A 72,089-nucleotide genomic window follows, 5' to 3' on the forward strand; every position below is an offset into this window, starting at 1 on the left:
GACCAGTAGTAGTTTCCAATGCACATCTGGAGGCATTCTGTACTCTGTAAAGTATCAGAGTGTTGTTCAAACACAGAAATTGCATCGGGAGTCAATACAACAGTCACTATGCGCACTTTCCTCCATGGGAGTAATGTCTCAAACTGTTTACGCTTTGATCGTTCCCTGGAAGACCAGTGGTAGTTTCCGATGCACGTCTGGGGGCATTCTGTAATCTGTGGACCTTCAAAGAGTTGATGAAACACAGAAATTTCATCGGGAGTGAATACAACAGTAACCATGCGCACTTTCCTCCATTGGAGTAATGTCTCCACCAGTCTACGCTTTGATCGTTCCCTAGAAGATCAGTAGTAGTTTCCGATGCACATCTGGGGCATTCTGCAGTGTGTGGACTATCAGAGTTATGATGAAACACAGAATTTTCATCGGGATTTAATACAACAGTCACCATGCGCCCTTTCCTCCATGGGAGTAGTATCTCAAACAGTCTACGCTGAGATCGTTTCCTGGAAGACCAGTAGTAGTTTCCGATGCACATCTGGAGGCATTCTGTAATCTGTGGACCTTCAAAGAGTTGATGAAACACAGAAATTTCATCGGGAGTGAATAAAACAGTAACCATGCGCACTTTCCTGCATGGGAGTAATGTCTCAAACAGTCTACGATTTGGTCGTTCCCTGGAAGACCAGTAGTAGTTTCCGATGCACATCTGGAGGCATTCTGTAATCTGTGGACTATCAGAGTCTATTTGAAACACAGAAAATGTATTGGGATTGAATACAACAGTCACCATGCGCACTTTCCTCCATGGGACTAATGTCTCAAACAGTCTACGATTTGATCGAACCCTGCAAGACCAGTAGTAGTTTCCGATGCACATCTGGGGGCATTCTGCAATGTGTGGACTATCAGAGTGTTGATGAAACACAGAAATTTCATTGCGATTGAATACAACAGTCACCATGCGCACTTTCCTCCATGGGAGTAGTGTCTCAAACAGTCTACGCTTTGATCGTTCCCTGGAAGACCAGTAGTAGTTTCCGATGCACATCTGGAGGCATTCTGTAATCTGTGGACCTTCAAAGAGTTGATGAAACACAGAAATTTCATCTGGAGTGAATACAACAGTAACCATGCGCACTTTCCTCCATGGGAGTAATGTCTCAAACAGTCTACGCTTTGATCGTTCCCTAGAAGATCAATAGTAGTTTCCGATGCACATCTGGGGGTATTCTGCAATGTGTGGACTATCAGAGTTATGATGAAACACAGAAATTTCTTCGGGATTGAATACAACAGTCACCGTGCGTACTTTCCTCCATGGGAGTAGTATCTCAAACAGTCTACGCTGAGATCGTTTCCTGGAAGACCAGTAGTAGTTTCCGATGCACATCTGGAGGCATTCTGTAATCTGTGGACCTTCAAAGAGTTGATGAAACACAGAAATTTCATCGGGAGTGAATACAACAGTAACCATGCGCACTTTCCTCCATGGGAGTAATGTCTCAAACAGTCTACGCTTTGATCGATCCCTGGAAGACCAGTAGTAGTTTCCGATGCACATATGGAAGCATTCTGTAATCTGTAAACTATCAGAGTGTTGTTCAAAAACAGAAATTGTGTCGGCATTGAATACAACAGTCACCATGCGCACTATCCTCCATGGGAGTAATGTCTCAAACAGTTTACGCTTTGATCGTTCCCTGAGAGACCAGTGGTAGTTTCCGATGCACATCTGGGGGCATTCTGTAATGTGTGGACTATCAGAGTGTTGATGAAACACAGAAATTGCATCGGGATTGAATACAACAGTCACCATGCGCACTTTCCTCCATGGGAGTAATGTCTCAAACAATTTACGCTTTGATCGTTCCCTGGAAACCAGTAGTAGTTTCCGATGCACATCTGGGTGCATTCTGCAATGTTTGGACTATCAGAGTGTTGATGAAACACAGAAATTTCATCGGCATTGAATACAACAGTCACCATGCGCACTTTCCTCCATGGGAGTAATGTCTCAAACAGTCAACGCTTTGATCGTTCCCTGTAAGACCAGTAGTAGTTTCCGATGCACATCTGGAGGCACTCTGTAATCTGTGGACCTCTAAAGTGTTGATGAAACACAGAAATTGCCTCGGGATTGAATACAAGAATCATCATGCGCATTTTCCTCCATGCTAGTAATGTCTCAAAGAGTCTACGCTTTGATCGATCCCTGGAAGACCAGTAGTAGTTTCCGATGCACATCTGGGGTCATTCTGTACTCTGTAAAGTATCAGAGTGTTGTTCAAACACAGAAATTGCATCGGGATTCAATACACCAGTCACCATGCGCACTTTCCTCCATGGGAGTAATGTCTCAAACAGTTTACGCTTTGATCTTTCCCTGGAAGACCAGTGGTAGTTTCCGATGCACATCTGGAGGCATTCTGTAATGTGTGGACTATGAGAGTGCTGATGAAACACTGAAATTGCATCGGGATTGAATACAACAGTCACCATGCGCACTTTCCTCCATAAGAGTAATGTCTCAAACAGTCTACGCTTTGATCGTTCCCTAGAAGACCAGTAGTGGTTTCCGATGCACATCTGGGGGCAATCTAATATGTGTGGACTATCAGAGTGTTGATGAAATACAGAAATTGCATCGGGATTGAATACAACAGTCACCATGCGCACTTTATTCCATGGGAGTAACGTCTCATACAGTTTACGCTTTGATCGTTCCCTGGAAGACCAGTAGTAGTTTCCGATAAACATCTGGATTCATTCTGTAATGTGTGGACTATCAGAGTGTTGTTGAAACACAGAAACTTCATCGGGATTGAATACAACAGTCACCATGCTCACTTTCCTCCATGGGAGTAATGTTCCAAACAGTCTACGCTTTGATCGTTCCCTGTAAGACCAGTAGTAGTTTCCGATGCACATCAGGAGGCATTCTATAATCTGTGGACCTTCAAAGATTTGATGAAACACAGAAATTTCATCGAGAGTGAATACAACAGTAACCATGCGTACTTTCCACCATGGGAGTAATGTCTCAAACAGTCTACGCATTTATCGATCCCTGGAATACCAGTAGTAGTTTCCGATGCACATATGGAAGCATTCTGTAATCTGTAAAATATCAGAGTGTTGTTCAAACACAGAAATTGCATCGGCATTGAATACAACAGTCACCATGCGCACTATCCTCCATGGGAGTAATGTCTCAAACAGTATACGCTTTGATCGTTCCCTGAAGGACCAGTGGTAGTTCTCCGATGCACATCTGGGGGCATTCTGTAATGTGTGGACTATCAGAGTGTTGATGAAACACAGAAATTACATCGGGATTGAATACAACAGTCACCATGCGCACTTTCCTCCATGGGAGTAATGTCTCAAACTGTTTACGCTCTGATCGTTCCCTGGAAACCAGTAGTAGTTTCCGATGCACATCAGGGTGCATTCTGCAATGTGTGGACTATCAGAGTGTTGATGAAACACAGAAATTTCATCGGCATTGAATACAACAGTCACCATGCGCACTTTCCTCCATGGGAGTAATGTCTCAAACAGTCAACGCTTTGATCGCTCCCTGTAAGACCAGTAGTAGTTTCCGATGCACATCTGGAGGCACTCTGTAATCTGTGGACCTTTAAAGTGTTGATGAAACACAGAACTTGCCTCGGGATTGAATACAAGAGTCATCATGCGCATTTTCCTCCATGGGAGTAATGTCTCAAACAGTCTACGCTTCGATCGATCCCTGGAAGACCAGTAGTAGTTTCCAATGCACATCTGGAGGCATTCTGTACTCTGTAAAGTATCAGAGTGTTGTTCAAACACAGAAATTGCATCGGGAGTCAATACAACAGTCACTATGCGCACTTTCCTCCATGGGAGTATTGTCTCAAACTGTTTACGCTTTGATCGTTTCCTGGAAGACCAGTGGTAGTTTCCGATGCACATCTGGGGGCATTCCGTAATGTGTGGACTATGAGAGTGCTGATGAAACACTGAAATTGCATCGGGATTGAATACAACAGTCACCATGCGCACTTTCCTTCATGGGAGTAATGTCTCAAACAGTCTACGCTTTGATCGTTCCCTAGAAGACCAGTAGTGGTTTCCGATGCACATCTGGGGGCAATCTAATATGTGTGGACTATCAGAGTGTTGATGAAACACAGAAATTGAATCGGGATTGAATACAACAGTCACCATGCGCACTTTATTCCATGGGAGTAATGTCTCAAACAGTTTACGCTTTGATCGTACCCTGGAAGACCAGTAGTAGTTTCCGATAAACATCTGGATTCATTCTGTAATGTGTGGACTATCAGAGTGATGTTGAAACACAGAAACTTCATCGGGATTGAATACAACAGTCACCATGCGCACTTTCCTCCATGGGAGTAATGTCTCAAACAGTCTACGCTTTCAACGTTCCCTGTAAGACCAGTAGTAGTTTCCGATGCACATCTGGAGGCATTCTGTAATCTGTGGACCTTCAAAGAGTTGATGAAACACAGAAATTTCATCGGGAGTGAATACAACAGTAACCATGCGCACTTTCCTCCATTGGAGTAATGTCTCCACCAGTCTACGCTTTGATCGTTCCCTAGAAGATCAGTAGTAGTTTCCGATGCACATCTGGGGCATTCTGCAGTGTGTGGACTATCAGAGTTATGATGAAACACAGAATTTTCATCGGGATTTAATACAACAGTCACCATGCGCCCTTTCCTCCATGGGAGTAGTATCTCAAACAGTCTACGCTGAGATCGTTTCCTGGAAGACCAGTAGTAGTTTCCGATGCACATCTGGAGGCATTCTGTAATCTGTGGACCTTCAAAGAGTTGATGAAACACAGAAATTTCATCGGGAGTGAATACAACAGTAACCATGCGCACTTTCCTGCATGGGAGTAATGTCTCAAACAGTCTACGATTTGGTCGTTCCCTGGAAGACCAGTAGTAGTTTCCGATGCACATCTGGAGGCATTCTGTAATCTGTGGACTATCAGAGTCTATTTGAAACACAGAAAATGTATTGGGATTGAATACACCAGTCACCATGCGCACTTTCCTCCATGGGACTAATGTCTCAAACAGTCTACGATTTGATCGAACCCTGCAAGACCAGAAGTAGTTTCCGATGCACATCTGGGGGCATTCTGCAATGTGTGGACTATCAGAGTTATGATGAAACACAGAAATTTCTTCGGGATTGAATACAACAGTCACCATGCGTACTTTCCTCCATGGGAGTAGTATCTCAAACAGTCTACGCTGAGATCGTTTCCTGGAAGACCAGTAGTAGTTTCCGATGCACATCTGGAGGCATTCTGTAATCTGTGGACCTTCAAAGAGTTGATGAAACACAGAAATTTCATCGGGAGTGAATACAACAGTAACCATGCGCACTTTCCTCCATGGGAGTAATGTCTCAAACAGTCTACGCTTTGATCGATCCCTGGAAGACCAGTAGTAGTTTCCGATGCACATATGGAAGCATTCTGTAATCTGTAAACTATCAGAGTGTTGTTCAAAAACAGAAATTGTGTCGGCATTGAATACAACTGTCACCATGCGCACTATCCTCCATGGGAGTAATGTCTCAAACAGTTTACGCTTTGATCGTTCCCTGAGAGACCAGTGGTAGTTTCCGATGCACATCTGGGGGCATTCTGTAATGTGTGGACTATCAGAGTGTTGATGAAACACAGAAATTGCATCGGGATTGAATACAACAGTCACCATGCGCACTTTCCTCCATGGGAGTAATGTCTCAAACATTTTACGCTTTGATCGTTCCCTGGAAACCAGTAGTAGTTTCCGATGCACATCTGGGTGCATTCTGCAATGTGTGGACTATCAGAGTGTTGATGAAACACAGAAATTTCATCGGCATTGAATACAACAGTCACCATGCGCACTTTCCTCCATGGGAGTAATGTCTCAAACAGTCAACGCTTTGATCGTTCCCTGTAAGACCAGTAGTAGTTTCCGATGCACATCTGGAGGCACTCTGTAATCTGTGGACCTCTAAAGTGTTGATGAAACACAGAAATTGCCTCGGGATTGAATACAAGAATCATCATGCGCATTTTCCTCCATGCTAGTAATGTCTCAAAGAGTCTACGCTTTGATCGATCCCTGGAAGACCAGTAGTAGTTTCCGATGCACATCTGGGGGCATTCTGTACTCTGTAAAGTATCAGAGTGTTGTTCAAACACAGAAATTGCATCGGGATTCAATACACCAGTCACCATGCGCACTTTCCTCCATGGGAGTAATGTCTCAAACAGTTTACGCTTTGATCTTTCCCTGGAAGACCAGTGGTAGTTTCCGATGCACATCTGGAGGCATTCTGTAATGTGTGGACTATGAGAGTGCTGATGAAACACTGAAATTGCATCGGGATTGAATACAACAGTCACCATGCGCACTTTCCTCCATAAGAGTAATGTCTCAAACAGTCTACGCTTTGATCGTTCCCTAGAAGACCAGTAGTGGTTTCCGATGCACATCTGGGGGCAATCTAATATGTGTGGACTATCAGAGTGTTGATGAAATACAGAAATTGCATCGGGATTGAATACAAAAGTCACCATGCGCACTTTATTCCATGGGAGTAACGTCTCATACAGTTTACGCTTTGATCGTTCCCTGGAAGACCAGTAGTAGTTTCCGATAAACATCTGGATTCATTCTGTAATGTGTGGACTATCAGAGTGTTGTTGAAACACAGAAACTTCATCGGGATTGAATACAACAGTCACCATGCGCACTTTCTTCCATGGGAGTAATGTTCCAAACAGTCTACGCTTTGATCGTTCCCTGTAAGACCAGTAGTAGTTTCCGATGCACATCTGGAGGCATTCTATAATCTGTGGACCTTCAAAGATTTGATGAAACACAGAAATTTCATCGAGAGTGAATACAACAGTAACCATGCGTACTTTCCACCATGGGAGTAATGTCTCAAACAGTCTACGCTTTGATCGTTCCCTAGAAGATCAGTAGTAGTTTCCGATGCACATCTGGGGGCATTCTGCAATGTGTGGACTATCAGAATTATGATGAAACACAGAAATTTCATCGGGATTGAATACAACAGTCATCATGCGCAATTTCCTCCATAGGAGTAGTATCTCAAACAGTCTACGCTTTGATCGTTCCCTGGAAGACCAGTAGTAGTTTCCGATAAACATCTGGATTCATTCTGTAATGTGTGGACTATCAGAGTGTTGATGAAACACAGAACTTTCATTGGGATTGAATACAACAGTCACCATGCGCACTTTACTCCATGGGAGTAATGTCTCAAACAGTCTACGCTTTGTTCGTTACCTGGAAGACCAGTAGTAGTTTCCGATGCACATCTGGTGTCATTCTGTAATCTGTGGACTATCAGAGTGATGATGAAACACAGAAATTTCTTTGGGATTGAATACAACAGTCACCATGCGCACTTTCCTCCACGGGAGTAATGTCTCAAACAGTCTACGCTTTGATCGTTCCCTGTAAGACCAGTAGTAGTTTCCGATGCACATCTGGGGGCATTCTGCAATGTGTGGACTATCAGAATTATGATGAAACACAGAAATTTCATCGGGATTGAATACAACAGTCATCATGCGCAATTTCCTCCATAGGAGTAGTATCTCAAACAGTCTACACTGAGATCGTTTCCGGGAAGACCAGTAGTAGTTTCCGATGCACATCTGGAGGCATTCTGTAATCTGTGGACCTTCAAAGAGTTGATGAAACACAGAAATTTCATCGGGAGTGAATACAACAGTAACCATGCGCACTTTCCTCCATGGGAGTAATGCCTCAAACAGTCTACGCTTTGGTCGTTCCCTGGAAGACCAGTAGTAGTTTCCGATGCACATCTGGACGCATTCTGTGATCTGTGGACCATCAGAGTCTATTTGAAACACAGAAAATGTATCGGGATTGAATACAACAGTCACCATGCGCACTTTCCTTCATGGGAGTAATGTCTCAAACTGTTTACGCTCTGATCGTTCCCTGGAAACCAGTAGTAGTTTCCGATGCACATCAGGGTGCATTCTGCAATGTGTGGACTATCAGAGTGTTGATGAAACACAGAAATTTCATCGGCATTGAATACAACAGTCACCATGCGCACTTTCCTCCATGGGAGTAATGTCTAAAACAGTCAACGCTTTGATCGCTCCCTGTAAGACCAGTAGTAGTTTCCGATGCACATCTGGAGGCACTCTGTAATCTGTGGACCTTTAAAGTGTTGATGAAACACAGAACTTGCCTCGGGATTGAATACAAGAGTCATCATGCGCATTTTCCTCCATGGGAGTAATGTCTCAAACAGTCTACGCTTTGATTGATCCCTGGAAGACCAGTAGTAGTTTCCGATGCACATCTGGAGGCATTCTGTACTCTGTAAAGTATCAGAGTGTTGTTCAAACACAGAAATTGCATCGGGAGTCAATAGAACAGTCACCATGCGCACTTTCCTCCATGGGAGTAATGTCTCAAACTGTTTACGCTTTGATCGTTCCCTGGAAGACCAGTGGTACTTTCCGATGCACATCTGGGGGCATTCTGTAATGTGTGGACTATGAGAGTGCTGATGAAACACTGAAATTGCATCGGGATTGAATACAACAGTCACCATGCGCACTTTCCTCCATTGGAGTAATGTCTCAAACAGTTTACGCTTTGATCGTTCCCTGGAAGACCAGTGGTAGTTTCCGATGCACATCTGGGGGCATCCTGTAATGTGTGGACTATGAGAGTGCTGATGAAACACTGAAATTGCATCGGGATTGAATACAACAGTCACCATGCGCACTTTCCTCCATGGGAGTAATGTCTCAAACAGTCTACGCTTTGATCGTTCCCTAGAAGACCAGTAGTGGTTTCCGATGCACATCTGGGGGCAATCTAATATGTGTGGACTATCAGAGTGTTGATGAAACACAGAAATTGCATCGGGATTGAATACAACAGTCACCATGCGCACTTTATTCCATGGGAGTAATGTCTCAAACAGTTTACGCTTTGATCGTTCCCTGGAAGACCAGTAGTAGTTTCCGATAAACATCTGGGTTCATTCTGTAATGTGTGGACTATCAGAGTGTTGTTGAAACACAGAAACTTCATCGGGATTGAATACAACAGTCACCATGCGCACTTTCCTCCATGGGAGTAACGTCTCATACAGTTTACGCTTTGATCGTTCCCTGGAAGACCAGTAGTAGTTTCCGATAAACATCTGGATTCATTCTGTAATGTGTGGACTATCAGAGTGTTGATGAAACACAGAACTTTCATTGGGATTGAATACAACAGTCACCATGCGCACTTTACTCCATGGGAGTAATGTCTCAAACAGTCTACGCTTTGATCGTTACCTGGAAGACCAGTAGTAGTTTCCGATGCACATCTGGTGTCATTCTGTAATCTGTGGACTATCAGAGTGATGATGAAACACAGAAATTTCTTTGGGATTGAATACAACAGTCACCATGCGCACTTTCCTCCATGGGAGTAATGTCTCAAACAGTCTACGCTTTGATCGTTCCCTGTAAGACCAGTAGTAGTTTCCGATGCACATCTGGAGGCATTCTGTAATCTGTGGACCTTCAAAGGGTTGATGAAACACAGTAATTTCATCGGGACTGAATACAACAGTAACCATGCGCACTTGCCTCCATGGGAGTAATGTCTCAAACAGTCTACGCTTTGATCGTTCCCTAGAAGACCAGTAGTAGTTTCCGATGCACATCTGGTGTCATTCTGTAATCTGTGGACTATCAGAGTGTTGATGAAACACAGAAAATGAATCGGGTATTGAATACAACAGTCATCATGCGCATTTTCCTCCATGGGAGTAATGACTCAAACAGTCTACGCTTTTATCGATCCCTGGATACCAGTAGTAGTTTCCGATGCACATATGGAAGCATTCTGTAATCTGTAAAATATCAGAGTGTTGTTCAAACACAGAAATTGCATCGGCATTGAATGCAACAGTCACCATGCGCACTATCCTCCATGGGAGTAATGTCTCAAACAGTTTACGCTTTGATCGTTCCCTGAAAGACCAGTGGTAGTTCTCCGATGCACATCTAGGGGCATTCTGTAATGTGTGGGCTATCAGAGTGTTGATGAAACACAGAAATTGCATCGGGATTGAATACAACAGTCACCATGCGCACTTTCCTCCATGGGAGTAATGTCTCAAACTGTTTACGCTGTGATCGTTCCCTGGAAACCAGTAGTAGTTTCCGATGCACATCAGGGTGCATTCTGCAATGTGTGGACTATCAGAGTGTTGATGAAACACAGAAATTTCATCGGCATTGAATACAACAGTCACCATGCGCACTTTCCTCCATGGGAGTAATGTCTCAAACAGTCAACGCTTTGATCGCTCCCTGTAAGACCAGTAGTAGTTTCCATGCACATCTGGAGGCACTCTGTAATCTGTCGACCTTTAAAGTGTTGATGAAACACAGAACTTGCCTCGGGATTGAATACAAGAGTCATCATGCGCATTTTCCTCCATGGGAGTAATGTCTCAAACAGTCTACGCTTTGATCGATCCCTGGAAGACCAGTAGTAGTTTCCGATGCACATCTGGAGGCATTCTGTACTCTGTAAAGTATCAGAGTGTTGTTCAAACACAGAAATTGCATCGGGAGTCAATAGAACAGTCACCATGCGCACTTTCCTCCATGGGAGTAATGTCTCAAACTGTTTACGCTTTGATCGTTCCCTGGAAGACCAGTGGTACTTTCCGATGCACATCTGGGGGCATTCTGTAATGTGTGGACTATGAGAGTGCTGATGAAACACTGAAATTGCATCAGGATTGAATACAACAGTCACCATGCGCACTTTCCTCCATTGGAGTAATGTCTCAAACAGTTTACGCTTTGATCGTTCCCTGGAAGACCAGTGGTAGTTTCCGATGCACATCTGGGGGCATTCTGTAATGTGTGGACTATGAGAGTGCTGATGAAACACTGAAATTGCATCGGGATTGAATACAACAGTCACCATGCGCACTTTCCTCCATGGGAGTAATGTCTCAAACAGTCTACGCTTTGATCGTTCCCTAGAAGACCAGTAGTGGTTTCCGATGCACATCTGGGGGCAATCTAATATGTGTGGACTATCAGAGTGTTGATGAAACACAGAAATTGCATCGGGATTGAATACAACAGTCACCATGCGCACTTTATTCCATGGGAGTAATGTCTCAAACAGTTTACGCTTTGATCGTTCCCTGGAAGACCAGTAGTAGTTTCCGATAAACATCTGGGTTCATTCTGTAATGTGTGGACTATCAGAGTGTTGTTGAAACACAGAAACTTCATCGGGATTGAATACAACAGTCACCATGCGCACTTTCCTCCATGGGAGTAATGTCTCAAACAGTCTACGCTTTCAACGTTCCCTGTAAGACCAGTAGTAGTTTCCGATGCACATCTGGAGGCATTCTGTAATCTGTGGACCTTCAAAGAGTTGATGAAACACAGAAATTTCATCGGGAGTGAATACAACAGTAACCATGCGCACTTTCCTCTATTGGAGTAATGTCTCCACCAGTCTACGCTTTGATCGTTCCCTAGAAGATCAGTAGTAGTTTCCGATGCACATCTGGGGGCATTCTGCAATGTGTGGACTATCAGAGTTATGATGAAACACAGAAATTTCATCGGGATTGAATACAACAGTCACCATGCGCACTTTCCTCCATGGGAGTAGTATCTCAAACAGTCTACGCTGAGATCGTTTCCTGGAAGACCAGTAGTAGTTTCCGATGCACATCTGGAGGCATTCTGTAATCTGTGGACCTTCAAAGAGTTGATGAAACACAGAAATTTCATCGGGAGTGAATACAACAGTAACCATGCGCACTTTCCTGCATGGGAGTAATGTCTCAAACAGTCTACGATTTGGTCGTTCCCTGGAAGACCAGTAGTAGTTTCCGATGCACATCTGGAGGCATTCTGTAATCTGTGGACTATCAGAGTCTATTTGAAACACAGAAAAGTATTGGGATTGAATACAATAGTCACCATGCGCACTTTCCTCCATGGGACTAATGTCTCAAACAGTCTACGCTTTGATCGAACCCTGCAGGACCAGTGGTAGTTTCCGATGCACATCTGGGGGCATTCTGCAATGTGTGGACTATCAGAGTGTTGATGAAACACAGAAATTTCATTGGGATTGAATACAACAGTCACCATGCGCACTTTCCTCCATGGGAGTAGTGTCTCAAACAGTCTACGCTTTGATCGATCCCTGGAAGACCAGTAGTAGTTTCCGATGCACATCTGGAGGCATTCTGTAATCTGTGGACCTTCAAAGAGTTGATGAAACACAGAAATTTCATCGGGAGTGAATACAACAGTAACCATGCGCACTTTCCTCCATGGGAGTAATGTCTCAAACAGTCTACGCTTTGATCGTTCCCTAGAAGATCAATAGTAGTTTCCGATGCACATCTGGGGGCATTCTGCAATGTGTGGACTATCAGAGTTATGATGAAACACAGAAATTTCATCGGCATTGAATACAACGGTCACCATGCGCACTTTCCTCCATGGGAGTAATGTCTCAAACTGTTTACGCTCTGATCGTTCCCTGGAAACCAGTAGTAGTTTCCGATGCACATCAGGGTGCATTCTGCAATGTGTGGACTATCAGAGTGTTGATGAAACACAGAAATTTCATCGGCATTGAATACAACAGTCACCATGCGCACTTTCCTCCATGGGAGTAATGTCTCAAACAGTCAACGCTTTGATCGCTCCCTGTAAGACCAGTAGTAGTTTCCGATGCACATCTGGAGGCACTCTGTAATCTGTGGACCTTTAAAGTGTTGATGAAACACAGAACTTGCCTCGGGATTGAATACAAGAGTCATCATGCGCATTTTCCTCCATGGGAGTAATGTCTCAAACAGTCTACGCATTGATCGATCCCTGGAAGACCAGTAGTAGTTTCCGATGCACATCTGGAGGCATTCTGTACTCTGTAAAGTATCAGAGTGTTGTTCAAACACAGAAATTGCATCGGGAGTCAATAGAACAGTCACCATGCGCACTTTCCTCCATGGGAGTAATGTCTCAAACTGTTTACGCTTTGATCGTTCCCTGGAAGACCAGTGGTACTTTCCGATGCACATCTGGGGGCATTCTGTAATGTGTGGACTATGAGAGTGCTGATGAAACACTGAAATTGCATCGGGATTGAATACAACAGTCACCATGCGCACTTTCCTCCATTGGAGTAATGTCTCAAACAGTTTACGCTTTGATCGTTCCCTGGAAGACCAGTGGTAGTTTCCGATGCACATCTGGGGGCATTCTGTAATGTGTGGACTATGAGAGTGCTGATGAAACACTGAAATTGCATCGGGATTGAATACAACAGTCACTATGCGCACTTTCCTCCATGGGAGTAATGTCTCAAACAGTCTACGCTTTGATCGTTCCCTAGAAGACCAGTAGTGGTTTCCGATGCACATCTGGGGGCAATCTAATATGTGTGGACTATCAGAGTGTTGATGAAACACAGAAATTGCATCGGGATTGAATACAACAGTCACCATGCGCACTTTATTCCATGGGGGTAATGTCTCAAACAGTTTACGCTTTGATCGTTCCCTGGAAGACCAGTAGTAGTTTCCGATAAACATCTGGGTTCATTCTGTAATGTGTGGACTATCAGAGTGTTGTTGAAACACAGAAACTTCATCGGGATTGAATACAACAGTCACCAAGCGCACTTTCCTCCATGGGAGTAATGTCTCAAACAGTCTACCCTTTCAGCGTTCCCTGTAAGACCAGTAGTAGTTTCCGATGCACATCTGGAGGCATTCTGTAATCTGTGGACCTTCAAAGAGTTGATGAAACACAGAAATTTCATCGGGAGTGAATACAACAGTAACCATGCGCACTTTCCTCCATTGGAGTAATGTCTCAAACAGTCTACGATTTGGTTGTTCCCTGGAAGACCAGTAGTAGTTTCCGATGCACATCTGGAGGCATTCTGTAATCTGTGGACTATCAGAGTCTATTTGAAACACAGAAAATGTATTGGGATTAAATAGAACAGTCACCATGCGCACTTTCCTCCATGGGACTAATGTCTCAAACAGTCTACGCTTTGATCGAACCCTGCAAGACCAGTGGTAGTTTCCGATGCACATCTGGGGGCATTCTGTAATCTGTGGACTATCGGAGTGTTGATGAAACACAGAAAATGAATCGGGATTGAATACAGCAGTCAAAATGCGCACTTTCCTCCATGGGAGTAATGTCGCAAATAGTCTACGATTAGATCGTTCAATGCAAGGCCAGTAGTAGCTTCCGATGCACATCTGGAGGCATTCTGTAATCTGTGGACCTTCAAAGAGTTGATGAAACACAGAAATTTCATCGGGAGTGAATACAACAGTAACCATGCGCACTTTCCTCCATGGGAGTAATGTCTCAAACAGTCTACGCTTTGATCGTTCCCTAGAAGATCAATAGTAGTTTCCGATGCACATCTGGGGGCATTCTGCAATGTGTGGACTATCAGAGTTATGAAGAAACACAGAAATTTCTTCGGGATTGATTACAACAGTCACCATGCGCACTTTCCTCCATGGGAGTAGTATCTCAAACAGTCTACGCTGAGATCGTTTCCTGGAACACCAGTAGTAGTTTCCGATGCACATCTGGAGGCATTCTGTAATCTGTGGACCTTCAAAGAGTTGATGAAACACAGAAATTTCATCGGGAGTGAATACAGCAGTACCCATGCGCACTTTCCTCCATGGGAGTAATGTCTCAAACAGTCTACGCTTTGATCGATCCCTGGAAGACCAGTAGTAGTTTCCGATGCACATATGGAAGCATTCTGTAATCTGTAAACTTTCAGAGTGTTGTTCAAAAAAAGAAATTTTGTCGGCATTGAATACAACAGTCACCATGCGCACTTTCCTCCATGGGAGTAATGTCTCAAACAGTTTACGCATTGATCGTTCCCTGGAAACCAGTAGTAGTTTCCGATGCACATCTGGGTGCATTCTGCAATGTGTGGACTATCAGAGTGTTGATGAAACACAGAAATTTCATCGGCATTGAATACAACGGTCACCATGCGCACTTTCCGCCATGGGAGTAATGTCTCAAACAGTCAACGCTTTGATCGCTCCCTGTAAGACCAGTAGTAGTTTCCGATGCACATCTGGAGGCACTCTGTAATCTGTGGACCTTTAAAGTGTTGATGAAACACAGAACTTGCCTCGGGATTGAATACAAGAGTCATCATGCGCATTTTCCTCCATGGGAGTAATGTCTCAAACAGTCTACGCATTGATCGATCCCTGGAAGACCAGTAGTAGTTTCCGATGCACATCTGGAGGCATTCTGTACTCTGTAAAGTATCAGAGTGTTGTTCAAACACAGAAATTGCATCGGGAGTCAATAGAACAGTCACCATGCGCACTTTCCTCCATGGGAGTAATGTCTCAAACTGTTTACGCTTTGATCGTTCCCTGGATGACCAGTGGTACTTTCCGATGCACATCTGGGGGCATTCTGTAATGTGTGGACTATGAGAGTGCTGATGAAACACTGAAATTGCATCGGGATTGAATACAACAGTCACCATGCGCACATTCCTCCATTGGAGTAATGTCTCAAACAGTTTACGCTTTGATCGTTCCCTGGAAGACCAGTGGTAGTTTCCGATGCACATCTGGGGGCATTCTGTAATGTGTGGACTATGAGAGTGCTGATGAAACACTGAAATTGCATCGGGATTGAATACAACAGTCACTATGCGCACTTTCCTCCATGGGAGTAATGTCTCAAACAGTCTACGCTTTGATCGTTCCCTAGAAGACCAGTAGTGGTTTCCGATGCACATCTGGGGGCAATCTAATATGTGTGGACTATCAGAGTGTTGATGAAACACAGAAATTGCATCGGGATTGAATACAACAGTCACCATGCGCACTTTATTCCATGGGGGTAATGTCTCAAACAGTTTACGCTTTGATCGTTCCCTGGAAGACCAGTAGTAGTTTCCGATAAACATCTGGGTTCATTCTGTAATGTGTGGACTATCAGAGTGTTGTTGAAACACAGAAACTTCATCGGGATTGAATACAACAGTCACCAAGCGCACTTTCCTCCATGGGAGTAATGTCTCAAACAGTCTACCCTTTCAGCGTTCCCTGTAAGACCAGTAGTAGTTTCCGATGCACATCTGGAGGCATTCTGTAATCTGTGGACCTTCAAAGAGTTGATGAAACACAGAAATTTCATCGGGAGTGAATACAACAGTAACCATGCGCACTTTCCTCCATTGGAGTAATGTCTCAAACAGTCTACGATTTGGTCGTTCCCTGGAAGACCAGTAGTAGTTTCCGATGCACATCTGGAGGCATTCTGTAATCTGTGGACTATCAGAGTCTATTTGAAACACAGAAAATGTATTGGGATTAAATAGAACAGTCACCATGCGCACTTTCCTCCATGGGACTAATGTCTCAAACAGTCTACGCTTTGATCGAACCCTGCAAGACCAGTGGTAGTTTCCGATGCACATCTGGGGGCATTCTGTAATCTGTGGACTATCGGAGTGTTGATGAAACACAGAAAATGAATCGGGATTGAATACAGCAGTCAAAATGCGCACTTTCCTCCATGGGAGTAATGTCGCAAATAGTCTACGATTAGATCGTTCAATGCAAGGCCAGTAGTAGCTTCCGATGCACATCTGGAGGCATTCTGTAATCTGTGGACCTTCAAAGAGTTGATGAAACACAGAAATTTCATCGGGAGTGAATACAACAGTAACCATGCGCACTTTCCTCCATGGGAGTAATGTCTCAAACAGTCTACGCTTTGATCGTTCCCTAGAAGATCAATAGTAGTTTCCGATGCACATCTGGGGGCATTCTGCAATGTGTGGACTATCAGAGTTATGAAGAAACACAGAAATTTCTTCGGGATTGATTACAACAGTCACCATGCGCACTTTCCTCCATGGGAGTAGTATCTCAAACAGTCTACGCTGAGATCGTTTCCTGGAACACCAGTAGTAGTTTCCGATGCACATCTGGAGGCATTCTGTAATCTGTGGACCTTCAAAGAGTTGATGAAACACAGAAATTTCATCGGGAGTGAATACAGCAGTACCCATGCGCACTTTCCTCCATGGGAGTAATGTCTCAAACAGTCTACGCTTTGATCGATCCCTGGAAGACCAGTAGTAGTTTCCGATGCACATATGGAAGCATTCTGTAATCTGTAAACTTTCAGAGTGTTGTTCAAAAACAGAAATTTTGTCGGCATTGAATACAACAGTCACCATGCGCACTTTCCTCCATGGGAGTAATGTCTCAAACAGTTTACGCATTGATCGTTCCCTGGAAACCAGTAGTAGTTTCCGATGCACATCTGGGTGCATTCTGCAATGTGTGGACTATCAGAGTGTTGATGAAACACAGAAATTTCATCGGCATTGAATACAACGGTCACCATGCGCACTTTCCGCCATGGGAGTAATGTCTCAAACAGTCAACGCTTTGATCGTTCCCTGTATGACCAGTAGTAGTTTCCGATGCACATCTGGAGGCATTCTGTAATCTGTGGACCTTCAAAGAGTTGATGAAACACAGAAATTTCATCGGGAGTGAATACAACAGTAACCATGCCCACTTTCCTCCATGGGAGTAATGTCTCAAATAGTCTACGCTTTGATCGTTCCCTGGAAGACCAGTGGTTGTTTCCGATGCACATCTGGGGGCATCCTGTAATGTGTGGACTATCAGAGTGTTGATGAAACACAGAACTTGCATCGGGATTGAATACAACAGTCACCATGCGCACTTTCCTCCATGGGAGTAATGTCTCAAACAGTCTACGCTTTGATCGTTCCCTGGAAGACCAGTAGTAGTTTCCGATGCACATCTGGTGTCATTCTGTAATCTTTGGACTATCAGAGTGTTGATGAAACAAAGAAATTTCTTTGGGATTGAATACAACAGTCACCATGATCACTTTCCTCCATGGAAGTAATGTCTCAAACAGTCTACGCTTTGATCGTTCCCTGTAAGACCAGTAGTAGTTTCCGATGCACATCTGGAGGCATTCTGTAATCTGTGGACCTTCAAAGGGTTGATGAAACACAGAAATTTAATCGGGAGGGAATACAACAGTATCCATGCGCACTTTCCTCCATGGGAGTAATGTCTCAAACAGTCTACGCTTTGATCGTTCCCTAGAAGACCAGTAGTAGTTTCCGATGCACATCTGGTGTCATTCTGTAATCTGTGGACTATCAAAGTGTTGATGAAACACAGAAAATGAATCGGGATTGAATACAACAGTCATCATGCGCATTTTCCTCCATGGGAGTAATGCCTCAAACAGTCTACGCTTTGATCGATCCCTGGAAGACCAGTAGTAGTTTCCGATACACATATGAAAACATTCTGTAATCTGTAAACTATCAGAGTGTTGTTCAAACACAGAAATTGCATCGGCATTGAATACAACAGGCACCATGCGCACTTTCCTCCATGGTAGTAATGTCTCAAACAGTCAACGCTTTGATCGTTCCCTGTAAGACCAGTCGTAATTTCCGATGCACATCTGGAGACACTCTGTAATCTGTGGACCTCTAAAGTGTTGATGAAACACAGAAATTGTCTCGGGATTGAATACAAGAGTCATCATGCGCATTTTCCTCCATGGGAGTAATGTCTCAAACAGTCTACGCTTTGATCTTTCCCTGGAAGACCAGTAGTAGTTTCCGATACACAACTGGGGCATTCTGTAATGTGTGGACTATGAGAGTGCTAATGAAACACTGAAATTGCATCGGGATTGAATACAACAGTCACCATGCGAACTTTCCTCCATTGGAGTAATGTCTCAAACAGTTTACGCTTTGATCGTTCCCTGCAAGACCAGTAGTAGTTTCCGATGCACATCTGGGGATATTCTGCAATGTGTGGACTATCATAGTGTTGATGAAACACAGAAATTTCATCGGGATTGAATACAACAGTCACCATGCGCACTTCCCTCCATGGGAGTAATGTCTCAAACAGTCGACGCTTTGATCGTTCCCTAGAAGACCAGTAGTGGTTTCCGATGCACATCTGGGTTAAATCTAATATGTGTGGACTATCGGAGTGTTGATGAAACACAGAAATTGCATCGGGATTGAATACAACAGTCACTATGCGCACTTTATTCCATGGGAGTAATGTCTCAAACAGTTTACGCTTTGATCGTTCCCTGTAAGACCAGTAGTAGGTTCCGATGCACATCTGGAGGCATTCTGTAATCTGTGGACCTTCAAAGAGTTGATGACACACAGAAATTTCATCGGGAGTGAATACAACAGTAACCATACGCACTTTACTCCATGGGAGTAATGTCTCAAACAGTCTACGCTTTGACCGTTCCCTAGAAGATCAATAGTAGTTTCCGATGCACATCTGGGAGCATTCTGCAATGTGTGGACTATCAGAGTTATGATGAAACACAGATATTTCATCGGGATTGAATACAACAGTAACCATGCGCACTTTCCTCCATGGGAGTAATGTCTCAAACAGTCTACGCTTTGATCGTTCCCTGGAAGACCAGTAGTAGTTTCCGATGCACATGTGGAGGCATTCTGTAATCTGTGGACTATCAGATTGTATTTGAAACAAAGAAAATGTATCGGGATTGAATACAACAGTCACCATGCGCACTTTCCTCCATGGGACTAATGTCTCAAACAGTCTACGCTTTGATCGAACCCTGCAAGACCAGTAGTAGTTTCCGATGCACATCTGGGGCATTCTGCAATGTGTGGACTATCAGAGTGTTGATGAAACACAGATATTTCATTGGGATAGAATACAACAGTCACCATGCGCACTTTCCTCCATGGGAGTAGTATCTCAAACAGTCTAAGCTGATGTCGTTTCCTGGAAGACCAGTAGTAGTTTCCGATGCACATCTGGAGGCATTCAGTAATCTGTGGACCTTCAAAGAGTTGATGAAACACAGAAATTTCATCGGGAGTGAATACAACAGTAACCATGCGCACTTTCCTCCATGGGAGTAATGTCTCAAACAGTCTACGCTTTGATCGTTCCCTGTAAGACCAGTAGTAGTTTCCGATGCACATCTGGAGGCATTCTGTAATCTGTGGACTATCAGAGTGTTGATGAAACACAGAAATTGAATCGGGATTCAATACAACAGTCACCATGCGCACTTTCCTCCATGGGATTAATGTCTCAAACAGTCTACGCTTTGATCGTTCCCTGGAAGACCAGTAGAAGTTTCCGATGCACATCTGGTGTCATTCTGTAATCTGTGGACTATCAGAGTGTTGATGAAACACAGAAATTGCTTTGGGATTTAATACAACAGCCACCATGTGCACTTTCCTCCATGGGAGTAGTGTCTCAATCAGTTTACGCTTTGATGGTTCCCTGGAAGACCAGTAGTTGTTTCCGATGAACATCTGGGGGCATTCTGCAATGTGTGGACTATGAGAGTGTTGATGAAACACAGAAATTTCATCGGCATTGAATACAACAGTCACCATGCGCACTTTCCTCCATAGGAGTAATGTCTCAAACAGTCTACGCTTTGATCGTTAACTGAAAGACCAGTAGTAGTTTCCGATGCACATCTGGAGGCACTCTGTAATCTGTGGACCATTAAAGTGTTGATGAAACACAGAAATTGCATCGGGATTGAATACAACAGTCACCATGCGCACTTTCCCCCATGGGAGTAATGTCTCAAACAGTCTACGCTTTGATCGTTCCCTAGAAGACCAGTAGCAGTTTCCGATGCACATCTGGTGTCATTCTGTAATCTGTAGACTATCAGAGTGTTGATGAAACACAGATATTGCATCGGGATTGAATACAACAGTCACAATGCGCACTTTCCTCCATGGGAGTAATGTCTCAAACAGTTTACGCTTTGATCGTTCCCTGGAAGACCAGTAGTAGTTTCCGATGCACATCTGGTGTCATTCTGTAATCCGTGGACTATCAGAGTGTTGATGAAACACAGAAAATGAATCGGCATTGAATACAACAGTCACCATGCGCACTTTCCTCCATGGGAGTAATGTCGCAAACAGTCTACGATTTGATCGTTCCCTGCAAGGCCAGTAGTAGTTTCCGATGCACATCTGGAGGCATTCTGTAATCTGTGGACCTTCAAAGAGTTGATGACACACAGAAATTTCATCGGGAGTGAATACAACAGTAACCATACGCACTTTACTCCATGGGAGTAATGTCTCAAACAGTCAACGCTTTGATCGTTCCCTGTAAGACCAGTCGTAATTTCCGATGCACATCTGGAGACACTCTGTAATCTGTGGACCTTCAAAGAGTTGATGAAACACAGAAATTTCATCGGGAGTGAATACAACAGTAACCATGCGCACTTTCCTCCATGGGAGTAATGTCTCAAACAGTCTACGCTTTGATCGTTCCCTAGAAGATCAATAGTAGTTTCCGATGCACATCTGGGGGCATTCTGCAATGTGTGGACTATCAGAGTTATGAAGAAACACAGAATTTTCTTCGGGATTGATTACAACAGTCACCATGCGCACTTTCCTCCATGGGAGTAGTATCTCAAACAGTCTACGCTGAGATCGTTTCCTGGAACACCAGTAGTAGTTTCCGATGCACATCTGGAGGCATTCTGTAATCTGTGGACCTTCAAAGAGTTGATGAAACACAGAAATTTCATCGGGAGTGAATACAGCAGTACCCATGCGCACTTTCCTCCATGGGAGTAATGTCTCAAACAGTCTACGCTTTGATCGATCCCTGGAAGACCAGTAGTAGTTTCCGATGCACATATGGAAGCATTCTGTAATCTGTAAACTTTCAGAGTGTTGTTCAAAAACAGAAATTTTGTCGGCATTGAATACAACAGTCACCATGCGCACTTTCCTCCATGGGAGTAATGTCTCAAACAGTTTACGCATTGATCGTTCCCTGGAAACCAGTAGTAGTTTCCGATGCACATCTGGGTGCATTCTGCAATGTGTGGACTATCAGAGTGTTGATGAAACACAGAAATTTCATCGGCATTGAATACAACGGTCACCATGCGCACTTTCCGCCATGGGAGTAATGTCTCAAACAGTCAACGCTTTGATCGTTCCCTGTATGACCAGTAGTAGTTTCCGATGCACATCTGGAGGCATTCTGTAATCTGTGGACCTTCAAAGAGTTGATGAAACACAGAAATTTCATCGGGAGTGAATACAACAGTAACCATGCCCACTTTCCTCCATGGGAGTAATGTCTCAAATAGTCTACGCTTTGATCGTTCCCTGGAAGACCAGTGGTTGTTTCCGATGCACATCTGGGGGCATCCTGTAATGTGTGGACTATCAGAGTGTTGATGAAACACAGAACTTGCATCGGGATTGAATACAACAGTCACCATGCGCACTTTCCTCCATGGGAGTAATGTCTCAAACAGTCTACGCTTTGATCGTTCCCTGGAAGACCAGTAGTAGTTTCCGATGCACATCTGGTGTCATTCTGTAATCTTTGGACTATCAGAGTGTTGATGAAACAAAGAAATTTCTTTGGGATTGAATACAACAGTCACCATGATCACTTTCCTCCATGGAAGTAATGTCTCAAACAGTCTACGCTTTGATCGTTCCCTGTAAGACCAGTAGTAGTTTCCGATGCACATCTGGAGGCATTCTGTAATCTGTGGACCTTCAAAGGGTTGATGAAACACAGAAATTTCATCGGGAGGGAATACAACAGTATCCATGCGCACTTTCCTCCATGGGAGTAATGTCTCAAACAGTCTACGCTTTGATCGTTCCCTAGAAGACCAGTAGTAGTTTCCGATGCACATCTGGTGTCATTCTGTAATCTGTGGACTATCAAAGTGTTGATGAAACACAGAAAATGAATCGGGATTGAATACAACAGTCATCATGCGCATTTTCCTCCATGGGAGTAATGCCTCAAACAGTCTACGCTTTGATCGATCCCTGGAAGACCAGTAGTAGTTTCCGATACACATATGAAAACATTCTGTAATCTGTAAACTATCAGAGTGTTGTTCAAACACAGAAATTGCATCGGCATTGAATACAACAGGCACCATGCGCACTTTCCTCCATGGTAGTAATGTCTCAAACAGTCAACGCTTTGATCGTTCCCTGTAAGACCAGTCGTAATTTCCGATGCACATCTGGAGACACTCTGTAATCTGTGGACCTCTAAAGTGTTGATGAAACACAGAAATTGTCTCGGGATTGAATACAAGAGTCATCATGCGCATTTTCCTCCATGGGAGTAATGTCTCAAACAGTCTACGCTTTGATCTTTCCCTGGAAGACCAGTACTAGTTTCCGATACACAACTGGGGCATTCTGTAATGTGTGGACTATGAGAGTGCTAATGAAACACTGAAATTGCATCGGGATTGAATACAACAGTCACCATGCGAACTTTCCTCCATTGGAGTAATGTCTCAAACAGTTTACGCTTTGATCGTTCCCTGCAAGACCAGTAGTAGTTTCCGATGCACATCTGGGGATATTCTGCAATGTGTGGACTATCATAGTGTTGATGAAACACAGAAATTTCATCGGGATTGAATACAACAGTCACCATGCGCACTTCCCTCCATGGGAGTAATGTCTCAAACAGTCGACGCTTTGATCGTTCCCTAGAAGACCAGTAGTGGTTTCCGATGCACATCTGGGTTAAATCTAATATGTGTGGACTATCGGAGTGTTGATGAAACACAGAAATTGCATCGGGATTGAATACAACAGTCACTATGCGCACTTTATTCCATGGGAGTAATGTCTCAAACAGTTTACGCTTTGATCGTTCCCTGTAAGACCAGTAGTAGGTTCCGATGCACATCTGGAGGCATTCTGTAATCTGTGGACCTTCAAAGAGTTGATGACACACAGAAATTTCATCGGGAGTGAATACAACAGTAACCATACGCACTTTACTCCATGGGAGTAATGTCTCAAACAGTCTACGCTTTGACCGTTCCCTAGAAGATCAATAGTAGTTTCCGATGCACATCTGGGAGCATTCTGCAATGTGTGGACTATCAGAGTTATGATGAAACACAGATATTTCATCGGGATTGAATACAACAGTAACCATGCGCACTTTCCTCCATGGGAGTAATGTCTCAAACAGTCTACGCTTTGATCGTTCCCTGGAAGACCAGTAGTAGTTTCCGATGCACATGTGGAGGCATTCTGTAATCTGTGGACTATCAGATTGTATTTGAAACAAAGAAAATGTATCGGGATTGAATACAACAGTCACCATGCGCACTTTCCTCCATGGGACTAATGTCTCAAACAGTCTACGCTTTGATCGAACCCTGCAAGACCAGTAGTAGTTTCCGATGCACATCTGGGGCATTCTGCAATGTGTGGACTATCAGAGTGTTGATGAAACACAGATATTTCATTGGGATAGAATACAACAGTCACCAAGCGCACTTTCCTCCATGGGAGTAGTATCTCAAACAGTCTAAGCTGATGTCGTTTCCTGGAAGACCAGTAGTAGTTTCCGATGCACATCTGGAGGCATTCAGTAATCTGTGGACCTTCAAAGAGTTGATGAAACACAGAAATTTCATCGGGAGTGAATACAACAGTAACCATGCGCACTTTCCTCCATGGGAGTAATGTCTCAAACAGTCTACGCTTTGATCGTTCCCTGTAAGACCAGTAGTAGTTTCCGATGCACATCTGGAGGCATTCTGTAATCTGTGGACTATCAGAGTGTTGATGAAACACAGAAATTGAATCGGGATTCAATACAACAGTCACCATGCGCACTTTCCTCCATGGGATTAATGTCTCAAACAGTCTACGCTTTGATCGTTCCCTGGAAGACCAGTAGAAGTTTCCGATGCACATCTGGTGTCATTCTGTAATCTGTGGACTATCAGAGTGTTGATGAAACACAGAAATTGCTTTGGGATTTAATACAACAGCCACCATGTGCACTTTCCTCCATGGGAGTAGTGTCTCAATCAGTTTACGCTTTGATGGTTCCCTGGAAGACCAGTAGTTGTTTCCGATGAACATCTGGGGGCATTCTGCAATGTGTGGACTATGAGAGTGTTGATGAAACACAGAAATTTCATCGGCATTGAATACAACAGTCACCATGCGCACTTTCCTCCATAGGAGTAATGTCTCAAACAGTCTACGCTTTGATCGTTAACTGAAAGACCAGTAGTAGTTTCCGATGCACATCTGGAGGCACTCTGTAATCTGTGGACCATTAAAGTGTTGATGAAACACAGAAATTGCATCGGGATTGAATACAACAGTCACCATGCGCACTTTCCTCCATGGGAGTAATGTCTCAAACAGTCTACGCTTTGATCGTTCCCTAGAAGACCAGTAGCAGTTTCCGATGCACATCTGGTGTCATTCTGTAATCTGTAGACTATCAGAGTGTTGATGAAACACAGATATTGCATCGGGATTGAATACAACAGTCACAATGCGCACTTTCCTCCATGGGAGTAATATCTCAAACAGTTTACGCTTTGATCGTTCCCTGGAAGACCAGTAGTAGTTTCCGATGCACATCTGGTGTCATTCTGTAATCCGTGGACTATCAGAGTGTTGATGAAACACAGAAAATGAATCGGCATTGAATACAACAGTCACCATGCGCACTTTCCTCCATGGGAGTAATGTCGCAAACAGTCTACGATTTGATCGTTCCCTGCAAGGCCAGTAGTAGTTTCCGATGCACATCTGGAGGCATTCTGTAATCTGTGGACCTTCAAAGAGTTGATGACACACAGAAATTTCATCGGGAGTGAATACAACAGTAACCATACGCACTTTACTCCATGGGAGTAATGTCTCAAACAGTCTACGCTTTGACCGTTCCCTAGAAGATCAATAGTAGTTTCCGATGCACATCTGGGAGCATTCTGCAATGTGTGGACTATCAGAGTTATGATGAAACACAGATATTTCATCGGGATTGAATACAACAGTAACCATGCGCACTTTCCTCCATGGGAGTAATGTCTCAAACAGTCTACGCTTTGATCGTTCCCTGGAAGACCAGTAGTAGTTTCCGATGCACATGTGGAGGCATTCTGTAATCTGTGGACTATCAGATTGTATTTGAAACAAAGAAAATGTATCGGGATTGAATACAACAGTCACCATGCGCACTTTCCTCCATGGGACTAATGTCTCAAACAGTCTACGCTTTGATCGAACCCTGCAAGACCAGTAGTAGTTTCCGATGCACATCTGGGGGCATTCTGCAATGTGTGGACTATCAGAGTGTTGATGAAACACAGATATTTCATTGGGATAGAATACAACAGTCACCATGCGCACTTTCCTCCATGGGAGTAGTATCTCAAACAGTCTAAGCTGATGTCGTTTCCTGGAAGACCAGTAGTAGTTTCCGATGCACATCTGGAGGCATTCAGTAATCTGTGGACCTTCAAAGAGTTGATGAAACACAGAAATTTCATCGGGAGTGAATACAACAGTAACCATGCGCACTTTCCTCCATGGGAGTAATGTCTCAAACAGTCTACGCTTTGATCGTTCCCTGTAAGACCAGTAGTAGTTTCCGATGCACATCTGGAGGCATTCTGTAATCTGTGGACTATCAGAGTGTTGATGAAACACAGAAATTGAATCGGGATTCAATACAACAGTCACCATGCGCACTTTCCTCCATGGGATTAATGTCTCAAACAGTCTACGCTTTGATCGTTCCCTGGAAGACCAGTAGAAGTTTCCGATGCACATCTGGTGTCATTCTGTAATCTGTGGACTATCAGAGTGTTGATGAAACACAGAAATTGCTTTGGGATTTAATACAACAGCCACCATGTGCACTTTCCTCCATGGGAGTAGTGTCTCAATCAGTTTACGCTTTGATGGTTCCCTGGAAGAACCGTAGTTGTTTCCGATGAACATCTGGGGGCATTCTGCAATGTGTGGACTATGAGAGTGTTGATGAAACACAGAAATTTCATCGGCATTGAATACAACAGTCACCATTCGCACTTTCCTCCATAGGAGTAATGTCTCAAACAGTCTACGCTTTGATCGTTAACTGAAAGACCAGTAGTAGTTTCCGATGCACATCTGGAGGCACTCTGTAATCTGTGGACCATTAAAGTGTTGATGAAACACAGAAATTGCATCGGGATTGAATACAACAGTCACCATGCGCACTTTCCTCCATGGGAGTAATGTCTCAAACAGTCTACGCTTTGATCGTTCCCTAGAAGACCAGTAGCAGTTTCCGATGCACATCTGGTGTCATTCTGTAATCTGTAGACTATCAGAGTGTTGATGAAACACAGATATTGCATCGGGATTGAATACAACAGTCACAATGCGCACTTTCCTCCATGGGAGTAATGTCTCAAACAGTTTACGCTTTGATCGTTCCCTGGAAGACCAGTAGTAGTTTCCGATGCACATCTGGTGTCATTCTGTAATCCGTGGACTATCAGAGTGTTGATGAAACACAGAAAATGAATCGGCATTGAATACAACAGTCACCATGCGCACTTTCCTCCATGGGAGTAATGTCGCAAACAGTCTACGATTTGATCGTTCCCTGCAAGGCCAGTAGTAGTTTCCGATGCACATCTGGAGGCATTCTGTAATCTGTGGACCTTCAAAGTCTTGATGAAACACAGAAATTGCCTCGGGATTGAATACAACAGTCATCATGCGCATTTACCTCCATGGGAGTAATGACTCAAACAGTCTACGCTTTGATCGATCCCTGGAAGACCAGTAGTAGTTTCCGATGCACATATGGAATCATTCAGTAATCTGTAAACTATCAGAGTGTTGTTCAAACACAGAAATTGCATCGGCATTGAATACAACAGTCACCATGCACACTTTCCTCCATGAGAGTAACGTCTCAAACAGTTTACGCTTTGATCGTTCCCTGAAACACCAGTGGTAGTTTTCGATGCACATCTGGGGGCATTCTGTAATGTGTGGACTATCGGAGTGTTGATGAAACACAGAAATTGCATCGGGATTGAATACAACAGTCACCATGCGCACTCTTCTCCATGGGAGTAATGTCTCAAACTGTCTACGATTTGATCGTTCCCTGCAAGACCAGTAGTAGTTTCCGATGCACATCTGGAGGCATTCTGTACCCTGTAAAGTATCAGAGTGTTGTTCAAACACAGAAATTGCATCAGGATTGAATACAACAGTCACCATTCGCACTTTCCCCCATGGGAGTAATGTCTCAAACAGTTTACGCTTTGATCGTTCCCTTGAAGACCAGTGGTAGTTTCCGATGCACATCTGGGGGCATTCTGTAATGTGTGGACTATCAAAATGCTGATGAAACACTGAAATTGCATCGGGATTGAATACAACAGTCACCATGCGCACTTTCCTGCCTTTGCAGTAATGTCTCAAACAGTTTACGCTTTGATCGTTCCCTGCAAGACCAGTAGTAGTTTCCGATGCACATCTGGGGATATTCTGCAATGTGTGGACTATCATAGTGTTGATGAAACACAGAAATTTCATCGGGATTGAATACAACAGTCACCATGCGCACTTACCTCCATGGGAGTAATGTCTCAAACAGTCGACGCTTTGATCGTTCCCTAGAAGACCAGTAGTGGTTTCCGATGCACATCTGGGTTAAATCTAATATGTGTGGACTATCAGAGTGTTGATGAAACACAGAAATTGCATCGGGATTGAATACAACAGTCACCATGCGCACTTTATTCCATGGGAGTAATGTCTCAAACAGTTTACGCTTTGATCGTTCCCTGGATGACCAGTAGTAGTTTCCGATGCACATCTGGGGTTATTCTGCAATGTGTGGACTATCATAGTGTTGATGAAACACAGAAATTTCATCGGGATTGAATACAACACTCACCATGCGCACTTCCCTCCATGGGAGTAATGTCTCAAACAGTCGACGCTTTGATCGTTCCCTAGAAGACCAGTAGTGGTTTCCGATGCACATCTGGGTTAAATCTAATATGTGTGGACTATCAGAGTGTTGATGAAACACAGAAATTGCATCGGGATTCAATACAACAGTCACCATGCGCACTTTCCTCCATGGGAGTAATGTCTCAAACAGTCTACGTTTTGATCGTTCCCTGTAAGACCAGTAGTAGGTTCCGATGCACATCTGGAGGCATTCTGTAATCTGTGGACCTTCAAAGAGTTGACGAAACACAGAAATTTCATCGGGAGTGAATACAACAGTAACCATGCGCACTTTACTCCATGGGAGTAATATCTCAAACAGTCTACGCTTTGACCGTTCCCTAGAAGATCAATAGTAGTTTCCGATGCACATCTGGGAGCATTCAGCAATGTGTGGACTATCAGAGTTATGATGAAACACAGAAATTTCATCGGGATTGAATACAACAGTCACCATGGGCACTTTCCTCCATGGGAGTAGTATCTCAAACAGTCTACGCTGATGTCGTTTCCTGGAAGACCAGTAGTAGTTTCCGATGCACATCTGGAGGCATTCAGTAATCTGTGGACCTTCAAAGAGTTGATGAAACACAGAAATTTCATCGGGAGTGAATACAACAGTAACCATGCGCACTTTCCTCCATGGGAGTAATGTCTCAAACAGTCTACGCTTTGATCGTTCCCTGGAAGACCAGTAGTAGTTTCCGATGCATATCTGGAGGCATTCTGTAATCTGTGGACTATCAGATTGTATTTGAAACAAAGAAAATGTATCGGGATTGAATACAACAGTCACCATGCGCACTTTCCTCCATGGGACTAATGTCTCAAACAGTCAACGCTTTGATCGAACCCTGCAAGACCAGTAGTAGTTTCCGATGCACATCTGGGGGCATTCTGCAATGTGTGGACTATCAGAGTGTTGATGAAACACAGATATTTCATTGGGATTGAATACAACAGTCACCATGCGCACTTTCCTCCATGGGAGTAATGTCTCAAACAGTCTACGCTTTGATCGTTCCCTGTAAGACCAGTAGTAGTTTCCGATGCACATCTGGAGGCATTCTGTAATCTGTGGACTATCAGAGTGTTGATGAAACACAGAAATTGCTTTGGGATTTAATACAACAGCCACCATGTGCACTTTCCTCCATGGGAGTAGTGTCTCAATCAGTTTACGCTTTGATGGTTCCCTGGAAGACCAGTAGTTGTTTCCGATGAACATCTGGGGGCATTCTGCAATGTGTGGACTATGAGAGTGTTGATGAAACACAGAAATTTCATCGGCATTGAATACAACAGTCACATGCGCACTTTCCTCCATGGGAGTAATGTCTCAAACAGTCTACGCTTTGATCGTTAACTGAAAGACCAGTAGTAGTTTCCGATGCACATCTGGAGGCACTCTGTAATCTGTGGACCTTTAAAGTGTTGATGAAACACAGATATTGCATCGGGATTGAATACAACAGTCACAATGCGCACTTTCCTCCATGGGAGTAATGTCTCAAACAGTTTACGCTTTGATCGTTCCCTGGAAGACCAGTAGTAGTTTCCGATGCACATCTGGTGTCATTCTGTAATCCGTGGACTATCAGAGTGTTGATGAAACACAGAAAATGAATCGGCATTGAATACAACAGTCACCATGCGCACTTTCCTCCATGGGAGTAATGTCGCAAACAGTCTACGATTTGATCGTTCCCTGCAAGGCCAGTAGTAGTTTCCGATGCACATCTGGAGGCATTCTGTAATCTGTGGACATTCAAAGTCTTGATGAAACACAGAAATTGCCTCGGGATTGAATACAACAGTCATCATGCGCATTTACCTCCATGGGAGTAATGACTCAAACAGTTTACGCTTTGATCGTTCCCTGAAACACCAGTGGTAGTTTTCGATGCACATCTGGGGGCATTCTGTAATGTGTGGACTATCAGAGTGTTGATGAAACACAGAAATTGCATCGGGATTGAATACAACAGTCACCATGCGCACTTTCCTCCATGGGAGTAATGTCTCAAACAGTTTACGCTTTGATCGTTCCCTGAAACACCAGTGGTAGTTTTCGATGCACATCTGGGGGCATTCTGTAATGTGTGGACTATCAGAGTGTTGATGAAACACAGAAATTGCATCGGGATTGAATACAACAGTCACCATGCGCACTTTCCTCCATGGGAGTAATGTCTCAAACAGTTTACGCTTTGATCGTTCCCTGAAACACCAGTGGTAGTTTTCGATGCACATCTGGGGGCATTCTGTAATGTGTGGACTATCAGAGTGTTGATGAAACACAGAAATTGCATCGGGATTGAATACAACAGTCACCATGTGCACTTTCCTCCATGGGAGTAATGTCTCAAACTGTCTACGATTTGATCGTTCCCTGCAAGACCAGTAGTAGTTTCCGATGCACATCTGGAGGCACTCTGTAATCTGTGGACCTTTAAAGTGTTGATGAAACACAGAAATTACCTCGGGGTTGAATACAAGGGTCATCATGCGCATTTTCCTCCATGGGAGTAATGTCTCAAACAGGCTACGCTTTGATCGATCCCTGGAAGACCAGTAGTAGTTTCCGATGCACATCTGGAGGCATTCTGTACTCTGTAAAGTATCAGAGTGTTGTTCAAACACAGAAATTGCATCGGGATAGAATACAACAGTCACCATTCGCACTTTCCCACATGGGAGTAATGTCTCAAACAGTTTACGCTTTGATCGTTCCCTTGAAGACCAGTGGTAGTTTCCGATGCACATCTGGGGGCATTCTGTAATGTGTGGACTATAAGAATGGTGATGAAACACTGAAATTGCATCGGGATTGAATACAACAGTCACCATGCGCACTTTCCTGCCTTTGCAGCAATGTCTCAAACAGTTTACGCTTTGATCGTTCCCTGCAAGACCAGTAGTAGTTTCCGATGCACATCTGGGGGCATTCTGCAATGTGTGGACTATCAGAGTGTTGATGAAACACAGAAATTTCATCGGGATTGAATGCAACAGTCACCATGCGCACTTTTCTCCATGGGAGTAATGTCTCAATTAGTCTACGCTTTGATCGTTCCCTATAAGACTAGTAGTAGTTTCCGATGCATATCTGGAGGCACTCTGTAATCTGTGGACCATCAAAGAGTTGATGAAACACAGAAATTTCATCGGGAGTGAATACAACAGTCACCATGCGCAATTTATTCCATGGGAGTAATGTCCCAAACTGTTTACGCTTTGATCGTTCCCTGGAAGACCAGTAGTAGTTTCCGATAAACATCTGGGTTCATTCTGAAATGTGTGGACTATCAGAGTGTTGTTGAAACACTGAAATTGCATCGGGATTAAATACAACAGTCACCATGCGCACCTTCCTCCATGGGAGTAGTATCTCAAACAGTCTACGCTTTGATCGTTTCCTGGAAGACCAGTAGTAGTTTCCGATGCACATCTGGAGGCATTCTGTAATCTGTGGACCTTCAAAGGATTGATGAAACACAGAATTTTTATCGGGAGTGAATACAAAAGTAACCATGCGCACTTTCCTCCATGGGAGTAATGTCTCAAACAGTGTACGCTTTGATCGTTCCCTAGAAGATGAGTAGTAGTTTCCGATGCACATCTGGGGGCATTCTGCAATGTGTGGACTATCAGAGTTATGATAAAACACAGAAATTTCATCGGGATTGAATACAACAGTCACCATGCGCACTTTCCTCCATGGGAGTAGTATCTCAAATAGTCTACGCTTTGATCGTTTCCTGGAAGACCAGTAGTAGTTTCCGATGCACATCTGGAGGCATTCTGTAATCTGTGGACCGTCAAAGAGTTGATGAAACACAGAAATTTCATCGGGAGTGAATACAGCAGTAACCATGCGCACTTTCCTCCATGGGAGTAACGTCTCAAACAGTCTACGCTTTGATCGTTCCCTGGAAGACCAGTAGTAGTTTCCGATGCACATCTGGAGGCATTCTGTAATCTATGGACTATCAGAGTGTATTTGAAACACAGAAAGTGTGTCGGGATTGAATACAACAGTCACCATGCGCACTTTCCTCCATGGGACTAATGTCTCAAAGAGTCTACGCATTGATCGATCCCTGCAAGACCAGTAGTTGTTAACGATGCACATCTGGGGGCATTCTGTAATCTGTGGACTATCAGAGTGTTGATGAAACACAGAAATTGAATCGCGATTGAATACAACAGTCACCATGCGCACTTTCCTCCATGGGAGTAATGTCTCAAACAGTCTACGCTTTCATCGTTCCCTGGAAGACCAGTAGTAGTTTCCGATGCACATCTGGTGACATTCTGTAATCTGTGGACTATCAGAGTGTTGATGAAACACAGAAATTGCTTTGGTATTGAATACAACAGTCACCATGTGCACTTTCCTCCATGGGAGTAGTGCCTCAGTCAGTTTACGCTTTGATGGTTCCCGAGAAGACCAGTAGTTGTTTCCGATGAACCTCTGGGGGCATTCTGTAATGTGTGGTCTATCACAGTGTTGAAGAAACACAGAAATTGCATCGGGAGTGAATACAACAGTCACCATGCGCACTTTCCTCCATGGGAGTAATGTCTCAAACAGTTTACGATTTGATCGTTCCCTGGAAGACCAGTAGTAGTTTCCGATGCACATCTGGGTGCATTCTGCAACGTGTGGACTATCAGAGTGTTGATGAAACACAGAAATTTCATCGGCATTGAATACAAGAGTCACCATGCGCACATTCCTCCATGGGAGTAATGTCTCAAACAGTCTACGCTTTGATCGTTCCCTGTAAGACCACTAGTAGTTTCCGATGCACATCTGGAGGCACTCTGTAATCTGTGGACCTTTAAAATTTTGATGAAACACAGAAATTGCATCGGGATTGAATACAACAGTCACCATGCCCACTTTCCTCCATGGGAGTAATGTCTCAAACAGTCTACGCTTTGATCGTTCCCTAGGAGACCGGTAGATATTTACGATGCGCATCTGGTGTCATTCTGTAATCTGTAGACTATCAGAGTGTTGATGAAACACAGAAATTGCATCGGGATTGAATACAACAGTCACAATGCGCACTTTCCTCCATGGGAGTAATGTCTCAAACAGTTTACGCTTTGATCGTTCCCTGGAAAGCAGTAGTAGTTTCCGATGCACATCTGGGTGCATTCTGCAATGTGTGGACTATCAGAGTGCTGATGAAACACAGAAATTGCATCGGGATTGAATACAACAGTCACCATGCGCACTTTCCTCCATTGGAGTAATGTCTCAAACAGTCAACGCTTTGATCGTTCCCTGTAAGACCAGTAGCAGCTTCCGATGCACATCTTGTGGCACTCTGTAATCTGTGGACCTTTAAAGTGTTGATGAAACACAGAAATTGCCTCGGGATTGAATATAAGAGTCATCATGCGCATTTTCCTCCATGGGAGTAATGTCTCAAACATTCAACGCTTTGATCGATCCAAGGAAGACCAGTAGTAGTTTCCGATGCACATCTTGAGGCATTCTGTACTCTGTAAAGTATCAGAGTGTTGTTCAAACACAGAAATTGCATCGGGATACAATACAACAGTCACCATGCGCACTTTCCTCCATGGGGGTAATGTCTCAAACAGTTTACGCTTTGACCGTTCCCTGCAAGACCAGTAGTAGTCTCCGATGCACATCTGGAGGCATTCTGTAATCTGTGGACCTTCAAAGAGTTGATGAAACACAGAAATTTCATCGGGAGTGAATACAAAAGTAACCATGCGCACTTTCCTACATGGGAGTAATGTCTCAAACAGTCTACGCTTTGATCGTTCCCTAGAAGACCAGTAGTAGTTTCCGATGCACATCTGGGGGCATTCTAAAATGTGTGGACTATCAGAGTGTTGATGAAACACAGATATTGCATCGGGATTGAATCCAACAGTCACCATGCGCACTTTATTCCATGGGAGTAGTGTCTCAAACAGTTTACGCTTTGATCGTTCCCTGGAAGACCAGTAGTAGTTTCCGATGAACATCTGGGTTCATTCTGTAATGTGTGGACTATCAGAGTGTTGTTGAAACACAGAAATTGCATCGGGATTAAATACAACAGTCACCATGCGCAATTTTCCTAAATGGGAGTAATGTCTCAAACAGTCTACGCTTTGATCGTTCCCTGGAAGACCAGTAGTAGTTTCCGATGCACATCTGGAGGCATTCTGTAATCTGTGGACCATCAGAGTGTTGTTGAAACACAGAAAATGTATCGGGATTGAATACAACAGCCACCATGCGCACTTTCCTCCATGGGACTGATGTCTCAAGCAGTCTACGCTTAGATCGATCCCTGCAAGACCAATAGTAGTTTCCGATGCACATCTTGGGGCATTCTGCAATGTGTGGACTATCAGAGTGTTGATGAAACACAGAAACTTCATCGGGATTGAATACAACAGTCACCATGCGCACTTTCCTCCATGGGAGTAATGTCTCAAACAGTCTACGCTTTCATCGTTCCCTGGAAGACCAGTAGTAGTTTCCGATGCACATCTGGTGTCATTCTGTAATCTGTGGACTATCAGAGTGCAGGTGAAACACTGAAATTGCATCGGGATTGTATACAACAGTCTCCATGCGCACTTTCCTCCATTGGAGTAATGTCTCAAACAGTTTACGCTTTCATCGTTCACTGCAAGACCGGTAGTAGTCTCCGATGCACATCTGGAGGCATTCTGTAATCTGTGGACCTTCAAAGAGTTGATGAAACACAGAAATTTCATCGGGAGTGAATACAAAAGTAACCATGCGCACTTTCCTACATGGGAGTAATGTCTCAAACAGTCTACGCTTTGATCGTTCCCTAGAAGACCAGTAGTAGTTTCCGAAGCACATCTTGGGGCATTCTAAAATGTGTGGACTATCAGAGTGTTGATGAAACACAGATATTGCATCGGGATTGAATCCAACAGTCACCATGCGCACTTTATTCCATGGGAGTAGTGTCTCAAACAGTTTACGCTTTGATCGTTCCCTGGAAGACCAGTAGTAGTTTCCGATGAACATCTGGGTTCATTTTGTAATGTGTGGACTATCAGAGAGTTGTTGAAACACAGAAATTGCATCGGGATTAAATACAACAGTCACCATGCGCAATTTTCCTAAATGGGAGTAATGTCTCAAACAGTCTACGCTTAGATCGTTCCCTGGAAGACCAGTAGTAGTTTCCGATGCACATCTGGAGGCATTCTGTAATCTGTGGACCATCAGAGTGTTGTTGAAACACAGGAAATGTATCGGGATTGAATACAACAGTCACCATGCGCACTTTCCTCCATGGGACTAATGTCTCAAGCAGTCTACGCTTAGATCGATCCCCGCAAGACCAATAGTAGTTTCCGATGCACATCTTGGGGCATTCTGCAATGTGTGGACTATCAGAGTGTTGATGAAACAAAGAAACTTCATCGGGATTGAATACAACAGTCACCATGCGCACTTTCCTCCATGGGAGTAATGTCTCAAACAGTCTACGCTTTGATCGTTCCCTGTAAGACCAGTAGTAGTTTCCGATGCACATCTGGAGGCATTCTGTAATCTGTGGACCTTCAAAGAGTTGATGAAACACAGAAATATCATCGGGAGGGAATACAACAGTAACCATGCGCACTTTCCTCCATGGGAGTAATGTCTCAAACAGTCTACGCATTGATCGTTCCCTAGAAGATCAGTAGTAGTTTCCGATGCACATCGTGGGGCATTCTGCAATGTGTGGACTATCAGAGTTATGATGAAACACAGAAATTTCATCGGGATTGAATACAACAGTCACCATGCGAACTTTCCTCCATTGGAGTAGTATTTCAAACAGTCTACGCTTTGATCGTATCCTTAAAGACCAGTAGTAGTTTCCGATGCACATCTGGAGGCATTCTGTAATCTGTGGACCTTCAAATAGTTGATGAAACCCAGAAATTTCATCGGGAGTGAAAACAACAGTAACCATGCGCACTTCCTCCATGGGAGTATTGTCTCAAACAGTCTACGCTTAGATCGTTCCCTGGAAGACCAGTAGTAGTTTCCGATGCACATCTGGAGGCATTCTGTAATCTGTGGACTATCAGAGAGTACTTGAAACACAGAAAATATATCGGGATTGAATACAACAGTCACCATGCGCACTTTCCTCCATGGGACTAACGTTTCAAACAGTCTACGCTTTGATCAATCCCTGCAAGACCAGTAGTAGTTTCCGACGCACATCTGGGGGCATTCTGCAATGTGTGGACTATCAGAGTGTTGATGAAACACAGAAATTTCATCGGGAGTGAATACAACAGTAACCATGCTCACTTTCCTCCATGGGAGTAATGTCTCAAACAGTCTACGCTTTGATCGTTCCCTAGAAGACCAGTAGTAGTTTCCGATGCACATCTAGTCGCATTCTGTAATCTGTGGACTATCAGAGTGTTGATGAAACACAGAAATTGAATCGGGATTGAAAACAACAGTCACCATGCCCAATTTTCCTAATTGGGAGTAATGTCTCAAACTGTCTACGCTTTGATCGTTCCCTGGAAGACCAGTAGTAGTTTCCGATGCACATCTGTGGGAATTCTGCAATGTTTGGACTATCATAGTGTTGATGAAACACAGAAATTGCATCTGGATTGAATACAACAGTCACCATGCGCACTTTCCTCCATGGGAGTAATGTCTCAAACAGTCTACGGTTTAATCGTTCCCTGCAAGACCAGTAGTAGTCTCCGATGCACATCTGGAGGCATTCTGTAATCTTTGGACCTACAAAGTGTTGATGAAACACAGAAATTGCATCGGGATTGAATGCAACAGTCTCCATGCGCACTTTCCTCCGTGGGAGTAATGTCTCAAACAGTCTACGCTTTGATGGTTCCCTGGAAGACCAGTAGTTGTTCCCGATGAACAACTGGGGGCATTCTGTAATGTGTGGTCTATCAGAGTGTTGATGAAACACAGAAATTGCATCGGGATTGAATACAACAGTCACCATGCGCACTTTCCTCCATGGGAGTAATGTCTCAAAACAGTTTACGCTTTGATCGTTCCCTGGAAGAACACTAGTAGTTTACGATGCACATCTGGTGTCATTCTGCAATCTGTGGACTAACAGAGTGTTGATGAAACACAGAAATTGAATCGGGATTGAATACAACAGACACCATGCGCACTTTCCTCCATGGGAGTAATGTCTCAAACAGTCTACGCTTTGATCGTTCCCTAGGAGGCCAGTAGTAGTATCCGATGCACATCTGGGTTCATTCTGTAATGTGTGGACTATCAGAGTGTTGATGACACACAGAATTTGCATCGGGATTGAATGCAACAGTCACCATGCGCAACTTTATTGCATGGGAGTAATGTCTCAAACAGTTTACGCTTTGATCGTTCCCTGGAAGACCAGTACTTGTTACCGATGAATATCTGGGTTTATTCTGTAATTTGTGGTTTATCAGAGTGTTGTTGAAACACAGAAATTGCATCGGGATTGAATACAACAGTCACCATGCCCAATTTTCCTAAATGGGAGTAATGTCTCATACAGTCTACGCTTAGATCGTTCCCTGGAAGACCAGTAGTAGTTTCCGATGCACATGTGTGGGCATTCTGTAATGTTTGGACTATCAGAGTGTTGATGAAACACAGAAATTGCATCAGGATTGAATACAACAGTCACCATGCGCACTTTCCTCCATGGGACTAATGTCTCAAGCAGTCTACGCTTAGATCGATCCCTGCAAGCCCAGTAGTAGTTTCCGATGCACATCTTGGGGCATTCTGCAATGTGTGGACTATCAGAGTGTTGATGAAACACAGAAACTTCATCGGGATTGAATACAACAGTCACCATGCGCACTTTCCTCCATGGGAGTAATGTCTCAAACAGTCTACGCTTTGATCGTTCCCTGTAAGACCAGTAGTAGTTTCCGATGCACATCTGGAGGCATTCTGTAATCTGTGGACCTTCAAAGAGTTGATGAAACACAGAAATATCATCGGGAGGGAATACAACAGTAACCATGCACACTTTCCTCCATGGGAGTAATGTCTCAAACAGTCTACGCATTGATCGTTCCCTAGAAGATCAGTAGTAGTTTCCGATGCACATCGTGGGGCATTCTCCAATGTGTGGACTATCAGAGTTATGATGAAACACAGAAATTTCATCGGGATTGAATACAACAGTCACCATGCGAACTTTCCTCCATTGGAGTAGTATCTCAAACAGTCTACGCTTTGATCGTATGCTGAAAGACCAGTAGTAGTTTCCGATGCACATCTGGAGGCATTCTGTAATCTGTGGACCTTCAAATAGTTGATGAAACCCAGAAATTTCATCGGGAGTGAAAACAACAGTAACCATGCGCACTTCCTCCATGGGAGTAATGTCTCAAACAGTCTACGCTTAGATCGTTCCCTGGAAGACCAGTAGTAGTTTCCGATGCACATCTGGAGGCATTCTGTAATCTGTGGACTATAAGAGAGTACTTGAAACACAGAAAATATATCGGGATTGAATACAACAGTCACCATGCGCACTTTCCTCCATGGGACTAACGTTTCAAACAGTCTACGCTTTGATCAATCCCTGCAAGACCAGTAGTAGTTTCCGACGCACATCTGGGGGCATTCTGCAATGTGTGGACTATCAGAGTGTTGATGAAACACAGAAATTTCATCGGGAGTGAATACAACAGTAACCATGCTCACTTTCCTCCATGGGAGTAATGTCTCAAACAGTCTACGCTTTGATCGTTCCCTAGAAGACCAGTAGTAGTTTCCGATGCACATCTAGTCGCATTCTGTAATCTGTGGACTATCAGAGTGTTGATGAAACACAGAAATTGAATCGGGATTGAAAACAACAGTCACCATGCCCAATTTTCCTAATTGGGAGTAATGTCTCAAACTGTCTACGCTTTGATCGTTCCCTGGAAGACCAGTAGTAGTTTCCGATGCACATCTGTGGGAATTCTGCAATGTTTGGACTATCATAGTGTTGATGAAACACATAAATTGCATCTGGATTGAATACAACAGTCACCATGCGCACTTTCCTCCATGGGAGTAATGTCTCAAACAGTCTACGGTTTAATCGTTCCCTGCAAGACCAGTAGTAGTCTCCGATGCACATCTGGAGGCATTCTGTAATCTTTGGACCTACAAAGTGTTGATGAAACACAGAAATTGCATCGGGATTGAATGCAACAGTCTCCATGCGCACTTTCCTCCGTGGGAGTAATGTCTCAAACAGTCTACGCTTTGATGGTTCCCTGGAAGACCAGTAGTTGTTCCCGATGAACAACTGGGGGCATTCTGTAATGTGTGGTCTATCAGAGTGTTGATGAAACACAGAAATTGCATCGGGATTGAATACAACAGTCACCATGCGCACTTTCCTCCATGGGAGTAATGTCTCAAAACAGTTTACGCTTTGATCGTTCCCTGGAAGAACACTAGTAGTTTACGATGCACATCTGGTGTCATTCTGCAATCTGTGGACTAACAGAGTGTTGATGAAACACAGAAATTGAATCGGGATTGAATACAACAGACACCATGCGCACTTTCCTCCATGGGAGTAATGTCTCAAACAGTCTACGCTTTGATCGTTCCCTAGGAGGCCAGTAGTAGTATCCGATGCACATCTGGGTTCATTCTGTAATGTGTGGACTATCAGAGTGTTGATGACACACAGAATTTGCATCGGGATTGAATGCAACAGTCACCATGCGCAACTTTATTGCATGGGAGTAATGTCTCAAACAGTTTACGCTTTGATCGTTCCCTGGAAGACCAGTACTTGTTACCGATGAATATCTGGGTTTATTCTGTAATTTGTGGTTTATCAGAGTGTTGTTGAAACACAGAAATTGCATCGGGATTGAATACAACAGTCACCATGCCCAATTTTCCTAAATGGGAGTAATGTCTCATACAGTCTACGCTTAGATCGTTCCCTGGAAGACCAGTAGTAGTTTCCGATGCACATGTGTGGGCATTCTGTAATGTTTGGACTATCAGAGTGTTGATGAAACACAGAAATTGCATCAGGATTGAATACAACAGTCACCATGCGCACTTTCCTCCATGGGACTAATGTCTCAAGCAGTCTACGCTTAGATCGATCCCTGCAAGCCCAGTAGTAGTTTCCGATGCACATCTTGGGGCATTCTGCAATGTGTGGACTATCAGAGTGTTGATGAAACACAGAAACTTCATCGGGATTGAATACAACAGTCACCATGCGCACTTTCCTCCATGGGAGTAATGTCTCAAACAGTCTACGCTTTGATCGTTCCCTGTAAGACCAGTAGTAGTTTCCGATGCACATCTGGAGGCATTCTGTAATCTGTGGACCTTCAAAGAGTTGATGAAACACAGAAATATCATCGGGAGGGAATACAACAGTAACCATGCACACTTTCCTCCATGGGAGTAATGTCTCAAACAGTCTACGCATTGATCGTTCCCTAGAAGATCAGTAGTAGTTTCCGATGCACATCGTGGGGCATTCTCCAATGTGTGGACTATCAGAGTTATGATGAAACACAGAAATTTCATCGGGATTGAATACAACAGTCACCATGCGAACTTTCCTCCATTGGAGTAGTATCTCAAACAGTCTACGCTTTGATCGTATGCTGAAAGACCAGTAGTAGTTTCCGATGCACATCTGGAGGCATTCTGTAATCTGTGGACCTTCAAATAGTTGATGAAACCCAGAAATTTCATCGGGAGTGAAAACAACAGTAACCATGCGCACTTCCTCCATGGGAGTAATGTCTCAAACAGTCTACGCTTAGATCGTTCCCTGGAAGACCAGTAGTAGTCTCCGATGCACATCTGGAGGCATTCTGTAATCTGTGGACTATCAGAGAGTACTTGATACACAGAAAATGTATCGGGATTGAATACAACAGTCACCATGCGCACTTTCCTCCATGGGACTAATGTTTCAAACAGTCTACGCTTTGATCAATCCCTGCAAGACCAGTAGTAGTTTCCGATGCACATCTGGGGGCATTCTGCAATGTGTGGACTATCAGAGTGTTGATGAAACACAGAAATTTCATCGGGAGTGAATACAACAGTAACCATGCTCACTTTCTTCCATGGGAGTAATGTCTCAAACAGTCTACGCTTTGATCGTTCCCTAGAAGACCAGTAGTAGTTTCCGATGCACATCTAGTCGCATTCTGTAATCTGTGGACTATCAGAGTGTTGATGAAACATAGAAATTGAATCGGGATTGAAAACAACAGTCACCATGCCCAATTTTCCTAACTGGGAGTAATGTCTCAAACTGTCTACGCTTTGATCGTTCCCTGGAAGACCAGTAGTAGTTTTCGATGCACATCTGTGGGAATTCTGTAATGTTTGGACTATCATAGTGTTGATGAAACACAGAAATTGCATCAGGATTGAATACAACAGTCACCACGCGCACTTTCCTCCATGGGAGTAATGTCTCAAACAGTCTTCGTTTTAACCGTTCCCTGCAAGACCAGTAGTAGTCTCCGATGCACATCTGGAGGCATTCTGTAATCTTTGGACCTACAAAGTGTTGATGAAACACAGAAATTGCATCGGGATTGAATGCAACAGTCTCCATTCGCACTTTCCTCCGTGGGAGTAATGTCTCAAACAGTCTACGCTTTGATGGTTCCCTGGAAGACCAGTAGTTGTTCCCGATGAACAGCTGGGGGCATTCTGTAATGTGTGGTCTATCAGAGTGTTGATGAAACACAGAAATTGCATCGGAATTGAATACAACAGTCACCATGCGCACTTTCCTCCATGGGAGTAATGTCTCAAAACAGTTTACGCTTTGATCGTTCCCTGGAAGAACAGTAGTAGTTTACGATGCACATCTGGTGTCATTCTGCAATCTGTGGACTAACAGAGTGTTGATGAAACACAGAAATTGAATCGGGATTGAATACAACAGACACCATGCGCACTTTCCTCCATGGGAGTAATGTCTCAAACAGTCTACGCTTTGATCGTTCCCTAGGAGGCCAGTAGTAGTATCCGATGCACATCTGGGTTCATTCTGTAATGTGTGGACTATCAGAGTGTTGATGACACACAGAATTTGCGTCGGGATTGAATGCAACAGTCACCATGCGCAACTTTATTTCATGGGAGTAATGTCTCAAACAGTTTACGCTTTGATCGTTCCCTGGAAGACCAGTACTTGTCACCGATGAATATCTGGGTTTATTCTGTAATTTGTGGTTTATCAGAGTGTTGTTGAAACACAGAAATTGCATCGGGATTGAATACAACAGTCACCATGCCCAATTTTCCTAATTGGGAGTAATGTCTCAAACAGTCTACGCTTAGATCGTTCCCTGGAAGACCAGTAGTAGTTTCCGATGCACATGTGTGGGCATTCTGTAATGTTTGGACTATCAGAGTGTTGATGAAACACAGAAATTGCATCAGGATTGAATACAACAGTCACCATGCGCACTTTCCTCCATGAGACTAATGTCTCAAGCAGTCTACGCTTAGATCGATCCCTGCAAGACCAGTAGTAGTTTCCGATGCACATCTTGGGGCATTCTGCAATGTGTGGACTATCAGAGTGTTGATGAAACACAGAAACTTCATCGGGATTGAATACAACAGTCACCATGCGCACTTTCCTCCATGAGAGTAATGTCTCAAACAGTCTACGCTTTGATCGTTCCCTGTAAGACCAGTAGTAGCTTCCGATGCACATCTGGAGGCATTCTGTAATCTGTGGACCTTCAAAGAGTTGATGAAACACAGAAATATCATCGGGAGGGAATACAACAGTAACCATGCACACTTTCCTCCATGGGAGTAATGTCTCAAACAGTCTACGCATTGATCGTTCCCTAGAAGATCAGTAGTAGTTTCCGATGCACATCGTGGGGCATTCTCCAATGTGTGGACTATCAGAGTTATGATGAAACACAGAAATTTCATCGGGATTGAATACAACAGTCACCATGCGAACTTTCCTCCATTGGAGTAGTATCTCAAACAGTCTACGCTTTGATCGTTCCCTGGAAGACCAGTAGTAGTTTCCGATGCACATCTGTGGGAATTCTGTAATGTTTGGACTATCATAGTGTTGATGAAACACAGAAATTGCATCAGGATTGAATACAACAGTCACCATGCGCACTTTCCTCCATGGGAGTAATGTCTCAAACAGTCTACGTTTTAACCGTTCCCTGCAAGACCAGTAGTAGTCTCCGATGCACATCTGGAGGCATTCTGTAATCTTTGGACCTACAAAGTGTTGATGAAACACAGAAATTGCATCGGGATTGAATGCAACAGTCTCCCTTCGCACTTTCCTCCGTGGGCGTAATGTCTCAAACAGTCTACGCTTTGATGGTTCCCTGGAAGACCAGTAGTTGTTCCCGATGAACAGCTGGGGGCATTCTGTAATGTGTGGTCTATCAGAGTGTTGATGAAACACAGAAATTGCATCGGGATTGAATACAACAGTCACCATGCGCACTTTCCTCCATGGGAGTAATGTCTCAAAACAGTTTACGCTTTGATCGTTCCCTGGAAGAACAGTAGTAGTTTACGATGCACATCTGGTGTCATTCTGCAATCTGTGGACTATCAGAGTGTTGATGAAACACAGAAATTGAATCGGGATTGAATACAACAGACACCATGCGCACTTTCCTCCATGGGAGTAATGTCTCAAACAGTCTACGCTTTGATCGTTCCCTAGGAGGCCAGTAGTAGTATCCGATGCACATCTGGGTTCATTCTGTAATGTGTGGACTATCAGAGTGTTGATGACACACAGAATTTGCGTCGGGATTGAATGCAACAGTCACCATGCGCAACTTTATTTCATGGGAGTAATGTCTCAAACAGTTTACGTTTTGATCGTTCCCTGGAAGACCAGTACTTGTTACCGATGAATATCTGGGTTTATTCTGTAATTTGTGGTTTATCAGAGTGTTGTTGAAACACAGATATTGCATCGGGATTGAATACAACAGTCACCATGCCCAATTTTCCTAATTGGGAGTAATGTCTCAAACAGTCTACGCTTAGATCGTTCCCTGGAAGACCAGTAGTAGTTTCCGATGCACATGTGTGGGCATTCTGTAATGTTTGGACTATCAGAGTGTTGATGAAACACAGAAATTGCATCAGGATTGAATACAACAGTCACCATGCGCACTTTCCTCCATGGGACTAATGTCTCAAGCAGTCTACGCTTAGATCGATCCCTGCAAGACCAGTAGTAGTTTCCGATGCACATCTTGGGGCATTCTGCAATGTGTGGACTATCAGAGTGTTGATGAAACACAGAAACTTCATCTGGATTGAATACAACAGTCACCATGCGCACGTTCCTCCATGGGAGTAATGTCTCAAACAGTCTACGCTTTGATCGTTCCCTGTAAGACCAGTAGTAGTTTCCGATGCACATCTGGAGGCATTCTGTAATCTGTTTACCTTCAAAGAGTTGATGAAACACAGAAATATCATCGGGAGGGAATACAACAGTAACCATGCACACTTTCCTCCATGGGAGTAATGTCTCAAACAGTCTACGCATTGATCGTTCCCTAGAAGATCAGTAGTAGTTTCCGATGCACATCGTGGGGCATTCTCCAATGTGTGGACTATCAGAGTTATGATGAAACACAGATATTTCATCGGGATTGAATACAACAGTCACCATGCGAACTTTCCTCCATTGGAGTAGTATCTCAAACAGTCTACGCTTTGATCGTATCCTGAAAGACCAGTGGTAGTTTCCGATGCACATCTGGAGGCATTCTGTAATCTGTGGACCTTCAAATAGTTGATGAAACCGAGAAATTTCATCGGGAGTGAAAACAACAGTAACCATGCGCACTTCCTCCATGGGAGTAATGTCTCAAACAGTCTACGCTTAGATCGTTCCCTGGAAGACCAGTAGTAGTCTCCGATGCACATGTGGAGGCATTCTGTAATCTGTGGACTATCAGAGAGTACTTGATACACAGAAAATGTATCGGGATTGAATACAACAGTCACCATGCGCACTTTCCTCCATGGGATTAATGTTTCAAACAGTCTACGCTTTGATCAATCCCTGCAAGACCAGTAGTAGTTTCCGATGCACATCTGGGGGCATTCTGCAATGTGTGGACTATCAGAGTGTTGATGAAACACAGAAATTTCATCGGGAGTGAATACAACAGTAACCATGCTCACTTTCTTCCATGGGAGTAATGTCTCAAACAGTCTACGCTTTGATCGTTCCCTAGAAGACCAGTAGTAGTTTCCGATGCACATCTAGTCGCATTCTGTAATTTGTGGACTATCAGAGTGTTGATGAAACACAGAAACTGAATCGGGATTGAAAACAACAGTCACCATGCGCACTTTCCTCCATGGGAGTAATGTCTCAAAGAGTCTACGCTGTGATCGTTCCCTGGAAGACCAGTACTTGTTACCGATGAATATCTGGGTTCATTCTGTAACGTGTAGACTATCAGATTGATGGTGAAACACAGAAATTGTATCGGAATTGAATACAACAGTCACCATGCCCAATTTTCCTAATTGGGAGTAATGTCTCAAAATGTCTACGCTTTGATCGTTCCCTGGAAGACCACTAGTAGTTTCCGATGCACATCTGTGGGAATTCTGTAATGTTTGGACTATCATAGTGTTGATGAAACACAGAAAATGCATCAGGATTGAATACAACAGTCACCATGCGCACTTTCCTCCATGGGAGTAATGTCTCAAACAGTCTATGTTTTAATCGTTCCCTGCAAGACCAGTAGTAGTCTCTGATGCACATCTGGAGGCATTCTGTAATCTTTGGACCTACAAAGTGTTGATGAAACACAGAAATTGCATCGGGATTGAATGCAACAGTCTCCATGCGCACTTTCCTCCGTGGGAGTAATGTCTCAAACAGTCTACGCTTTGATGGTTCCCTGGAAGACCAGTAGTTGTTCCCGATGAACAACTGGGGGCATTCTGTAATGTGTGGTCTATCAGAGTGTTGATGAAACACAGAAATTGCATCGGGATTGAATACAACAGTCACCATGCGCACTTTCCTCCATGGGAGTAATGTCTCAAAATAGTTTACGCTTTGATCGTTCCCTGGAAGAACAGTAGTAGTTTACGATGCACATCTGGTGTCATTCTGCAATCTGTGGACTAACAGAGTGTTGATGAAACACAGAAATTGAATCGGGATTGAACACAACAGACACCATGCGCACTTTCCTCCATGGGAGTAATGTCTCAAACAGTCTACGCTTTGTTCGTTCCCTAGGAGGCCAGTAGTAGTATCCGATGCACATCTGGGTTCATTCTGTAATTTGTGGTTTATCAGAGTGTTGTTGAAACACAGAAATTGCATCGGGATTGAATACAACAGTCACCATGCCCAATTTTCCTAAATGGGAGTAATGTCTCAAACAGTCTACGCTTAGATCGTTCCCTGGAAGACCAGTAGTAGTTTCCGATGCACATGTGTGGGCATTCTGTAATGTTTGGACTATCAGAGTGTTGATGAAACAAGGAAATTGCATCAGGATTGAATACAACAGTCACCATGCTCACTTTCCTCCATGGGAGTAATGTCTCAAACAGTCTACGCTTTGATCGTTCCCTAGAAGACCAGTAGTAGTTTCCGATGCACATCTAGTCGCATTCTGTAATCTGTGGACTATCAGAGTGTTGATGAAACACAGAAATTGAATCGGGATTGAAAACAACAGTCACCATGCGCACTTTCCTCCATAGGAGTAATGTCTCAAAGAGTCTACGCTGTGATCGTTCCCTGGAAGACCAGTACTTGTTACCGATGAATATCTGGGTTCATTCTGTAACGTGTAGACTATCAGATTGATGGTGAAACACAGAAATTGTATCGGAATTGAATACAACAGTCACCATGCCCAATTTTCCTAATTGGGAGTAATGTCTCAAAATGTCTACGCTTTGATCGTTCCCTGGAAGACCACTAGTAGTTTCCGATGCACATCTGTGGGAATTCTGTAATGTTTGGACTATCATAGTGTTGATGAAACACAGAAAATGCATCAGGATTGAATACAACAGTCACCATGCGCACTTTCCTCCATGGGAGTAATGTCTCAAACAGTCTATGTTTTAATCGTTCCCTGCAAGACCAGTAGTAGTCTCCGATGCACATCTGGAGGCATTCTGTAATCTTTGGACCTACAAAGTGTTGATGAAACACAGAAATTGCATCGGGATTGAATGCAACAGTCTCCATGCGCACTTTCCTCCGTGGGAGTAATGTCTCAAACAGTCTACGCTTTGATGGTTCCCTGGAAGACCAGTAGTTGTTCCCGATGAACAACTGGGGGCATTCTGTAATGTGTGGTCTATCAGAGTGTTGATGAAACACAGAAATTGCATCGGGATTGAATACAACAGTCACCATGCGCACTTTCCTCCATGGGAGTAATGTCTCAAAATAGTTTACGCTTTGATCGTTCCCTGGAAGAACAGTAGTAGTTTACGATGCACATCTGGTGTCATTCTGCAATCTGTGGACTAACAGAGTGTTGATGAAACACAGAAATTGAATCGGGATTGAACACAACAGACACCATGTGCACTTTCCTCCATGGGAGTAATGTCTCAAACAGTCTACGCTTTGTTCGTTCCCTAGGAGGCCAGTAGTAGTATCCGATGCACATCTGGGTTCATTCTGTAATTTGTGGTTTATCAGAGTGTTGTTGAAACACAGAAATTGCATCGGGATTGAATACAACAGTCACCATGCCCAATTTTCCTAAATGGGAGTAATGTCTCAAACAGTCTACGCTTAGATCGTTCCCTGGAAGACCAGTAGTAGTTTCCGATGCACATGTGTGGGCATTCTGTAATGTTTGGACTATCAGAGTGTTGATGAAACAAGGAAATTGCATCAGGATTGAATACAACAGTCACCATGCGCACTTTCCTCCGTGGGAGTAATGTCTGAAACAGTCTACGCTTTGATGGTTCCCTGGAAGACCAGTAGTAGTCTCCGATGCACATCTGGAGGCATTCTGTAATCTGTGGACTATCAGAGAGTACTTGAAACACAGAAAATGTATCGGGATTGAATACAACAGTCACCATGCGCACTTTCCTCCATGGGACTAATGTTTCAAACAGTCAACGCTTTGATCAATCCCTGCAAGACCAGTAGTAGTTTCCGATGCACATCTGGGGGCATTCTGCAATGTGTGGACTATCAGAGTGTTGATGAAACACAGAAATTTCATCGGGAGTGAATACAACAGTAACCATGCTCACTTTCCTCCATGGGAGTAATGTCTCAAACAGTCTACGCTTTGATCGTTCCCTAGAAGACCAGTAGTAGTTTCCGATGCACATCTAGTCGCATTCTGTAATCTGTGGACTATCAGAGTGTTGATGAAACACAGAAATTGAATCGGGATTGAAAACAACAGTCACCATGCGCACTTTCCTCCATAGGAGTAATGCCTCAAAGAGTCTACGCTGTGATCGTTCCCTGGAAGACCAGTACTTGTTACCGATGAATATCTGGGTTCATTCTGTAACGTGTGGACTATCAGATTGATGGTGAAACACAGAAATTGTATCGGAATTGAATACAACAGTCACCATGCCCAATTTTCCTAATTGGGAGTAATGTCTCAAAATGTCTACGCTTTGATCGTTCCCTGGAAGACCAGTAGTAGTTTCCGATGCACATCTGTGGGAATTCTGTAATGTTTGGACTATCATAGTGTTGATGAAACACAGAAATTGCATCAGGATTGAATACAACAGTCACCATGCGCACTTTCCTCCATGGGAGTAATGTCTCAAACAGTCTACGTTTTAATCGTTCCCTGCAAGACCAGTAGTAGTCTCCGATGCACATCTGGAGGCATTCTGTAATCTTTGGACCTACAAAGTGTTGATGAAACACAGAAATTGCATCGGGATTGAATGCAACAGTCTCCACGCGCACTTTCCTCCGTGGGAGTAATGTCTCAAACAGTCTACGCTTTGATGGTTCCCTGGAAGACCAGTAGTTGTTCCCGATGAACAACTGGGTGCATTCTGTAATGTGTGGTCTATCAGAGTGTTGATGAAACACAGAAATTGCATCGGGATTGAATACAACAGTCACCATGCGCACTTTCCTCCATGGGAGTAATGTCTCAAAACAGTTTACGCTTTGATCGTTCCCTGGAAGAACAGTAGTAGTTTACGATGCACATCTGGTGTCATTCTGCAATCTGTGGACTAACAGAGTGTTGATGAAACACAGAAATTGAATCGGGATTGAACACAACAGACACCATGCGCACTTTCCTCCATGGGAGTAATGTCTCAAACAGTCTACGCTTTGTTCGTTCCCTAGGAGGCCAGTAGTAGTATCCGATGCACATCTGGGTTCATTCTGTAATGTGTGGACTATCAGAGTGTTGATGACACACAGAAATCTCATTGGGATTGAATACAACAGTCACCATGCGCACTTTCCTCCATGGGAGTAACGTCTCAAACAGTTTACGCTTTGATCGTTCACTGGAAGACCAGTAGTAGTTTCCGATGCACATCTGTGAGCATTCTGTAATGTGTGGACTATCAGAGTGTTGATGAAACACAGAAACTGCATCGGGATTGAATACAACAGACACCATGCGCACTTTCCTCCATGGTTGTAATGTATCAAACAGTCTACGCTTTGATCGTTCCCTGCAAGACCAGTAGTAGTTTCCGAGGCACATCTGGAGGCATTCTGTAATCTGTGGACCTTCAAATTGTTGATGAAACACAGAAATTGAATCGGGATTGAATACAACAGTCACCATGCGCACTTTCCCCCATTGGAGTAATGTCTCAAACAGTCTACGCTTTGATCGTTCCCTGGAAGACCAGTAGTAGTTTCCGATGCACATCTGGTGTCATTCTGTAATCTGTGGACTATCAGAGTGTTGATGAAACACAGAAATTGCTTTGGGATAGAATACAACGGTCACCATGCCCAATTTTCCTAATTGGGAGTAATGTCTCAAACTGTCTACGGTTTGATTGTTCCCTGGAAGACCAGTAGTAGTTTCCGATGCACATCTGTGGGCATTCTGTAATATTTGGACTATCAGAGTGTTGATGAAACACAGAAATTGCATCAGGATTGAATACAACAGTCACCATGCGCACTTTCCTCCATGGGAGTAATGTCTCAAACAGTCTACGCTTTGATCGTTCCCTGCAAGACCAGTAGTAGTTACCGATGCCCATCTGGAGGAATTATGTAATCTGTGGACCTTCAAAGTGTTGATGAATCACAGAAATTGCCGCGGGATTGGATACAACAGTCACCATGCTCACTTTTCTCCATTTGAGTAGTGTCTCAAACAGTCTATGCTTTGATCGTTCCCTGCAAGACCAGTAGTAGTTTCCGACGCACACCTGGAGGCATTCTGTAATCTGTGGACCTTCAAAGCGTTGATGAAACACAGATATTGCAACGGGATTGAATGCAACAGTCTCCATGCGCACTTTCCTCCGTGTGAGTAATGTCTCAAACAGTCTACGGTTTGATGGTTCCCTGGAAGGCCAGTAGTTGTTTCAGATGAACATCTGGGGGCATTCTGTAATGTGTGGTCTATCAGAGTGTTGATGAGACAAAGAAATTGCATCGGGATTGAATACAACAGTCTCCATGCGCACTTTCCTCCATGGGAGTAATGTCTCAAACATTTTACGTTTTGATCGTTCCCTGGAAGACCAGTATTTGTTAGGGATGAATATCTGGGTTCATTCTGTAATGTGTGGACTATCAGAGTGTTGTTGAAACACAGAAATTGCATCGGGATTGAATACAACAGTCACCATGCCCAATTTTCCTAAATGCGAGTAATGTCTCAAACAGTCTACGCTTAGATCGTTCCCTGGAAGACCAGTAGTAGTTTCCGATGCACATGTGTGGGCATTCTGTAATGTTTGGACTATCAGAGTGTTGATGAAACAAGGAAATTGCATCAGGATTGAATACAACAGTCACCATGCGCACTTTCCTCCGTGGGAGTAATGTCTGAAACAGTCTACGCTTTGATGGTTCCCTGGAAGACCAGTAGTAGTCTCCGATGCACATCTGGAGGCATTCTGTAATCTGTGGACTATCAGAGAGTACTTGAAACACAGAAAATGTATCGGGATTGAATACAACAGTCACCATGCGCACTTTCCTCCATGGGACTAATGTTTCAAACAGTCAACGCTTTGATCAATCCCTGCAAGACCAGTAGTAGTTTCCGATGCACATCTGGGGGCATTCTGCAATGTGTGGACTATCAGAGTGTTGATGAAACACAGAAATTTCATCGGGAGTGAATACAACAGTAACCATGCTCACTTTCCTCCATGGGAGTAATGTCTCAAACAGTCTACGCTTTGATCGTTCCCTAGAAGACCAGTAGTAGTTTCCGATGCACATCTAGTCGCATTCTGTAATCTGTGGACTATCAGAGTGTTGATGAAACACAGAAATTGAATCGGGATTGAAAACATCAGTCACCATGCGCACTTTCCTCCATAGGAGTAATGCCTCAAAGAGTCTACGCTGTGATCGTTCCCTGGAAGACCAGTACTTGTTACCGATGAATATCTGGGTTCATTCTGTAACGTTTGGACTATCAGATTGATGGTGAAACACAGAAATTGTATCGGAATTGAATACAACAGTCACCATGCCCAATTTTCCTAATTGGGAGTAATGTCTCAAAATGTCTACGCTTTGATCGTTCCCTGGAAGACCAGTAGTAGTTTCCGATGCACATCTGTGGGAATTCTGTAATGTTTGGACTATCATAGTGTTGATGAAACACAGAAGCTGCATCAGGATTGAATACAACAGTCACCATGCGCACTTTCCTCCATGGGAGTAATGTCTCAAACAGTCTACGTTTTAATCGTTCCCTGCAAGACCAGTAGTAGTCTCCGATGCACATCTGGAGGCATTCTGTAATCTTTGGACCTACAAAGTGTTGATGAAACACAGAAATTGCATCGGGATTGAATGCAACAGTCTCCACGCGCACTTTCCTCCGTGGGAGTAATGTCTCAAACAGTCTACGCTTTGATGGTTCCCTGGAAGACCAGTAGTTGTTCCCGATGAACAACTGGGTGCATTCTGTAATGTGTGGTCTATCAGAGTGTTGATGAAACACAGAAATTGCATCGGGATTGAATACAACAGTCACCATGCGCACTTTCCTCCATGGGAGTAATGTCTCAAAACAGTTTACGCTTTGATCGTTCCCTGGAAGAACAGTAGTAGTTTACGATGCACATCTGGTGTCATTCTGCAATCTGTGGACTAACAGAGTGTTGATGAAACACAGAAATTGAATCGGGATTGAACACAACAGACACCATGCGCACTTTCCTCCATGGGAGTAATGTCTCAAACAGTCTACGCTTTGTTCGTTCCCTAGGAGGCCAGTAGTAGTATCCGATGCACATCTGGGTTCATTCTGTAATGTGTGGACTATCAGAGTGTTGATGACACACAGAAATCTCATTGGGATTGAATACAACAGTCACCATGCGCACTTTCCTCCATGGGAGTAACGTCTCAAACAGTTTACGCTTTGATCGTTCACTGGAAGACCAGTAGTAGTTTCCGATGCACATCTGTAAGCATTCTGTAATGTGTGGACTATCAGAGTGTTGATGAAACACAGAAACTGCATCGGGATTGAATACAACAGACACCATGCGCACTTTCCTCCATGGTTGTAATGTATCAAACAGTCTACGCTTTGATCGTTCCCTGCAAGACCAGTAGTAGTTTCCGATGCACATCTGGAGGCATTCTGTAATCTGTGGACCTTCAAATTGTTGATGAAACACAGAAATTGAATCGGGATTGAATACAACAGTCACCATGCGCACTTTCCCCCATGGGAGTAATGTCTCAAACATTTTACGTTTTGATCGTTCCCTGGAAGACCAGTACTTGTTAGGGATGAATATCTGGGTTCATTCTGTAATGTGTGGACTATCAGAGTGTTGTTGAAACACAGAAATTGCATCGGGATTGAATACAACAGTCACCATGCCCAATTTTCCTAAATGGGAGTAATGTCTCAAACAGTCTACGCTTTGATCGTTCCCTGGAAGACCAGTATAGTTTCCGATGCACATCTGTGGGCATTCGTAATGTTTGGACTATCAGAAAGTTGATGAAACACAGAAATTGCATCAGGATTGAATACAATAGTCACCATGCGCACTTTCCTCCATGGGAGTAATGTCTCAAAGAGTCTACGCTTTGATCGTTCCCTGCAAGACCAGTAGTAGTTTCCGAGGCACATCTGGAGGCATTCTGTAATCTGTGGACCTTCAAATTGTTGATGAAACACAGAAATTGAATCGGGATTGAATACAACAGTCACCATGCGCACTTTCCTCCATGGGAGTAATGTCTCAAACGGTCTACGCTTTGATCGTTCCCTGGAAGACCAGTAGTAGTTTCCGATGCACATCTGGTGTCATTCTGTAATCTGTGGACTATCAGAGTGTTGATGAAACACAGAAATTGCTCTGGGATAGAATACAACGGTCACCATGCCCAATTTTCCTAATTGGGAGTAACGTCTCAAACAGTTTACGCTTTGATCGTTCTCTGGAAGACCAGTAGTAGTTTCCGATGCACATCTGTGAGCATTCTGTAATGTGTGGTCTATCAGAGTGTTGATGAAACACAGAAATTGCATCGTGATTGAATACAACAGTCACCATGCGCACTTTCCTCCATGGGAGTAATGTCTCAAACAGTTTACGCTTTGATCGTTCCCTGGAAGACCAGTAGTAGTTTCCGATGCTCATCTGGGTGCATTCTGCAATGTGTGGACTATCGGAGTGTTGATGAAACACAGATATTTCATCGGCATTGAATACAACAGTCACCATGCGCACTTTCCTCCATGGTAGTAATGACTCAAACAGTCTACGCTTTGATCGTTCCCTGTAAGACCAGTAGTAGTTTCCGATGCACATCTGTAGGCATTCTGTAATTTTTGGACTATCAGAGTGTTGATGAAACACAGAAATTGCATCAGGATTAAATACAACAGTCACCATGCGCACTTCCCTCCATGGGAGTAATGTCTCAAACAGTCTACGCTTTGATCGTTCCCTGCAAGACCAGTAGTAGTTTCCGATGCACATCTGGAGGAATTCTGTAATCTGTGGACTTTTAAAGTGTTGATGAATCACAGAAATTGCCGCGGGATTGGATACAACAGTCACCATGCTCACTTTCCTCCATTGGAGTAATGTCTCAAACTGTCTATGCTTTGATCGTTCCCTGCAAGACCAGTAGTAGTTTCCGATGCACACCTGGAGGCATTCTGTAATCTGTGGACTATCAGAGAGTACTTGAAACACAGAAAATGTATCGGGATTGAATACAACAGTCACCATGCGCACTTTCCTCCATGGGACTAATGTTTCAAACAGTCAACGCTTTGATCAATCCCTGCAAGACCAGTAGTAGTTTCCGATGCACATCTGGGGGCATTCTGCAATGTGTGGACTATCAGAGTGTTGATGAAACACAGAAATTTCATCGGGAGTGAATACAACAGTAACCATGCTCACTTTCCTCCATGGGAGTAATGTCTCAAACAGTCTACGCTTTGATCGTTCCCTAGAAGACCAGTAGTAGTTTCCGATGCACATCTAGTCGCATTCTGTAATCTGTGGACTATCAGAGTGTTGATGAAACACAGAAATTGAATCGGGATTGAAAACAACAGTCACCATGCGCACTTTCCTCCATAGGAGTAATGCCTCAAAGAGTCTACGCTGTGATCGTTCCCTGGAAGACCAGTACTTGTTACCGATGAATATCTGGGTTCATTCTGTAACGTGTGGACTATCAGATTGATGGTGAAACACAGAAATTGTATCGGAATTGAATACAACAGTCACCATGCCCAATTTTCCTAATTGGGAGTAATGTCTCAAAATGTCTACGCTTTGATCGTTCCCTGGAAGACCAGTAGTAGTTTCCGATGCACATCTGTGGGAATTCTGTAATGTTTGGACTATCATAGTGTTGATGAAACACAGAAATTGCATCAGGATTGAATACAACAGTCACCATGCGCACTTTCCTCCATGGGAGTAATGTCTCAAACAGTCTACGTTTTAATCGTTCCCTGCAAGACCAGTAGTAGTCTCCGATGCACATCTGGAGGCATTCTGTAATCTTTGGACCTACAAAGTGTTGATGAAACACAGAAATTGCATCGGGATTGAATGCAACAGTCTCCACGCGCACTTTCCTCCGTGGGAGTAATGTCTCAAACAGTCTACGCTTTGATGGTTCCCTGGAGGACCAGTAGTTGTTCCCGATGAACAACTGGGGGCATTCTGTAATGTGTGGTCTATCAGAGTGTTGATGAAACACAGAAATTGCATCGGGATTGAATACAACAGTCACCATGCGCACTTTCCTCCATGGGAGTAATGTCTCAAAATAGTTTACGCTTTGATCGTTCCCTGGAAGAACAGTAGTAGTTTACGATGCACATCTGGTGTCATTCTGCAATCTGTGGACTAACAGAGTGTTGATGAAACACAGAAATTGAATCGGGATTGAACACAACAGACACCATGCGCACTTTCCTCCATGGGAGTAATGTCTCAAACAGTCTACGCTTTGTTCGTTCCCTAGGAGGCCAGTAGTAGTATCCGATGCACATCTGGGTTCATTCTGTAATTTGTGGTTTATCAGAGTGTTGTTGAAACAGAAATTGCATCGGGATTGAATACAACAGTCACCATGCCCAATTTTCCTAAATGGGAGTAATGTCTCAAACAGTCTACGCTTAGATCGTTCCCTGGAAGACCAGTAGTAGTTTCCGATGCACATGTGTGGGCATTCTGTAATGTTTGGACTATCAGAGTGTTGATGAAACAAGGAAATTGCATCAGGATTGAATACAACAGTCACCATGCGCACTTTCCTCCGTGGGAGTAATGTCTGAAACAGTCTACGCTTTGATGGTTCCCTGGAAGACCAGTAGTAGTCTCCGATGCACATCTGGAAGCATTCTGTAATCTGTGGACTATCAGAGAGTACTTGAAACACAGAAAATGTATCGGGATTGAATACAACAGTCACCATGCGCACTTTCCTCCATGGGACTAATGTTTCAAACAGTCAACGCTTTGATCAATCCCTGCAAGACCAGTAGTAGTTTCCGATGCACATCTGGGGGCATTCTGCAATGTGTGGACTATCAGAGTGTTGATGAAACACAGAAATTTCATCGGGAGTGAATACAACAGTAACCATGCTCACTTTCCTCCATGGGAGTAATGTCTCAAACAGTCTACGCTTTGATCGTTCCCTAGAAGACCAGTAGTAGTTTCCGATGCACATCTAGTCGCATTCTGTAATCTGTGGACTATCAGAGTGTTGATGAAACACAGAAATTGAATCGGGATTGAAAACAACAGTCACCATGCGCACTTTCCTCCATAGGAGTAATGCCTCAAAGAGTCTACGCTGTGATCGTTCCCTGGAAGACCAGTACTTGTTACCGATGAATATCTGGGTTCATTCTGTAACGTGTGGACTATCAGATTGATGGTGAAACACAGAAATTGTATCGGAATTGAATACAACAGTCACCATGCCCAATTTTCCTAATTGGGAGTAATGTCTCAAAATGTCTACGCTTTGATCGTTCCCTGGAAGACCAGTAGTAGTTTCCGATGCACATCTGTGGGAATTCTGTAATGTTTGGACTATCATAGTGTTGATGAAACACAGAAATTGCATCAGGATTGAATACAACAGTCACCATGCGCACTTTCCTCCATGGGAGTAATGTCTCAAACAGTCTACGTTTTAATCGTTCCCTGCAAGACCAGTAGTAGTCTCCGATGCACATCTGGAGGCATTCTGTAATCTTTGGACCTACAAAGTGTTGATGAAACACAGAAATTGCATCGGGATTGAATGCAACAGTCTCCACGCGCACTTTCCTCCGTGGGAGTAATGTCTCAAACAGTCTACGCTTTGATGGTTCCCTGGAAGACCAGTAGTTGTTCCCGATGAACAACTGGGTGCATTCTGTAATGTGTGGTCTATCAGAGTGTTGATGAAACACAGAAATTGCATCGGGATTGAATACAACAGTCACCATGCGCACTTTCCTCCATGGGAGTAATGTCTCAAAACAGTTTACGCTTTGATCGTTCCCTGGAAGAACAGTAGTAGTTTACGATGCACATCTGGTGTCATTCTGCAATCTGTGGACTAACAGAGTGTTGATGAAACACAGAAATTGAATCGGGATTGAACACAACAGACACCATGCGCACTTTCCTCCATGGGAGTAATGTCTCAAACAGTCTACGCTTTGTTCGTTCCCTAGGAGGCCAGTAGTAGTATCCGATGCACATCTGGGTTCATTCTGTAATGTGTGGACTATCAGAGTGTTGATGACACACAGAAATCTCATTGGGATTGAATACAACAGTCACCATGCGCACTTTCCTCCATGGGAGTAACGTCTCAAACAGTTTACGCTTTGATCGTTCACTGGAAGACCAGTAGTAGTTTCCGATGCACATCTGTGAGCATTCTGTAATGTGTGGACTATCAGAGTGTTGATGAAACACAGAAACTGCATCGGGATTGAATACAACAGACACCATGCGCACTTTCCTCCATGGTTGTAATGTATCAAACAGTCTACGCTTTGATCGTTCCCTGCAAGACCAGTAGTAGTTTCCGAGGCACATCTGGAGGCATTCTGTAATCTGTGGACCTTCAAATTGTTGATGAAACACAGAAATTGAATCGGGATTGAATACAACAGTCACCATGCGCACTTTCCCCCATGGGTGTAATGTCTCAAACAGTCTACGCTTTGATCGTTCCCTGGAAGACCAGTAGTAGTTTCCGATGCACATCTGGTGTCATTCTGTAATCTGTGGACTATCAGAGTGTTGATGAAACACAGAAATTGCTTTGGGATAGAATACAACGGTCACCATGCCCAATTTTCCTAATTGGGAGTAATGTCTCAAACTGTCTACGGTTTGATTGTTCCCTGGAAGACCAGTAGTAGTTTCCGATGCACATCTGTGGGCATTCTGTAATATTTGGACTATCAGAGTGTTGATGAAACACAGAAATTGCATCAGGATTGAATACAACAGTCACCATGCGCACTTTCCTCCATGGGAGTAATGTCTCAAACAGTCTACGCTTTGATCGTTCCCTGCAAGACCAGTAGTAGTTACCGATGCCCATCTGGAGGAATTATGTAATCTGTGGACCTTCAAAGTGTTGATGAATCACAGAAATTGCCACGGGATTGGATACAACAGTCACCATGCTCACTTTTCTCCATTTGAGTAGTGTCTCAAACAGTCTATGCTTTGATCGTTCCCTGCAAGACCAGTAGTAGCTTCCGATGCACACCTGGAGGCATTCTGTAATCTGTGGACCTTCAAAGCGTTGATGAAACACAGATATTGCAACGGAATTGAATGCAACAGTCTCCATGCGCACTTTCCTCCGTGTGAGTAATGTCTCAAACAGTCTACGGTTCGATGGTTCCCTGGAAGGCCAGTAGTTGTTTCAGATGAACATCTGGGGGCATTCTGTAATGTGTGGTCTATCAGAGTGTTGATGAGACAAAGAAATTGCATCGGGATTGAATACAACAGTCTCCATGCGCACTTTCCTCCATGGGAGTAATGTCTCAAACATTTTACGTTTTGATCGTTCCCTGGAAGACCAGTACTTGTTAGGGATGAATATCTGGGTTCATTCTGTAATGTGTGGACTATCAGAGTGTTGTTGAAACACAGAAATTGCATCGGGATTGAATACAACAGTCACCATGCCCAATTTTCCTAAATGGGAGTAATGTCTCAAACAGTCTACGCTTAGATCGTTCCCTGGAAGACCAGTAGTAGTTTCCGATGCACATGTGTGGGCATTCTGTAATGTTTGGACTATCAGAGTGTTGATGAAACAAGGAAATTGCATCAGGATTGAATACAACAGTCACCATGCGCACTTTCCTCCGTGGGAGTAATGTCTGAAACAGTCTACGCTTTGATGGTTCCCTGGAAGACCAGTAGTAGTCTCCGATGCACATCTGGAGGCATTCTGTAATCTGTGGACTATCAGAGAGTACTTGAAACACAGAAAATGTATCGGGATTGAATACAACAGTCACCATGCGCACTTTCCTCCATGGGACTAATGTTTCAAACAGTCAACGCTTTGATCAATCCCTGCAAGACCAGTAGTAGTTTCCGATGCACATCTGGGGGCGTTCTGCAATGTGTGGACTATCAGAGTGTTGATGAAACACAGAAATTTCATCGGGAGTGAATACAACAGTAACCATGCTCACTTTCCTCCATGGGAGTAATGTCTCAAACAGTCTACGCTTTGATCGTTCCCTAGAAGACCAGTAGTAGTTTCCGATGCACATCTAGTCGCATTCTGTAATCTGTGGACTATCAGAGTGTTGATGAAACACAGAAATTGAATCGGGATTGAAAACAACAGTCACCATGCGCACTTTCCTCCATAGGAGTAATGCCTCAAAGAGTCTACGCTGTGATCGTTCCCTGGAAGACCAGTACTTGTTACCGATGAATATCTGGGTTCATTCTGTAACGTGTGGACTATCAGATTGATGGTGAAACACAGAAATTGTATCGGAATTGAATACAACAGTCACCATGCCCAATTTTCCTAATTGGGAGTAATGTCTCAAAATGTCTACGCTTTGATCGTTCCCTGGAAGACCAGTAGTAGTTTCCGATGCACATCTGTAGGCATTCTGTAATTTTTGGACTATCAGAGTGTTGATGAAACAAGGAAATTGCATCAGGATTGAATACAACAGTCACCATGCGCACTTTCCTCCGTGGGAGTAATGTCTGAAACAGTCTACGCTTTGATGGTTCCCTGGAAGACCAGTAGTAGTCTCCGATGCACATCTGGAAGCATTCTGTAATCTGTGGACTATCAGAGAGTACTTGAAACACAGAAAATGTATCGGGATTGAATACAACAGTCACCATGCGCACTTTCCTCCATGGGACTAATGTTTCAAACAGTCAACGCTTTGATCAATCCCTGCAAGACCAGTAGTAGTTTCCGATGCACATCTGGGGGCATTCTGCAATGTGTGGACTATCAGAGTGTTGATGAAACACAGAAATTTCATCGGGAGTGAATACAACAGTAACCATGCTCACTTTCCTCCATGGGAGTAATGTCTCAAACAGTCTACGCTTTGATCGTTCCCTAGAAGACCAGTAGTAGTTTCCGATGCACATCTAGTCGCATTCTGTAATCTGTGGACTATCAGAGTGTTGATGAAACACAGAAATTGAATCGGGATTGAAAACAACAGTCACCATGCGCACTTTCCTCCATAGGAGTAATGCCTCAAAGAGTCTACGCTGTGATCGTTCCCTGGAAGACCAGTACTTGTTACCGATGAATATCTGGGTTCATTCTGTAACGTGTGGACTATCAGATTGATGGTGAAACACAGAAATTGTATCGGAATTGAATACAACAGTCACCATGCCCAATTTTCCTAATTGGGAGTAATGTCTCAAAATGTCTACGCTTTGATCGTTCCCTGGAAGACCAGTAGTAGTTTCCGATGCACATCTGTGGGAATTCTGTAATGTTTGGACTATCATAGTGTTGATGAAACACAGAAATTGCATCAGGATTGAATACAACAGTCACCATGCGCACTTTCCTCCATGGGAGTAATGTCTCAAACAGTCTACGTTTTAATCGTTCCCTGCAAGACCAGTAGTAGTCTCCGATGCACATCTGGAGGCATTCTGTAATCTTTGGACCTACAAAGTGTTGATGAAACACAGAAATTGCATCGGGATTGAATGCAACAGTCTCCACGCGCACTTTCCTCCGTGGGAGTAATGTCTCAAACAGTCTACGCTTTGATGGTTCCCTGGAAGACCAGTAGTTGTTCCCGATGAACAACTGGGTGCATTCTGTAATGTGTGGTCTATCAGAGTGTTGATGAAACACAGAAATTGCATCGGGATTGAATACAACAGTCACCATGCGCACTTTCCTCCATGGGAGTAATGTCTCAAAACAGTTTACGCTTTGATCGTTCCCTGGAAGAACAGTAGTAGTTTACGATGCACATCTGGTGTCATTCTGCAATCTGTGGACTAACAGAGTGTTGATGAAACACAGAAATTGAATCGGGATTGAACACAACAGACACCATGCGCACTTTCCTCCATGGGAGTAATGTCTCAAACAGTCTACGCTTTGTTCGTTCCCTAGGAGGCCAGTAGTAGTATCCGATGCACATCTGGGTTCATTCTGTAATGTGTGGACTATCAGAGTGTTGATGACACACAGAAATCTCATTGGGATTGAATACAACAGTCACCATGCGCACTTTCCTCCATGGGAGTAACGTCTCAAACAGTTTACGCTTTGATCGTTCACTGGAAGACCAGTAGTAGTTTCCGATGCACATCTGTGAGCATTCTGTAATGTGTGGACTATCAGAGTGTTGATGAAACACAGAAACTGCATCGGGATTGAATACAACAGACACCATGCGCACTTTCCTCCATGGTTGTAATGTATCAAACAGTCTACGCTTTGATCGTTCCCTGCAAGACCAGTAGTAGTTTCCGAGGCACATCTGGAGGCATTCTGTAATCTGTGGACCTTCAAATTGTTGATGAAACACAGAAATTGAATCGGGATTGAATACAACAGTCACCATGCGCACTTTCCCCCATGGCAGTAATGTCTCAAACAGTCTACGCTTTGATCGTTCCCTGGAAGACCAGTAGTAGTTTCCGATGCACATCTGGTGTCATTCTGTAATCTGTGGACTATCAGAGTGTTGATGAAACACAGAAATTGCTTTGGGATAGAATACAACGGTCACCATGCCCAATTTTCCTAATTGGGAGTAATGTCTCAAACTGTCTACGGTTTGATTGTTCCCTGGAAGACCAGTAGTAGTTTCCGATGCACATCTGTGGGCATTCTGTAATATTTGGACTATCAGAGTGTTGATGAAACACAGAAATTGCATCAGGATTGAATACAACAGTCACCATGCGCACTTTCCTCCATGGGAGTAATGTCTCAAACAGTCTACGCTTTGATCGTTCCCTGCAAGACCAGTAGTAGTTACCGATGCCCATCTGGAGGAATTATGTAATCTGTGGACCTTCAAAGTGTTGATGAATCACAGAAATTGCCGCGGGATTGGATACAACAGTCACCATGCTCACTTTTCTCCATTTGAGTAGTGTCTCAAACAGTCTATGCTTTGATCGTTCCCTGCAAGACCAGTAGTAGCTTCCGATGCACACCTGGAGGCATTCTGTAATCTGTGGACCTTCAAAGCGTTGATGAAACACAGATATTGCAACGGGATTGAATGCAACAGTCTCCATGCGCACTTTCCTCCGTGTGAGTAATGTCTCAAACAGTCTACAATTTGATGGTTCCCTGGAAGGCCAGTAGTTGTTTCAGATGAACATCTGGGGGCATTCTGTAATGTGTGGTCTATCAGAGTGTTGATGAGACAAAGAAATTGCATCGGGATTGAATACAACAGTCTCCATGCGCACTTTCCTCCATGGGAGTAATGTCTCAAACATTTTACGTTTTGATCGTTCCCTGGAAGACCAGTACTTGTTAGGGATGAATATCTGGGTTCATTCTGTAATGTGTGGACTATCAGAGTGTTGTTGAAACACAGAAATTGCATCGGGATTGAATACAACAGTCACCATGCCCAATTTTCCTAAATGGGAGTAATGTCTCAAACAGTCTACGCTTAGATCGTTCCCTGGAAGACCAGTAGTAGTTTCCGATGCACATGTGTGGGCATTCTGTAATGTTTGGACTATCAGAGTGTTGATGAAACAAGGAAATTGCATCAGGATTGAATACAACAGTCACCATGCGCACTTTCCTCCGTGGGAGTAATGTCTGAAACAGTCTACGCTTTGATGGTTCCTTGGAAGACCAGTAGTAGTCTCCGATGCACATCTGGAGGCATTCTGTAATCTGTGGACTATCAGAGAGTACTTGAAACACAGAAAATGTATCGGGATTGAATACAACAGTCACCATGCGCACTTTCCTCCATGGGACTAATGTTTCAAACAGTGAACGCTTTGATCAATCCCTGCAAGACCAGTAGTAGTTTCCGATGCACATCTGGGGGCATTCTGCAATGTGTGGACTATCAGAGTGTTGATGAAACACAGAAATTTCATCGGGAGTGAATACAACAGTAACCATGCTCACTTTCCTCCATGGGAGTAATGTCTCAAACAGTCTACGCTTTGATCGTTCCCTAGAAGACCAGTAGTAGTTTCCGATGCACATCTAGTCGCATTCTGTAATCTGTGGACTATCAGAGTGTTGATGAAACACAGAAATTGAATCGGGATTGAAAACAACAGTCACCATGCGCACTTTCCTCCATAGGAGTAATGCCTCAAAGAGTCTACGCTGTGATCGTTCCCTGGAAGACCAGTACTTGTTACCGATGAATATCTGGGTTCATTCTGTAACGTGTGGACTATCAGATTGATGGTGAAACACAGAAATTGTATCGGAATTGAATACAACAGTCACCATGCCCAATTTTCCTAATTGGGAGTAATGTCTCAAAATGTCTACGCTTTGATCGTTCCCTGGAAGACCAGTAGTAGTTTCCGATGCACATCTGTAGGCATTCTGTAATTTTTGGACTATCAGAGTGTTGATGAAACACAGAAATTGCATCAGGATTAAATACAACAGTCACCATGCGCACTTCCCTCCATGGGAGTAATGTCTCAAACAGTCTACGCTTTGATCGTTCCCTGCAAGACCAGTAGTAGTTTCCGATGCACATCTGGAGGAATTCTGTAATCTGTGGACTTTTAAAGTGTTGATGAATCACAGAAATTGCCGCGGGATTGGATACAACAGTCACCATGCTCACTTTCCTCCATTGGAGTAATGTCTCAAACTGTCTATGCTTTGATCGTTCCCTGCAAGACCAGTAGTAGTTTCCGATGCACACCTGGAGGCATTCTGTAATCTGTGGACTATCAGAGAGTACTTGAAACACAGAAAATGTATCGGGATTGAATACAACAGTCACCATGCGCACTTTCCTCCATGGGACTAATGTTTCAAACAGTCAACGCTTTGATCAATCCCTGCAAGACCAGTAGTAGTTTCCGATGCACATCTGGGGGCATTCTGCAATGTGTGGACTATCAGAGTGTTGATGAAACACAGAAATTTCATCGGGAGTGAATACAACAGTAACCATGCTCACTTTCCTCCATGATAGTAATGTCTCAAACAGTCTACGCTTTGATCGTTCCCTAGAAGACCAGTAGTAGTTTCCGATGCACATCTAGTCGCATTCTGTAATCTGTGGACTATCAGAGTGTTGATGAAACACAGAAATTGAATCGGGATTGAAAACAACAGTCACCATGCGCACTTTCCTCCATAGGAGTAATGCCTCAAAGAGTCTACGCTGTGATCGTTCCCTGGAAGACCAGTACTTGTTACCGATGAATATCTGGGTTCATTCTGTAACGTGTGGACTATCAGATTGATGGTGAAACACAGAAATTGTATCGGAATTGAATACAACAGTCACCATGCCCAATTTTCCTAATTGGGAGTAATGTCTCAAAATGTCTACGCTTTGATCGTTCCCTGGAAGACCAGTAGTAGTTTCCGATGCACATCTGTGGGAATTCTGTAATGTTTGGACTATCATAGTGTTGATGAAACACAGAAATTGCATCAGGATTGAATACAACAGTCACCATGCGCACTTTCCTCCATGGGAGTAATGTCTCAAACAGTCTACGTTTTAATCGTTCCCTGCAAGACCAGTAGTAGTCTCCGATGCACATCTGGAGGCATTCTGTAATCTTTGGACCTACAAAGTGTTGATGAAACACAGAAATTGCATCGGGATTGAATGCAACAGTCTCCACGCGCACTTTCCTCCGTGGGAGTAATGTCTCAAACAGTCTACGCTTTGATGGTTCCCTGGAAGACCAGTAGTTGTTCCCGATGAACAACTGGGGGCATTCTGTAATGTGTGGTCTATCAGAGTGTTGATGAAACACAGAAATTGCATCGGGATTGAATACAACAGTCACCATGCGCACTTTCCTCCATGGGAGTAATGTCTCAAAACAGTTTACGCTTTGATCGTTCCCTGGAAGAACAGTAGTAGTTTACGATGCACATCTGGTGTCATTCTGCAATCTATGGACTAACAGAGTGTTGATGAAACACAGAAATTGAATCGGGATTGAACACAACAGACACCATGCGCACTTTCCTCCATGGGAGTAATGTCTCAAACAGTCTACGCTTTGTTCGTTCCCTAGGAGGCCAGTAGTAGTATCCGATGCACATCTGGGTTCATTCTGTAATGTGTGGACTATCAGAGTGTTGATGACACACAGAATTTGCATCGGGATTGAATGCAACAGTCACCATGCGCAACTTTATTGCATGGGTGTAATGTCTCAAACAGTTTACGCTTTGATCGTTCCCTGGAAGACCAGTACTTGTTACCGATGAATATCTGGGTTTATTCTGTAATTTGTGGTTTATCTGAGTTTTGTTGAAACACAGAAATTGCATCGGGATTGAATACAACAGTCACCATGCCCAATTTTCCTAAATGGGAGTAATGTCTCAATAAGTCTACGCTTAGATCGTTCCCTGGAAGACCAGTAGTAGTTTCCGACGCACATGTGTGGGCATTCTGTAATGTTTGGACTATCAGAGTGTTGATGAAACAAGGAAATTGCATCAGGATTGAATACAACAGTCACCATGCGCACTTTCCTCCGTGGGAGTAATGTCTGAAACAGTCTACGCTTTGATGGTTCCCTGGAAGACCAGTAGTAGTTTCCGATGCACATCTGGAGGCATTCTGTAATCTGTGGACCGTCAAAGAGTTGATGAAACACAGAAATTTCATCGGGAGTGAATACAACAGTAACAATGCGCACTTTCCTCCATGGGAGTAATGTCTCAAACAGTCAACGCATTGATCGTTCCCTAGAAGATCAGTAGTACTTTCCGATGCACATCTGGGGGCATTCTGCAATGTGTGGACTATCAGAGTTATGATGAAACACAGAAATTGCATCGGGATTGAATGCAACAGTCTCCATGCGCACTTTACTCCGTGGGAGTAATGTCTCAAACAGTCTACGCTTTGATCGTTCCCCGGAAGACCAGTAGTAGTTTCCGAAGCACATCTGGAGGCATTCTGTAATCTGTGGACTATCAGAATGTATTTCAAACACAGAAAATGTATCGGGATTGAATACAACAGTCACCATGCGCACTTTCCTCCATGGGACTAATGTCTCAAACAGTCTACGCTTTGATCGATCCCTGCAAGACCAGTAGTAGTTTCCGATGCACATCTGGGGGCGTTCTGCAATGTGTGGACTATCAGAGTGTTGATGAAACACAGAAATCTCATTGGGATTGAATACAACAGTCACCATGCGCACTTTCCTCCATGGGAGTAACGTCTCAAACAGTTTACGCTTTGATCGTTCACTGGAAGACCAGTAGTAGTTTCCGATGCACATCTGTGAGCATTCTGTAATGTGTGGACTATCAGAGTGTTGATGAAACACAGAAACTGCATCGGGATTGAATACAACAGACACCATGCGCACTTTCCTCCATGGTTGTAATGTATCAAACAGTCTACGCTTTGATCGTTCCCTGCAAGACCAGTAGTAGTTTCCGAGGCACATCTGGAGGCATTCTGTAATCTGTGGACCTTCAAATTGTTGATGAAACACAGAAATTGAATCGGGATTGAATACAACAGTCACCATGCGCACTTTCCCCCATGGGAGTAATGTCTCAAACAGTCTACGCTTTGATCGTTCCCTGGAAGACCAGTAGTAGTTTCCGATGCACATCTGGTGTCATTCTGTAATCTGTGGACTATCAGAGTGTTGATGAAACACAGAAATTGCTTTGGGATAGAATACAACGGTCACCATGCCCAATTTTCCTAATTGGGAGTAATGTCTCAAACTGTCTACGGTTTGATTGTTCCCTGGAAGACCAGTAGTAGTTTCCGATGCACATCTGTGGGCATTCTGTAATATTTGGACTATCAGAGTGTTGATGAAACACAGAAATTGCATCAGGATTGAATACAACAGTCACCATGCGCACTTTCCTCCATGGGAGTAATGTCTCAAACAGTCTACGCTTTGATCGTTCCCTGCAAGACCAGTAGTAGTTACCGATGCCCATCTGGAGGAATTATGTAATCTGTGGACCTTCAAAGTGTTGATGAATCACAGAAATTGCCGCGGGATTGGATACAACAGTCACCATGCTCACTTTTCTCCATTTGAGTAGTGTCTCAAACAGTCTATGCTTTGATCGTTCCCTGCAAGACCAGTAGTAGTTTCCGATGCACACCTGGAGGCATTCTGTAATCTGTGGACCTTCAAAGCGTTGATGAAACACAGATATTGCAACGGGATTGAATGCAACAGTCTCCATGCGCACTTTCCTCCGTGTGAGTAATGTCTCAAACAGTCTACGGTTTGATGGTTCCCTGGAAGGCCAGTAGTTGTTTCAGATGAACATCTGGGGGCATTCTGTAATGTGTGGTCTATCAGAGTGTTGATGAGACAAAGAAATTGCATCGGGATTGAATACAACAGTCTCCATGCGCACTTTCCTCCATGGGAGTAATGTCTCAAACATTTTACGTTTTGATCGTTCCCTGGAAGACCAGTACTTGTTAGGGATGAATATCTGGGTTCATTCTGTAATGTGTGGACTATCAGAGTGTTGTTGAAACACAGAAATTGCATCGGGATTGAATACAACAGTCACCATGCCCAATTTTCCTAAATGGGAGTAATGTCTCAAACAGTCTACGCTTTGATCGTTCCCTGGAAGACCAGTATAGTTTCCGATGCACATCTGTGGGCATTCTGTAATGTTTGGACTATCAGAAAGTTGATGAAACACAGAAATTGCATCAGGATTGAATACAATAGTCACCATGCGCACTTTCCTCCATGGGAGTAATGTCTCAAAGAGTCTACGCTTTGATCGTTCCCTGCAAGACCAGTAGTAGTTTCCGAGGCACATCTGGAGGCATTCTGTAATCTGTGGACCTTCAAATTGTTGATGAAACACAGAAATTGAATCGGGATTGAATACAACAGTTACCATGCGCACTTTCCTCCATGGGAGTAATGTCTCAAACAGTCTACGATTTGATCGTTCCCTGGAAGACCAGTAGTAGTTTCCGATGCACATCTGGTGTCATTCTGTAATCTGTGGACTATCAGAGTGTTGATGAAACACAGAAATTGCTCTGGGATAGAATACAACGGTCACCATGCCCAATTTTCCTAATTGGGAGTAACGTCTCAAACAGTTTACGCTTTGATCGTTCTCTGGAAGACCAGTAGTAGTTTCCGATGCACATCTGTGAGCATTCTGTAATGTGTGGTCTATCAGAGTGTTGATGAAACACAGAAATTGCATCGTGATTGAATACAACAGTCACCATGCGCACTTTCCTCCATGGGAGTAATGTCTCAAACAGTTTACGCTTTGATCGTTCCCTGGAAGACCAGTAGTAGTTTCCGATGCACATCTGGGTGCATTCTGCAATGTGTGGACTATCGGAGTGTTGATGAAACACAGATATTTCATCGGCATTGGATACAACAGTCACCATGCGCACTTTCCTCCATGGTAGTAATGACTCAAACAGTCTACGCTTTGATCGTTCCCTGTAAGACCAGTAGTAGTTTCCGATGCACATCTGTAGGCATTCTGTAATTTTTGGACTATCAGAGTGTTGATGAAACACAGAAATTGCATCAGGATTAAATACAACAGTCACCATGCGCACTTCCCTCCATGGGAGTAATGTCTCAAACAGTCTACGCTTTGATCGTTCCCTGCAAGACCAGTAGTAGTTTCCGATGCACATCTGGAGGAATTCTGTAATCTGTGGACTTTTAAAGTGTTGATGAATCACAGAAATTGCCGCGGGATTGGATACAACAGTCACCATGCTCACTTTCCTCCATTGGAGTAATGTCTCAAACTGTCTATGCTTTGATCGTTCCCTGCAAGACCAGTAGTAGTTTCCGATGCACACCTGGAGGCATTCTGTAATCTGTGGACCTTCAAAGCGTTGATGAAACACAGAAATTGCCTCGGGATTGAATACAAAAGTCACCATGCGCACTTTCCTCCATGGGAGTAATGTCTCAAAGAGTCTACGGTTTGATCGTTTCCTGGAAGACCAGTAGTAGTCTCCGATGCACATCTGGAGGCATTCTGTAATCTGTGGACCTTCAAAGCGTTGATGAAACACAGATATTGCAACGGGATTGAATGCAACAGTCTCCATGCGCACTTTCCTCCGTGGGAGTAATGTCTCAAACAGTCTACGGTTTGATGGTTCCCTGGAAGGCCAGTAGTTGTTTCAGATGAACATCTGGGGGCATTCTGTAATGTGTGGTCTATCAGAGTGTTGATGAGACAAAGAAATTGCATCGGGATTGAATACAACAGTCTCCATGCGCACTTTCCTCCATGGGAGTAATGTCTCAAACATTTTACGTTTTGATCGTTCCCTGGAAGACCAGTACTTGTTAGAGATGAATATCTGGGTTCATTCTGTAATGTGTGGACTATCAGAGTGTTGTTGAAACACAGAAATTGCATCGGGATTGAATACAACACTCACCATGCCCAATTTTCCTAAATGGGAGTAATGTCTCAAACAGTCTACGCTTTGATCGTTCCCTGGAAGACCAGTATAGTTTCCGATGCACATCTGTGGGCATTCTGTAATGTTTGGACTATCAGAAAGTTGATGAAACACAGAAATTGCATCAGGATTGAATACAATAGTCACCATGCGCACTTTCCTCCATGGGAGTAATGTCTCAAAGAGTCTACGCTTTGATCGTTCCCTGCAAGACCAGTAGTAGTTTCCGAGGCACATCTGGAGGCATTCTGTAATCTGTGGACCTTCAAATTGTTGATGAAACACAGAAATTGAATCGGGATTGAATACAACAGTCACCATGCGCACTTTCCTCCATGGGAGTAATGTCTCAAACAGTCTACGCTTTGATCGTTCCCTGGAAGACCAGTAGTAGTTTCCGATGCACATCTGGTGTCATTCTGTAATCTGTGGACTATCAGAGTGTTGATGAAACACAGAAATTTCTCTGGGATAGAATACAACGGTCACCATGCCCAATTTTCCTAATTGGGAGTAACGTCTCAAACAGTTTACGCTTTGATCGTTCTCTGGAAGACCAGTAGTAGTTTCCGATGCACATCTGTGAGCATTCTGTAATGTGTGGTCTATCAGAGTGTTGATGAAACACAGAAATTGCATCGTGATTGAATACAACAGTCACCATGCGCACTTTCCTCCATGGGAGTAATGTCTCAAACAGTTTACGTTTTGATCGTTCCCTGGAAGACCAGTAGTAGTTTCCGATGCACATCTGGGTGCATTCTGCAATGTGTGGACTATCGGAGTGTTGATGAAACACAGATATTTCATCGGCATTGAATACAACAGTCACCATGCGCACTTTCCTCCATGGTAGTAATGACTCAAACAGTCTACGCTTTGATCGTTCCCTGTAAGACCAGTAGTAGTTTCCGATGCACATCTGTAGGCATTCTGTAATTTTTGGACTATCAGAGTGTTGATGAAACACAGAAATTGCATCAGGATTAAATACAACAGTCACCATGCGCACTTCCCTCCATGGGAGTAATGTCTCAAACAGTCTACGCTTTGATCGTTCCCTGCAAGACCAGTAGTAGTTTCCGATGCACATCTGGAGGAATTCTGTAATCTGTGGACTTTTAAAGTGTTGATGAA

The sequence above is a fragment of the Schistocerca gregaria genome, chromosome 7 (assembly GCF_023897955.1).
Source record: "Schistocerca gregaria isolate iqSchGreg1 chromosome 7, iqSchGreg1.2, whole genome shotgun sequence".
In the NCBI taxonomy this organism is placed as follows: domain Eukaryota; kingdom Metazoa; phylum Arthropoda; class Insecta; order Orthoptera; family Acrididae; genus Schistocerca; species Schistocerca gregaria.